This window comes from Chelmon rostratus, chromosome 9, assembly GCF_017976325.1.
Source record: "Chelmon rostratus isolate fCheRos1 chromosome 9, fCheRos1.pri, whole genome shotgun sequence".
Classification (NCBI taxonomy): Eukaryota; Metazoa; Chordata; class Actinopteri; order Chaetodontiformes; family Chaetodontidae; genus Chelmon; species Chelmon rostratus.
This window is the reverse complement of record NC_055666.1, coordinates 13,195,906-13,251,133: the sequence shown is the minus strand read 5'-3', so window position 1 is coordinate 13,251,133 and position 55,228 is coordinate 13,195,906. Positions and strand designations below refer to the sequence as shown.

At 41.8% G+C, this 55,228-nt stretch overlaps 3 protein-coding genes across 4 annotated transcripts; 2 read left to right on the top strand and 1 right to left on the bottom strand.

Moving 5' to 3' along the window:
* Positions 1-3,286: 3,286 nt before the first annotated feature.
* adra2db (adrenergic, alpha-2D-, receptor b) lies at positions 3,287-5,106 on the bottom strand. Its single transcript, XM_041944297.1, has one exon. The coding sequence runs from the start codon at positions 4,741-4,743 to the stop codon at positions 3,472-3,474; it is 1,272 nt and encodes a 423-aa protein (XP_041800231.1). The 5' UTR covers positions 4,744-5,106; the 3' UTR covers positions 3,287-3,471.
* A 16,362-nt stretch (positions 5,107-21,468) lies between these two features.
* simc1 (SUMO interacting motifs containing 1) lies at positions 21,469-29,442 on the top strand. Its single transcript, XM_041944165.1, has 10 exons — positions 21,469-22,010; positions 23,550-24,758; positions 24,907-25,154; positions 25,306-25,375; positions 25,617-25,777; positions 26,197-26,289; positions 26,397-26,528; positions 27,655-27,811; positions 28,108-28,192; positions 29,039-29,442. The coding sequence occupies exons 1-10, from the start codon at positions 21,858-21,860 to the stop codon at positions 29,248-29,250; spliced, it is 2,520 nt and encodes an 839-aa protein (XP_041800099.1). The 5' UTR covers positions 21,469-21,857; the 3' UTR covers positions 29,251-29,442.
* Positions 29,443-29,747: 305 nt separating this feature from the next.
* Positions 29,748-45,331, top strand: cnot6a (CCR4-NOT transcription complex, subunit 6a). Of its 2 annotated transcripts, none has more exons than XM_041944067.1 (12): positions 29,748-29,827; positions 30,941-31,062; positions 31,938-32,124; positions 32,490-32,575; positions 32,672-32,776; positions 32,982-33,050; positions 34,390-34,547; positions 35,392-35,546; positions 38,322-38,476; positions 38,611-38,844; positions 40,000-40,202; positions 40,349-45,331. In XM_041944067.1, the coding sequence occupies exons 2-12, from the start codon at positions 30,951-30,953 to the stop codon at positions 40,559-40,561; spliced, it is 1,677 nt and encodes a 558-aa protein (XP_041800001.1). In that variant the 5' UTR covers positions 29,748-29,827; positions 30,941-30,950; the 3' UTR covers positions 40,562-45,331. The 2 variants fall into 2 exon arrangements, with proteins under 2 accessions (XP_041800001.1, XP_041800002.1); XM_041944068.1 differs by having other exon boundaries at positions 29,792-29,813.
* The last annotated feature ends 9,897 nt before the right edge of the window (positions 45,332-55,228 follow it).

The following is a 55,228-nucleotide window of genomic DNA, read 5'->3' as shown; positions in this document are numbered from 1 at the left end:
TGAAGCTTTTATCTGAGTCTGTTTGTGGGAGCAACTCATTGTTGTTTTTGGATTCGTTGACATAGATTAAAAACTAAAAAACTATAGATTATCACTTTACTTTGCATTATAGCTCTGAAGTACAGCAGCCACACCTTATTTGATAGTAAATATTGTTTTTAAAATAGATTTTGAAATTTCTAATGTCGCAGTGATTGAGCAAAATCTGCACCTATCAAAGAGGCACGGAGGACACACATCTGCCTATGTTTGTATCTGGAGACACACACACACACACACACAGGCTGCTGATGTGCCTGTCAGGTTTAAGTTAGCTCTGTGGTGTTTGACGCCTGGAGTCATACACTGGTTGCTTCAAACAGGCCAATATATTAGAGTGGCCTGGAGACAGTGAGCTCAGTGCCACCCTCACTTCGACGTGACACCGACTGATTTACACTAATGACAAACCGGCTCCTCTTCCCCCTGACACACAGCTGCCTGGAATTGACGGGAGTTTTGGCCTTGCTCGCCTCCGACCCTTATCTTGTTAGAGACAATTGAAAAAAGCAATTACCTGCAGATACCACGTTGTATCTGACAAACAAGGTAATGCAGCACAGCACAACAAGCAACTGCTCTCTTCACCGCTCTCGCTCTCTCCTCTCTTCCTCTCTTTCCATCTTGAAACATGTATAACCACATCTCCTGCGATAATTGTGACGACGAATAGCCTTACCCACATTACTTGCTGACCGTAAGCTATCCTGGCAGCCAGCTCCGACCCGCCGCTCTTTAAAAAGGGCCTGAATGAAGCTTTCCCTGCAGCATCCCACAGCCATGTTTCGACTCTGTCCAGTCGGCCTGTTGCTCTCATTAAGCCTTTAGAGGAGGAGTTGGGAGGTTGAGGACTGCTGCAGCTCTGCTCCTCTTCCTGAAACTAGTCTCCAACTTTGTTTACAGTCTGGGTTTGAACGAAAGGCTCCGTGGATGGAAGAGCAGGCTGGAGAGTCCAGCAAACCTGATTTTGTCTTGGCTAAAAATGCAATTAGCAGAGCGTTTATCTCATGAATAGTGAAGGGTTGCGAGGGATCCGCGTTCAGCCTTGCACGAACGTTTTTTTTAACCAAGTGAAAGTGAAGATAACATAACACGCCGTGCTGTTCCAGGTCTCTCAATTTGTACTCTGACACAAAAGATGTAACAGAGCTGAGGTGTGCGAGGAGACATGCCTTGAGAAATTACGCTGCAGTGGAGCACTTGATTAGAAAGATAATTGAATCGGGAAGTGAGATTAAACAAGGGAGTCGCATGTCTTGTCGGATCGTAATCAGTAAACTATGAGGAAGAAAATTACATGTGAGTGTTCGTGTAAATATTTCCTTCTCGGATGACGCTGCAGGCATTAAGATCGATGGCCGTGCTCTCCAGAGAAATTAAGTTACATGTAACATGTTCGCAGCAGCATCCCATTAACTTACACATGTCCCAATTAACATCAATTTCGTCCTGGTGATTCTTCATGATGAAGATGAAAGCTAATTTTGCCATTTCTTGTGAGAGTGAGTCGGCCCAGACTGTTCCAGGAGTCTATGAATCCCTTTGAGATACAGCTTCCTTCCTCACCACAGGGCCGCTCCTCTCCCACTGCCTAATTCTGCTCATGAATAAAATAGTGCTGCACGTCAGGAGGAGAGGAAGCATCCACCTTCGCTCTTGTTTACCTTGATGATATTTTAACAACACCCTCATGATTATGGGCACACTTCACCAAAAACCACTTCATTAAGCTCTAAAAAATATATATTTCTAAGCATGACACCCCTCCAACAGGGCGGCTATCTTTGGGAAGGCGCCAGCGAGCCGTAGGAGTGCATTGAAGACATTCCTAAGAGGATATAAATAGTGTATTTAGTCCCAGCACACCCGTGTAGACAATAGTCTGATATGGAGCTGGTCAGCCTTCCCCTCACTAACCAGAGTTTTTCCAGTGAGACAAAGGCCCCCTTACGCAGGCTTCGTCATATATGCAACACTTCACATCCATCGACCACAGTTCGAGGCTGCGTGGAAAACAGCCCTGTGCTTTATGGATTTTTTTCCCCCATAAAAGTTGAAGACTTCTTCCTGTTGTGAATTATTTCTGTATCTTCTAAAGAGGGAGGAAGTTAGAGGATGGTTGAAGTCGTACAACGTGGGACTTTTCCTGTGATGATACAGCTTTATAAAGCAGAGGATTACAGCCTGAGGCTTGGCTCGTGGACATTAAGCTCTCTTATTGAACCAGGGAGATTTGATGCTGGATGAAAGTCCACCTCCACCTGCAGTAACGGTCTCCAGAGGTGTTATTTTTAAGACAGAGGGAGCAGGGCTGTTTGAATCTTGTGTGTGTGTCACATGTGAGCATCCTTCAGCCAGCCAAATCTACTGGACTTTCTTTTTCTCACCTTCCCAGTATCATTTTATTTGTACGAGAATAAATTCAAAGTCATATTTGCTGGACAGTGTAACCCAGGTTGGTTTCTGCCCCATGCCTCTGAAATCAGGTTGTACAGCAGAGTTGTGATCTCACAAGGTTTAAATATTTACTTGTAAAACACTGAGGTGTTGGGGCGTATTGAAATGAAACGCACAGATATAGCCAATAGATTTAGCAGGCCTCAGCTTGGCCATTGTTCTGGTGTGAGGTGGTGTGATGGTGCGGAGGGGCTGTGAGATTAGACTCTTACGTAACTTTGGGGGTCCGCTGATAAGAAGTGGCTGCGAGCCTGGCCGAAGCTGCAGCGAGCAGAGATGAGCCTGCGTATCTGAATTACCTGCAATAGTGCCAGACATTTCAACCACGCAACGTTTTCTACACTTGATAACAAACCTTGTTTAAATCATCTAATCTACAGGATTTAATTTCATTCTTCTTCTATGATACACACTCAGAGGCAGTACTTGCCTTCCTGCTCATCCCCAGGCTCATATCTTATAGATGGTGGAGATTAATCTCTATTTATCTCAACACAAAACACCCACTGTGAGCCAGCTGCCAGCGCTGGAATCCGGCTGCATTCATGACTTCAGGTTTCCTCTGAAGTCGCTCTTTACTGCTCGCTGCAGCATAAAAGATTGATCCAGTGCAGAGATTTCTTATTCAAAGGTACAGGTTTGCTGGACATATTATACAGTGACCTATATTTTACAACGTGCATATTCCCAAAATGGCATAAATATATCTAATAGAAAATAACTGACCATCTTTGATGCTTGCGTCATGTTTTCAAGACTGAAGTACTACAGATATTTGTCTTTTGTTTGCTAAACTTTACATTTTATTCACAGACTTTTCACAGAACACTGGGACTTTTTTCATTATGATAATAGTTACATTAAAATGATCTAGGGGAGACAGTCAACCAAGAAGAATGAGCTCTAACAGTGTAATTCAATCCAAGCATTGTTTGTCGTCCAAAAACACATTTGTTCCAGGAACCCTTTCTGTGTTTATGTGCGTTTTGAAGTTCTGCATATGATTTTCTTGAAGGATTTCCTGAAATCCCTGTTGAAAATAGTGTATATTATGGGGTTCACGGAACTGTTGCAGTAGCCAATCCAAAAGAAAAGGTTGAAAAGTGCGCCAGGGATGTAGCAGCTGTCTCTGCAGATAGCGTGCAGGGTGTAAGTAAAGAAGAACGGGAACCAGCAAAGCACAAACACCCCCATCACTACCGCAAGCACGAAGGTGAAGCGTTTCTCCCGCATCTGGGCCACTTTGGTTTTGTTCGCCGCGGCCAGCTGCTGTCGCCCAGCTGGGTTCTTCTGCTCCGGGTAGAGCTGTAACGCCCGGGCCGAAGCCCAGGACAGACGGCAGTTCTGAGGAGGGCAGCAGTCTGACCCCTCCACCTTTCTCCGCTTGGTGAAGCGATGATTGCGGGGTTTAGTATCCGACGGACAGCAGCTCTCCTCCAAGTCGATGTCGTCCAGCTCCCCTTGCCTCTGCTGGTGGCTGCCGGAGCTCTGGCTGCTGGGGCTCTCCATCTCGAACCGGTCCTTCCTGACGAAACAGGTCTCGGACTGAGAGGGCTGCCTCTCCAGGCCGTTCTTGGCCACGAACACGGTGGAGGAGCGCTGCTTAGCTACCTTGTAGATCTTACAGTAAACCAGAATCATGATGAGACCCGGGGCGAAGAAGGACACCAGGCAGGAGGAGAGGATGTACCAGGTCTCATCGTTCAGCAGGCACTCCCGTTCATCATGTTTGGTCATGAGGAGAGGAGGGAAGGAGATGACAGCGGAGATTACCCACACCACAGCGATCATGGACTTGATGCGCTTTGGTGTCCGCTTCAGGTTGTAGCTGACCGCCTTTGTCACGGACCAGTAGCGGTCCAGGCTGATGGCGCACAGGTGCACGATGGACGAGGTGCAGAACAACACGTCCAGAGCCAGATAGAAGGCGCACCAAGTACTCCCAAAGTACCAGTAGCCCATGACCTCATTGGCGAGGGAGAAAGGGATGACCAGCGTGGCCACCAGGATGTCCGCTGAGGCCAGAGACACCAGGAAAAGGTTCTGGGGCGCACGGAGAGCACGGCTGGTCAGCACCGCTACAATCACTAACACGTTTCCGACAATGGTCACCGAAATAATGACAGTAACCACGAGGATGATGAGCGCAGTGGCAACCTCCGTGTGTGGCAAGGCAAGCGGTGCGTCCGTGGTGTTCTCATCGCTGGAAACGTTTTCCACAAACAGATTTAACTGCGTTAAATCCATTCTGGCTCCAATTTGTCCTCTCGTGTCATGTTTGTTGTTTTGCACCCGTTTCCTTTCCAAAAGAGCGAGGACTGGGTGCGCTGAGCTGCCTTCCTCTAAGTCATGGAGACACGTTGCGCGTAACGCTCCTGGTCAGCACAGACGGAGCGTAGCCCACATAAGACACAGTGCCTGCAGATAAGTATCTCCTCAGATAGCAAACCCTTCATCACAGGTCCTCCCAGTAGCCCCTGAGGGCATGTGGAGTTCTGAAAACGAGAAGAACGCAGTCCACAAACACAGTCGTTCCTCTGCTGTCACATCGCCGTGCGTAATGCTGCTTCTGCGTTTTGGAGAACAGCATCGCCTCGGAGACGCACGGGAGATGCACACTGCTGGTGGAATGAATGCCCATACAGGAGGGAGATGACATCACTCAGAGGACCAGCCCATCTCTAAACTTAAGGGGGGGGGGGCGCTGGGGGCTGGAGTGTGTGTGTGTACGTGTGTGAGAGAGAGAGAGAGACAGAGAACATTGTTTAGATAGTTGGATGTGAGATTTCTCTGAAAATGGAAGTATTTGTCTTCAGGCGAGCCAATGGGCTTGTTGTGTTTGATTTCATACACTCTCACTTTGTTATTTTCTGTCTTTTAATATTTAACTTCTCCCTGCATTACATGTCTCAGCATGCAGAGAGTGGAAAAACACTAGCAGTGTTGTGTTGCTGAACAAAACGTACCACTGTAGCTTTCCAGTGTAATCTTTTTAAATGGTACTGACACCACCACGACAGGGATGTTCAGGGTGACATGACCATCAAGAGCCATTGATGGCTATGGAGGAAAAAGCACGGCAGGAGGTTCCTCTGAACTTTAGCAGCCCTGCAGGGCTGCCAATTAGGAGGTCATAGTGTTCAAAGTAAAAAGGCTTTCATGCAACTAAACACACTGACTGATGAAATTTGTGAAATTTAGTGGTGTACATTTTTCATGCTCCACCCCTCTGATGGAGGCCTTGACTTGTTTTTATACACCCTCACTCTTTTCCATCATTCCCACAGTGTATTCTGGGATTGATCTGTGCAGGCACTTGGAGGTAACCACCATACCTGTTGCTGAGAGTCTTGCATCTCTTTGCCCTGGAGGTCTTGTTATATAACATGTATGCAGCAGAGTAAGGCAGCCAGTCGTGCAGCCAGAGGATATTTACCAGTCAGGAGTGATACAAAAAGATGCACGCACACACACGGGCAGTCAGGGGTCATTGTGAAATAAAACTATGAAATAGAATTGAGCTGCCGAGCAGACTGTAGCTCTGCTCACCAGATGCACTTCACTAATTTAGGATTAAAAACAAAATCTATTTGTAAAGTAAATAGCATCTGCTGGAAGCCTGTCAGTATGGGATTTGCAGTCCGGCTAAAGCTGCTCAATGGTTGCCAACGCTAATGTCAGTGTATGTGTGCGTATCTGCGTTCATCCTTAAAAAGTGAGGTGTCTGGAGGCTCGGCAAGAACATCCTTTGGTGGCTGCAGTGAGACGAAACACAGAAGTAGATTTGGAGGAGGATGTGGAGGAGGATTTCAGAGAGCCTATCTCGCTTGCCTCTCCGCTCCCTCCCTCTCTCGCTGTGATCTCACTCCCCAGGATGAACATAAAAAAACAGTGAAGATCATCTAAAGGGTGACTGTCACCATACATCAGTGGTCTGTAGACATTCCCTTAAGGGTCTACCTGCTGCATAAAAAAAAAAAAAGCCCCAAAACACTGACCTCAATAACCGGCATCCTCCAACAAAAACATGCTCTTTATACAAGCAGAAAAACTAAGCATTTTGTTGTGTCTGACTACAAAACCTGAAGGGGATCCAAGAAATTACACACAATTATAATTATTACAAACGACCTGTCCTGTTATGCAATCCTTTGATGGAAGATGCAATTACACAATTTTCCTCTGTTTTATTGCTTTAACATTAAAGAGACATTAACAAATGTTTGGATTTGTTCCAAAGCGGACGATAGAGCAGACAAGGCCAAAAAAATATATATGTTTATAAATAAAAGTGATATATGGATTTGCACTGTATGACTGAAAATCATTCAACTTTTACTGTGATAAAGCCAAAAATTATGCAACAGTTCTGATTTTTTCTGATTGCAGGTGTTGACAAAATCTAATCAAAACAACCACAAAATCTTTTGTCTGGTTCGTGCGCTGACTTTACTTTCTCCAGAGAACTTTGCAGACAGACAATTGTTCAAGGGAGAAGCAAACTGTCTCCACAATACTGTTGTCCTCTCTAATACAAAATTTGATAAGAGCAGGATTTGCAGTTACATAATGCGTTTTTCTAAATGTCTATGAAGCTGAAAGTCACTTCACAAACTTTTCAATATGCTTTGCATGATGAAGTCATGCACCTGCAACAGGCACACACACCTGCACACGTTCTTGCATTTCATATACATAACAAAAATGCACATTCGTATATGTGCCACATGCAAAAACACACATGCAAATATCCGTACCCAGTGTATTTGTGTGCACATTTACTCTTTATTATACTGTATATCTTTCCATAAGCTGTTCAAGTCATTTCATCATTATCACAGAAACAATATTTTGTGATTTCAGGAAAACTTAATGTGAACAATAATTACGTATGTTCCTTCGAGTCTTACATACTTTCTATTCAGAGTGAGACAACAATACCCAGCATCCTGTCACTTTGGATCCAGCTTCCTGTTATGATGCAGTCATCACACCTAATGAGAGCTGGATGTACGTGCCCGTCCAGAGGTCGCCTGCCTCCGTGTGGCTGATGGTTTTCCCACAAATTAAGAAACTGCACCAAACAAATTTCTCATCAACCAATTATTTGAACAGTTGCGAGCAGAAAGCCATCACTGAACGAGCAAAACTCATCAGCTGTTCAGTGTGTTACACGACATCGTTGTGACACACTGGAGACCCGTGTGACGCAGATGCCAGATTCATTTACTGTCACATTTGAAAATATTAGAGGCTCTGAGAAGCCACGGGAGCACTGGGAGCAGCACGAGCGTTTACCAAGTCACCCAAATGGCTTTAATCCCGTCAAAACATCAATCATTAGATATGCACCCTGATTTGATAACATGTCCCACTGCCAGCAGGTAATGTTTTGAGTAATGTGGTTTTAGTGATAATTGCTGCCCCCAGAAATGACTCATTAGCTTAGCAGTGATTATTAATACGCTCGCTGAACACCATTTCGCTGCCAAATCAACGTGCTTATTATAAGCTCCACAAACACTTTTTCTCTTCTGCTTTTTAGCTCACCTCAAAAAGTGTCAAAGTGTGTCGTATAGGCTCGGGCTCGCAGGAGACTAATAGGAGACGTTCTGATTAGCCTTTATGAGCAGAGGCCTTCTAAAAAATCTGGTATGCTGACTTACGATGATGCCGATAACACTGTTTATTGGCCACACAAGACGGTGCAGATAAAAAGAAAAGATCCCTGAGAGGGCAGCTGCAGACAGAAGCGACTGACGGCTGTGTTTCTCTCGCTGCCTCAATCCTCTTACCTTCCTGTTTTCTTCTAAGGAGGCTGTTTAGGCTGTGAGCAGAGCCCACTGCTGCATTATGTAACGTTCCAGGAATAAATGGCCTGAGGTGGTGTGTGAAAACCTCACCTCAGGTTGCAGATGATTTCTTATAATAGACAGTTGCTTCAGGGAATTCAGCCTGCAGTAATCCAGCCTGGTTACTCAAATACTGCATATGCATAATTGTTTGCGTGCTGTGTGTCATTGGCTCTTGTTGATGTGTAAACTTGTAGGAGATAGCGTACAAGGGAGTGGGAGAGGACTCTTTGTGTGTGTGTGTGCGTGTGTGTGTGTCACAGCCACACTCTGATTCACATGTTCTTTTTTCAGAGATCACACATCTTTCCGCATCTCCCACCTTCTTCCAGTGTTGCTATTGCTGTCAGTAGACTTGGCAGGTCTGGATAAATACATCACTGCTGACCTTTGTTGTGTCCCAAACAAACAAGATTTCCCTTGGATTCTTCCACAGCTTTGGACAAAACAGCCCTGGAATTTAAAAGCGTGACCGGATTAATGAAGGCTTGAAGGTCACACATGTTAGCCCACTCCCTGATAGTTTCACCTTGAATATTAAAAGATGTCAGCTGCAGTTTGGGATGACTTTTTACCAGGGAAGTTTTTAAGACTCAAAGGGCAATAAACACATCACAGCCAATGGTTTAAATTGGACATTTTAAAACAATTCCTGCTGAAGTATTTCAACAATTTGAAATACTTCAGCAGGAATGATGTCATTTCTGTAGATCATTACAGCCTTGGACATGTTTAAACTAGAGCGGATCAAATAGTCTCATCCGCTGCTCCCTGAACGAGAACGAGATAACGGGCTTTGTCGTTGATGAAGAGCTGAAATGGTTGTGCATCCATTCAGCAGAGGAAGGTGCTTCTAAAATTTGCTTCCAAGACCCCAGAGAATAAGCCTCCCGGAGAAGCACTCGAGCGAATTAGATGCTAATTAGATGCTAATTTTGCAGTTTATACATTTGTAGCTGAAAAAAGTAGCTGATATTGAGGGTGTTTTTTGGGGAGCTGCCTTGTCAACTGGTGGTTGTGGCTTAGAAATAAGAAAGATGGTTGAGAAATAAGACGCAACAAGTGTGGGCCCTGAGCTGACACGCCTTTTTTGTGTGAAGTAGTGGAATCAATGCAATTTGCTGTAAGGTATGGCCCTGCATCGGTCTTCCTTTAGACTGAACAAGCGGAGCAGTGACTCAGAACTCACCAATCACTCACAAGACACTATGATTTGGTTATTGTAATTAGCTACTAATTAACGAATGTGAGTTATCAGGTGACGTAGATCAGAGGGAACACACTGAATGTTTTATTAATGTGATTTTGTTTATTTAAGCAGCTATTCTGAGATCTACAGATTGTGAGATCCGACTCACCAGAGAGTAAAGGGACCACCAAAAGACAAGATAAGATAAGTAACATAACTTTGTTAATGTCCACCTGGGGAAATTCGGATGTTACAGGCAGCAGGTAATAGCAATTGAAAGAAAATAGTAATGGAATAGAGAAATACAAAATACAAAATGCTAGAGCAAAAAGCTGACTATATATGTACATTTTTACAAAGAGTAAAACAAAATACTAAATATACTATTGGATATATTACTAGATATTTGAATATTCTATATAATATATATCTACATAGAAAATTGCACTTGGGTAGAAATTGCACATGGTGGATGAAGTGACTACAGCAATGATGGATGTCAGCTTGGCTAACATCCTCCTCTCACCTTCATCTTCAGTGGTGTCCAGAGGATAGTCCAGGACAGAGTCGGCTCTCCTGACCAGTTTGTTCAGTCTCTTTGTTGAAAAGACATATTTCTATTGGTCACGTGAGCAGCATGGATGTCAGGATGGCAGTGTCCCTCTGTGGGTCCATCAATTTGGTCCAAACTGAAATATCTCCACAACTATGACCCAATACATGACAAGAGTATGTTGTGCTTTGTGTTTATTGCTAATTAGCTCATGTTAGCATGCTGAAGTAAGATGCTGAACATGGTAAATATTGTACCTAAACATCAGCATGTTCATACTGTCATTGTGAGCATGTTGGCATGTTGGTTGCACCTCTGTGCACAGAGCTTCCAGCGTGGCTGAAGACTTGTAGTGTGGCTCTGTGATACAGAGAAAAGCTGTTGAATCCCACAATGGGCCACAGTCTCTCCTTTCCTTGAGTGTCATCTGTGAAAATAAAGCAATTTACCCTGAAACTGTTCTTGCTAACTCTTATCTTCACAACTTGCTGCCTTTCTTCTCACGCTGCTGTGTGTACGCCCCAGCACTTCAAAGTGAACTGTTAGTATTCAGCGTTCAAGGTATCCCTCTGCATCCAGCCACCAGGCCAAGTGCTCATTAGAGCATTCATTCTGATTTTGACTTTGGACTCGTTCCCTGTTATTCTTGCCTCAGCCTGCAGAGTTCAGTTGTGCCTTTTTATTATCACAGAAAACATCTCTGTTTATTAACCATGAGCGTTTGTGTTGGCTCACAATGCTGCTCTCTCCCAGGTACTGCACAGTATTTATGGTAATAAAATACTGGAGAAAGGAAAAGAGGACCATTTCTGTTTTTTTTAGCTTCATTGATTCACTTTTTTTCCTATTAGTTAAAACTCAGTTTCAATATATTACACTATTACATACGGAAAACATCTTCCATAAAAAGCTTTATATTTATATTTATCTTTGACCAGTATTCATCTGAGGCATCCAATGAATCAACTACATCAACGACAAGAGAACAAGATGAAGCTTCAGCCCTGAGAGAGGCACCGTGGCACATTGCACATGACACACTTTTCTGATTCCTGAGGTGTTTACAAAACAGCAGATGCCAAAGTATCTTTCCAGTCTTCAGACATAGCATCCAGCAGTTCGTAGCTACAGTATGTAGCTGTCCAGCGAAGGATTTTGTTGTGACACTCATCAGCGTCTGAGGTCACAGATTGCAGAGTGAGTCATCGGGCTCTGGTCCACCATCAGCCTCCTCTGTCTCTGGACCTGGCACGCTCTGCCAGTCAAATGAACCTCGTTAAGGTTTGCAGCTATAGGGGGGTGAAAAAAAAAACCCCAAGTGACTGACACAGTCCTGAATTTGAATGTAACGTGAAGCGTGACGTGTGGCAGGCATGTTCTAAACAGCTCAGGAGCATGACATGGATGTGGACAGCCGAACAGAAATGTGAGGAGGTGGTTGTTGGATACTTTTCAGACGTGTCCTTGTGTCACCCATCGCTGAGTAACTTTGTCAGAGCTGTTTCTCTTGCTGTCTCTGTCACATTGTTGTGGTGACAGCGGACACCTGTTGCTTCTGTAAGCTGTTGTTCTACCTCTACCTTCCTCTACCTCCACCCCGCTCTCCCTCCCTCTCACGTTGCATTGCAATGAGAGGCAACTCTCTGCCCTGACCATCTGGTGTTTCTTCTTTTTTTGGGATGCTCGCTCCTTTCGCTTGCCATGCGTCTCTGCGGCAATGAACCTGTAGGTCTAGCGCTCATGTTCCTTTCTCCGTAATCACACGAGACCACAGGAATGCACAGCCCACCAGCACCCGTGTCCAATAACTGCTGTGACTCTGACAAAACAAGCCTGACCATTATCATCCCATGTGAAGAAAATGGATTTTACACTCTGATTAGAAGCACAAGTTTATGAGTCATGAGTACATCCATCTACATGATTTTATTCATTTTATACTACAATCCAGAGGGAAACGCTGACAGACGTGGTTACTAATCACTTTTCATATTAAGATTTTACATTAAGAAAAAAACGATGATTAGCTTCTATAATACAATGCACCGTTCAGAATAAACCAGTGGTTCCCTTGTGACCACTGACAGTATTATAAGCAGACAGAGCATCTGGGTCTGGGAGAGAAAGTGACTTAAATCTGCATTATTTCTAATCCACAGGCTGCAAAAACAAGTCCAGTTGTATGTTCAAGTTCAAGTTTGTGCTATTCATTTGTACAGCGCATCAAACATGCAAGCATGAGGACATATATGTCCAGATGCTGAAATGAAGCAAGGTTAAAATAGTTTAAGCATAATTTTAAAGCCAAGGCATTAGATAAAAACAGGTTAAACACAATGAAAAGCCAGAGGATAAAAGTGGATCTTAAGGTTAAAAACATCTCAGCCTGTAGGAGGATCTGAGGGGTCTGTATGAAAGCTTATGAGAAAAACACCCTCATTCTCAACTGATTTACTTCATCAGTAGACATTTTCCTAATGAGTTTTTGATCTCAGTCACTAGTTTCAAGTATTCTACAGTATGATGTCCCATGTAGAGTAGAACAGAGGATAAAGCAGGGCAGGCTTCAGGGCCTTGTGATTCAACAAATCACTACCAAGGTGTGTCCTCGAGTTCTCAGTCAGATCCAATCAGGATAGAGGCGTGGCAATGCATATCCTCCCCCAGCTCCACCCTCTCGTCCAGATATGGTCATGTCCAGCTCCAACAAACCAAGATGGCGACAGCCGTTGTACCAAACTCAAGGCTTCAAAACAGTAGCCCGCAAAGCAGCGGGTGACGTCATGGTGGGTGCACACTTGCTTGTGACCACAAAAATATCCCAACAACTCCTAAGAAGGTAATCACTGTATTAATGCTACTTATTATTACTTATTGCTACACATTGACGCACCAATATTAACAGTATTAGTTAGCAGCATTTATTATCATCAATGACACAGGGGGGGATCATTTTTCTGTGGAAAACACACTTTTACTTTGACACTTTTTATTTAGCTGATTGTATTACAATAATACAGGGACCTCTTCTACCATGATGACCATGATAACAAATGGTTGTAAATACCTATAATTCTTACACTTATTTATGTGACCTTTTGACATGCTGACAAAACTACTCATGTTTTTTAAAGCAAGCTGATGATGCATGGAACGGGGTAAACTCTATCTGTCCATAGTCCATCAGCAGTTAAGGCCATTTGCTGAGCTAATCAGATAAATATCTGGGCTTACTGTTTTCAAAACAACTCAACTTGACCACAGCATACCTTCGTGAGGAAGCTCAAGCTCCACCTCCGAGTCGCCGCCTGTGGCTGCCTCCACCAAGCATGACTGGCTGGAAAGAGATCACAAGAGAATCAAGCTTTTCTTGGCAACACCCACCCTACTCTGCCTCTGACTGGATGCCTTCGTTGGTTGGGTTGGTTAGCATGTCGGGAAATGAATTGAAATGAGACAGCGGAGACTAGAACCAACTATTAGTTGTAATTGTCACAACATGGTCAAATTATGCTACATTATGGCACTTGTGGCATAACTGGTTGTACAAAATTATCGTACAAATAATTCCTACAATAATTGGTGTATATTTTATTGCTCTTTGCAGAGAGTGTTAGATTAATCGAGCAGTCAGTCTCAAGGTTAATTACACACTTAAATGCAAAGTGGAGAACGAGAAGAGACGGTGGATTTTCCCCCAGAAGATTTTCTCTCCAATTCTTCCTTTAAATGTTCGTCATTCTCTGCTAAATGTGATAAGACAGCAGATGTGACCTCTGACCTGCTGCAGCCGAGTGTGTTGGCTGACTCCTGTATCGGTGTCACAGGCTGCCTGGACTGGCTGGCTGTCTTCATGCTGCTGGATGAATCTACTGCTGTGTTTACCTTTTCTGCTCAGGCGTGTTGTTGAACAATCGCATTTTTTGAACCCTATTTCCCAGAAAAAAAAAAACCTTTACACTCCAATTGTTTATCACAGTTATTTTACATTCTTCTGTGAAACAAAGTATGCTTTTCTATGTACGTACGTTTTATGCCGTGAGGCATGAACTCAGTTCTTTGACTGACTCTGCTCTTTCAGAATGTCTGGAACTTTAAGATAAGACTTCTTTATGGGTTATGTTTGTTTTTCCTGCAATACTCATAATGGATAACAACAGCCCCCATCATGCTTTGCTACCTGTCTCAGGTGAGTGTCCTCATGGGCCTCCATGTCAGACAGCCCAAAGCAAAGGACAACAGAAAATAAGATTTGTTTCCTTCTGTGTTATTTGTGTTCAGGCACCACTCTCATATATGTTTGGTAAATATGAGTATGTAGCCAGGAGAGGATTAGCTTAGCTTAGCACAAAGACTGGAAACAGGGGGAAACAGCTAGCCTGGCTCTGTCTAATGATTACAAGATCTGCCACCCAGGATCTCTGCAGCTCACTAATTAACATAATATATCTCTGCTGATGTGTGCTCAGACTCTCGAACACAGTTTCTGCCAGGAAAAGTGTAAGTTGTTGGGTGTTATGGCTCACCCTCTGCACTGTGGGTGCGATAGATGATTCATTTGATTTGATATCCAGCTGTGATGCTTCAGAACTTATTCTGGATGAAATGAACCGCAAGTGGTTAACTAATGTTTCTCATTATTAAAAAAAAACAAAAAAAAACTTTGAGATGAATTCAACCTCATGTAGCTCATTTCCTCCCCCACTCAAACAAAAATCAGTTGCTTAGATATTATCTTAACCAACAGACCACAGCATTATAAATGTGGTGGTGTTTTTCCTCTTGACTTCAGCGACCGCGGCTCGATAGAAGATAGAGCGAAGATCTAAACCATGTATCACTGTCAAAAGGAATTTCAAACTCTTCTCTGAGCAAGCAGTTTTGCTGGACTTATAAAACTGTGATGCTGGGTTTGCCGTGACTGGGTCAAACTTGAAAGCATTTAATTCCACTGCAGACAAGCGTGTGCCTTTTGAGAGACTCACAGTGATAAACAGGAACAGTCCTTGGTTCTGCGCTGTAGAGACGCTGCCTGGCACAAAACGCAAAGGAGTAAATCACCTGCTGATTGTCAATATTGTCATTGACGGCGTAACAGAAGGCTCACCGTTCTCAGTGCCAAATCATCATTTCACGTCTCTGCACTTTCTGAAAGTGAAGGAAAGCCACTTAAATCATTATCACATATTATATTTCATCCTTACCTGGTGAGATTCAAGGTTCAACCATTATCTCAACTGGAAAGAGTTCTGTGGATGTGATGCTTTCACTTCACACTTATTTATTTCTTCAGGTTATATACTTGAAAACGCTGGATCTCCTCCCTCTGGCTCTAATCACAGTGCACCTGTTGGGCAAACACTTGGCACTCAGATCTTTTCACCGAAGCATTTAACACATCTTGAAGTGTTTAATGCTCTTAGCTGTATTAATCCTATAAAGTCCACAGGGGCCGATCAGTTAGCGACAAGGCTGTTATTGTTAGCAGCTCCATTTTTAGTTGAATGCTTGAATTTTTAATCTGACTGGAAACAGAAAGCATTCTTGCTTTATGGAAGGCAGCCTACATCCTGCCATTGCTTAAAGGGGGTCAGTCAAATGAGGTTAATAATTATTACTGACCAATTTCCAAACTTTCATGTCGAGCTAAAGTGTTAGAGAAACTCCTAAATGAGCAGGTGAGAACATTTTACCCCAAGACTCCATTTTAAAATCTTATCAATCAGGTTTTAGACCAGGTCATAGTGCTTATCTAATGTTTTCAACTCCAGCATCACTTAACATAAGACTGTGTTGATGTTGTTTGACAATTTACGATCATATCCATACATTTTGTGCAATATTACATATTTCCTTTACATTTTGTGAAATATTACATATCATTTATACATTTTATTATATATTTTATTCTTGTGCAATAGTATTAAATTGGCACGAGGCAATGCTCGAGCCACTAATCTCTCGCGTTTTTTCTTCTTATTTTTCATCTTCCACCAGAATTTCAGTGCGCAACTAGTCCCACAGCTTTGAGAAAACCCTCACAAACTATATATCAAAACTTGTGGCTCGATCGGGAATGGTGTACTATGCACTTATGACAGGATTCGTTAGAAATTCGCAAAGTTATTCGCAAAAAAATGCGAAAAATTTCCCATAAGAAATGAATGGGAAATTTTCTCAAATTTCAACCTTTTTCAAGCCTCGCCATACTTTCTCCAAGAGACTTCATCCAAACTTTAAAACGTAGATAATTTTGTCGGCTTTTTGATATTTCTTATGGTTTTCGATCCCTGACCATCTGAAGACCATAAAGTTTCTCAAAAAATGCTCAGAATTTCTGCCCCTAGAGTGGGTGATGTCATCAGCTAGAGTGCGAGAGGCAGTGAGAAATCGTCTGAATTTTTTTTTTAATTGCCATAAACTCAAAACGGTGAATAGGAGACACATAATTTTTGGATCCTTTTGTAGACAAACGTCTCTTCTCGCCTCTGATAATTTTAAAGGGTTAGCCCCCACCAAATTTAAATAAAGAGGGATCTTGCACCAGCTGCCCTGCTCTGCTGCTCCATGTAAGCCAATAGGTGTGCTCCAACACACCTGATTCAAATGCTCAGCTCGTTACTGGGCTCTGCTGAGGCCTGATAACGAGCCATTCATTTGAATCAGGTGTGTTGGAGCAGGGATACATCTAAAACATGCAGGGCAGTGGTACTCCAGGACCAGGCTTGAGAAACAGTGGTATAGATAACACCAGCAGCCCCCTCGTGCCACAGTCAAAATTTTGGCGGCGCCGGAATTGTCTAGTTATTATTTTTAATCTGAAGTTTTTTTTCCCACAGCTATTGGGGCAATAAATACTTTTGACATATTTTTTAATATATTTTTTCTACATATTTTTTCTTTTATAAAGTCAAATTTCATTTTGCTTGTATAATATGTACATATGTATATTCTACTTCTTATTCTGTATTTTTTTTTCAAAATGTTCTCTATCTTTGCTGCTATTTTTCTTCCCACTGCTTTCACATGCTGCTGTAATGCCCACATTTCCCCGGCTGGAGATAAATAAAGTTTTATCTTATCTTATCTCATCTTATCTTATTTTATCGTATCAATACTATTGATTCTATTGGATTTGATGAAAAAAACATGTGATCGGTTTAGAAATTATCTTAGTGGTAGAACAAAAGCTTTTTGGCAGGGACTCCATCCTCTAATGTTCATCCAGCTCATTGTTCTTTATGAGTTTGAGTGAATGACTTGTCATCACTACCTGCTAAAGTTCTACATATCACCACCTGCATTACCGGAGGAGACTGTAGAAAACAAACTCATCAAGTAAGCCTGGTGGTTGTGCTTCCTATAAACATTACAGCCAACCTTTTTGGAGGTTTAAATATTTAAATGGGAGGTCAGTGGAAGAGAAAGGTAAAACTGGGGTGAATCCCCAGGAAAAAACAGGAGGGTTGACTGCTCTGACACAAGCTGTTGTGACCGATGTCAGTTTTATGAGTGCTAATGAAAGTGTGTCACAGGGTTCTATTCTTGGGCCCCTTTTATTCACAATTTATATTAGTGAATCAGGTGAAAAAGTTCAAACAGTACAATTAATCTGTACATGGCCAACACCATTCTATAATAATTTACAACAGCACCCTCTGTTGCCCAGGCAGTTCAAAATTAGCATTTTGATTCCTGTACCGTACAGGAAACTGAGCTTTATTACTGTTACGCCCAGATAAAACAAATGCATGTTGTTCTTTAGAAAACATACTTATAATGCCACTGAAATGAATATTACTACTCTTAATGGGACTCCATTTGAAAGAGTATGTTATTATAAATATCTTGGTTTCTGGCTGGATGACAAGCATTTTTATAGAAACAAGACTCGTATTAGTGAAAATTGCAGAAAGCAAATTGTCCAGCGAACCTTTTTACCTTGTATGGAAAGTGGTGATGTAATTTACATCCATTCTTTTACCTCCACTCTGAAACCCCCAGATGCAGTCTCTCATTCTGCCCTTAGGATAAGAACTGAACCTGCTTATAGACCACATTGATGTTTACTTAATGAGAAAGTTGTGTGGAGGTCATTAGCAGTCAGAGGAGAATGGCACTGCATTCTGTTGATCTATAAAGTACGTCTTGGCAAACTACTGGAGTGTCTCTCATGTTGCCTTAACTACAAATCAAGTTTGCACTGCACGAGGTCCCGAGGCTATTTGGTTGCAGAGGATCACCATGTCAATACTGAGTTTGGGTAACTGCCTCTAAAATATCCAGCACACAAATGGAACTACCTGCAGAAACTCTTAAAACGAGACAAGCTGATCCCTTTTATTCAATGTAGATCTCTCTTGATAGACTCAGAGCAGTGTGAATGTGTCCGTTTCATTTATTGCTCATTTTGCAGGGGCAGAGCAATATACATGTATTGTACCAGAGGTAACAGAAAGCTAATTGTCTGTGTCTTTTGAGTACCTCTATTGTATTATATGTATTGCAACTTTTACATGTAGTATATTTTCTACATGTTGTTATCAGGGAGCCATTGCAAAACAGAACTCGCTCTCAGTGGCGTTCCCCGGTTGAATAAAGATTAGATATATTTGTTTCATCCATACAAGCACCAGTGTGTAATTATAACAGTTCGGGGGGTTGTGTGCAGGACTGTTTCGTGGTCTGGCACAGTAACTTCAATGAGGTTACCAGCATTAATGGGAGACAAAAGTTACAATCCCATTGTAATCATTATAATAATCCCACACATAACCCTGCACCACAGGTCCGTTTTTATTTCCAAGTTAGTTCAGAAAAGGTAGCTGCACATATAGACTGCAGCAGCAGTCACACAGTAGTTGTTACGATATTTAGTTGACCAATTGAATTCCAGATCATGAATTTTGATTTCACAGTCTGCTTTGATAAGAGAGACTTGCATAGTTTTCTGTTTTCAGTCCAATCCTCTTCACAGATCCCCTCGAACATGTCCATCTAAAGCCAGCTGGCCTCATAGCAAACATCACTGGATCCCAATGCAACTAACTACTAATGAGTACAGACATGCTTTTGATCACCTTTTGAATCAGGGAACTGCATGCTCTGTTGCTGATAAAGTATTTCATCCTTAATCTGTGTCCATGTATGGGCAGTGCAGTGTTCTGAGCTTCACCTGGGGATTTCAAACATCTCCGGAGCTCTCCCTCTCTGTCTCATTGAACTTGGACCACCTTTTCCATCTGAATTAAGTTTGACGTTGTGGCAATATTTGTGTTCTTGGAACTAATGAACTGAATACAATAACATAGGCTGACAGACAATAATGATTTGGCGTTAACCACTGTTCTGTGTCTGACATTATTACCCGTATAATAATTTGCTACTTTTATTAGACGTTTAGAGATAACCGGTCTGCTGCGTGGCCTGTTTTCAAACTGCAGCAAAATGTATACACCAGAATTTATAGCATTATGACACCCTGAGCACAAAAGACACTGGAGGGAACAGACTTAAACACTTATATACACACACACACACACATGCACACACACATTATTTATTTCTCTCTGTAACCATCCTAATAAAGTCTTCATATTGCTGAATAGGTGTCAGGAGATTGTGTATATCTGGTTATGATGACTCATCCTGCCTGATATTCCTCACATGGTGTAATGGTTGGAGGCATCTGAGGTTAATACCGCCTGTCATCCAATTACGTGAAAATGCAGTATGAAAATTTACATTTATTAGAAAAACAAGCACAACTTATATTATTTGTTATATTAGATCCATTCCCCTGTTCGCAATATAAACAAAATAAAAACAAAATACATTTTTTTGCAGAGATATTGTGCTTAACAGAATGACATTATGAACAAGGGAAGCTGACAAGAGTTCAGTGTGTGTTTTCTCCGGCCTAAGCGTGTTTATCACAATTACAGTTTTCTTATCAACTAAACACACAAGTGCATGTGTGTGTCACAGCTCCCCATCAAGAGGAAGCAGCTTTTAATGATGGCATGCATCATAGAAAACACCCGAAGCTCTCATCTATAACAGGAAAGCACGCTGTAAAATAGCATGTAGCACAGGGTTTAATGTGTCATCTGTGGATGGCTAATACATTGCATCTGTTTCCTGCAGCCTACTCGACCCCGCCACTGTGTTTATATCATTATAACACAAGGGTTTGGATGACACTCTTGTTTTTTTCTTTTTTTTTCCCGGTGGGTGCACAGAGTAGCATCCCCGAGGATCAGAGAAGTAAGAGGAAAACGGAGTAAGCGATAGGGCTGCAGTGTATGTTTGGATGACATGTCTCACTTCATATCATCACAGAGGACCAGCAGACAGGCCCTTTGCAAACAAGAAAAAACAAGGAAAATACATTTGCCAGTCTGTGCTCAAAAGGTGAATAAGACCAAATAAAAACGGATGTGATCTTAAGTCAGGTCTTACTCTGAGCTATAAGTAGTTCTGTTCACAGTTCACCTTTAGGGAAATTTATATGCAGAATATACAGATGTTCGATTTTTGCAAACCATCCTGTGTATGCGGAGTGTCTGACAAATTTCTAAATGCTTTTGCGCAACATGAGTGCGCCCCAGTGGTGATATGTGAGACTACACAATGTTACAAAAGTCACTGTCGATAGGGGGAGCTGATGCCTATGTATTATAACAAATCTGGCCTTGTATGAAACGCATCTGGCATTTCAGTGGCTTAATGTGGTCGACTTGACTTGAAATAGTGAGACACTTCACTAATTCAGTAACTACAGTGACTGGTATGACTCTATGGCTCTAGCAAATAAAAACCTGTGTTTGTTCTCTTCAAGTCACAAGTTTAATTGTTTCTGCAACTAAACTGCCAAGTAAAAAAACAGTATTTTTTAAGTACAGTGTGCATTAAGGAGATCATTTTAAGTTTTCCATGTTTAATCATTGTGGCTGCTTTTTTGACTCATTTTTTTCACTAATACAAAGACTTTAATCAATGATATATCAATTTGTCAGAATTTCTGTTAAAATTTCTAAATGCTGTGTCAGTGAAAGGGCTTTCAGTCGGCTTTTTCTTTCATATTAGACATTCTGACTTGTGAAGGGGTAGGGGGACAGTGTTACTGAAACACATGATTGAATCTGGAATGGAATGTATTTCAGGGTTCAATATATTAGTAATGAGTAAAAAAAGACGAGTAAAAAACAAATGGTTAGGCTCCTTTTTAGTGAGATGTTTGGTTTTATTAGGGAAATGATGGCAGATTGAACCCTCACACTCCTGTACAGTAGGTGGCGACACTTGCAACCGTATGGCTGTTTGTGATGCGCCGTACTACAGAAGAAACATGACAACAAAAACCAGGAAGCGTCACATTTCAGAGGTGCGACTTCGACAGTTGGAGCTAACACATGGGCGTCCTGTCACTGGACTTTGTTTTCAAGTGTAGGTTTGAGCCAGCCCGCTGGTTCACTCGCGCGTCCCGTGAATCATGGAAAACAGGATCAAACTGAAAAGCACCGGCAGCGTCAGGGGAACAACAAGGATCTTAACAAGGAAATACCAATAAGCCACTTTTATCCTGTGTTTTTCCACAAAACATGACTGGGAATCGTGCATCACTGTTGGCCCTTCATTCTGTAGGACTGTGGCGACTGTTATGGGTCTGCTTTGGATGATGCTCTAGTAAGCCGAGCCGGTCAAAATTACCAAACATTCGCTGCTGAGGTGTCTGTCTCGTTTGATGTTGAATGGGTGAGGGAAAATGGAGGATGTGATTATCCTGAGCTCCAGCAGTGATCAAGACGACTCTGATGTAGAAATAGTCGGCTGCTTCAGTAACGTTGTGACCTATGCTGACCCCCTGCCCCTCTCAGAGTTGCGAGTAAACGTCGACTCCGTCATGAACGTCCCATCGGTAAGATAACAAACTATCCCTCTGAAGCTGTGAAAGCTAGAGCCTTATATAATGAATTTGATACGGCATTTATTTAAATTTTGCTTATAATTGCCTTTTACTTGTATTTATTAATCTTTCTCGTCTTTTGTGTTGCAGTTTGATCTGTGTGTGCTCCACCTCGAGCATACATTGCCTTGTTGTTGTTGCAGTTGTAATGTCAGTTCTAGTTTGTAAATAAAGTTAAAATAAAAATACTTGACCGTTTGTCAACAGACTAGCGTGAACTGTCACAACATGTCGCAGGTTTAAGCTAACTAAAACTGAGAAAAAGGAACAAAACCGCTTTATGTCATAGGTAAGTAGCGAGTTAAACTTCAGATTTCGTCATTGGGTGAGAGTAAGTTAATTCACCGTATTAGAGCCATATTATATATATTAGCTAGCGTGTACTTTTTCTGTTACGCTATAATCTGATGACAGCTATGTTGCCTAGAAGCTGTTAACATTTTATGCCTTTACATACCCTGGATAACATAAATCAATAAGTTAACAATTTGTTAATAATGTGTTCATTAGTTATTACGTATGTAAATCCATATATTTTCTAGTTTGTGCTGATAACTGTACTTTAAAGAAATATACATTTTAGCTAACATTAGCTAGGATAACATAACATTTTTCTTATCTTCAAATGTTGCCACACAGTGCACGGTTTATTATTCATAATATTTTGTGTATCTTGCTATGTTTCTAAGGGTGGAAAAAAATGACATTTTCGTCACCTTGTCGATGTGGTACCTGAATCTTAGGTCTGAAATTAGGATAACACCTACCACCAACCTGTCTTATCAGATGGGGAGGTCAGCCTGGCAGTGGTTTTGGGGCTATTTCTTGGGTTTTGGCTGGCCTCAATGCTAGTGGTGTGATTGGGTTCCCTGGCATCAACATAGTCCTTTCGTCAGTCAGAGTCAGTGGGTCATACCCCACCCCCGTTCTTGCTGGATTTAGGTGGACAACGTTGGCCTAAATCCTGGCTGGAGTGGATGCTCTCTGTCTGGCACTGGTGCTGTGCCAGTAAGAAACATCATTAGGGAAAGCTAGATCCAGTGGCATTAGGATACATCCAGGGCAGCGTGACTACTTATATTGTCATTACCCTACCCTAGCACAAAAATAGTGGGTTTTAATAAGTATATCAAAGCCACTAACAATACGAGCATTGAATCCAGGATTGACAACTTTCTATACTTTTAATTGCAATATTCACAAAGTAGAACCATATAAATTATGGAAAAAGTGCAGATTCGATTTTCTACATTTATCAAAATTTCACATGCATACCATGTTACAGCTTCAGTAGTTCTTACTGTAATACAGAATGTCAACATACAATATTCTAATGTAATGTATAATTATATTCCTTTCAATAGACAAGGAGAAGCATGTTTATACTGGCATATGTTTTGGACTTTGGCTTTCCATGTCTTTGTTTTTGAGAAAACCTGAAGACCACAGCATTTATGGACACATTTTTCTGTTTATTTTCCCTTTTTCTAGCCTTACATTAACCTCTCAGATCCAAGATGGAGTTTTCCAGAGCTGAAGCTGCGGAAAAGGCTAAATTCCACTGCTTTGACAGTGGCAGGCTTGACTGAAAGCGACACAGCAAATCGGACAGAACTGAAGACAGAGAAATTGCTAGAAGATACAGGAAATACATATAAAACACAAACTTCAAACAAACAAGACTTTAACTTGGAGAAGAGCTCTTCAAGAGACCCACGTGTTTTTGCACTACAGCAGGACAATGGCAACCTAAAGCCAAAACGGAGCCGTTCTGATTCCCAAACACAACACCAAAAACAGACTGATGAAGCACATCATCACACACCAACAGTAGAATTAAGACGGTTACCTTTTCTTGAAACTCATGTCACAGAACTTAAAACATTAAGGTGTTCTGTCTACTTAACCAAAGATTGTACACAAATGTCACTGCAACCCAGGGAACTAGACAAACAACAAGTGAACAGTGATGGATTCACAAGCACACAGTTAAATGCGAAAACATGTCTGCATCTCCAGAGCCCAGCTGACTCTCCCTGCTCAGATGAAAGAAGCTCAGTTGCAACCTCAGGGGAGCACATCACTCGTGTCAAGATGGATGGCTTTTGCTCATCCATGCTCATCCCCTCTCCAACATCCCTGTCTTCATGTCAGGATAAAGCACAAGGTGTCTTCCAAAAAGAAGTCCACTGCTCCAGCCTGGGACAACTGGAATTAGACCAAGCAGACTCGAGACAAAGTGGTCTCCCCAATCACTCACCCCCTGACGCTCCTGCCACGGGGACGAACACTTCTGAGCCTTTTGACGTGGACTCTCTGTCTCACACACGTCCCGCATCTCACAACATTATGAGACAAGTTGACCCAACACCCACATCTGATCTTAAACCAGCTGAGTGGCAATCGGAGGTGGTTAAGGCTGATGAGACCTCAAACAGTTCAGACCACTCGCACTGTGGCGTCCCTAGTGAATCTCCTTTGTCAGTACCTAAAACTGAGGACATGGATGATGGATCTTGTACCGGGACGTATGGAGGAGATCTCGGACTTGACAGTCAAGTGTCTTTTCTTTGGCAAGACGGGAGAGATGGAGAGGAGAGCAGATTTGATGTGGACTTCAGGTTGGCCAGTAGAGAGGACAGGCATTTTGTGTGCCCAGTTACACTCAGGAAAATAATGTCCGGACCAGCTCAAGCTCTGGTGAGTGACACTTCTCCAGATGTTTGCTGTAGATTTTTGCATTTGTTTATTTGCCCTCATTAAACACTGAACATGATTATTTGCTGTTGAATGGACAGTTTTTCTTTCCTTTTTTATGTTTTGTTTTGTTTGTGTTTTTGTTTTTTAGATTGATAAGGAAGATAAAGGTTTTGGAACTCCAGAGGAGCTATGCCATCAGAGCCTGAGACTGGTTTACAGCACCATAGATGTGAACTACCCAGAGGGCACTCTGGAGCTCTTGTCTGACCTAATACAGCCTGGTTACTATCTTCCCAGAGATATCACCCTCCACCTGCTGAGTGGCATTCTGCTGGACCCACAGTGTCCTTATCACCTGTGTGTACAGGCGTTCAATCTGTTGATAAGGACACAGAGGTGAGGGAACCAGAGAAATAAGAGTTAATAGTAATGTATTATTTTTAGCCTTTCCTATTTAATTCCTAAACTGTCCTTAACATCCTCTCCTCCATCTTGTCTCACGTCTATCCCTCTGAATTCAGAGATTAAAGCTGCTTTCTGTTTGCAGACACCACATGGCTGATAAAACCACAGTTCCATGGGACTGGGAGTTGTTAACCTCAGTCATGACCAATCAGGTACCGCACCAGGCAGCAAAATGTGTGGATACACAGTAAAGCTGGGTGATATATCAATATATGGTACCGTTAATGTTGTTCAAAAAAAACATTTTGAATGGAAATTTAGTTGATATATAAAAAAAGTAAGCTCCAAAATCTTGTTGCACTGTTGATGAAAATATTCAGACATTTGTTTTATTCACAGCCACTCTGTCATTTAACTGACATGTCTCTACCTCTGCACCACTCGCTGCTGTAGGACCATACAAAACGACATCGGTGTGAGGTTGTGCGCATGCTCCTGGAATACGTTGTGCAGACTTTGGAGGATGACTTCCAGGCCAAACGGTCTGCCTCTGCGCTCCACCACTCCATCGCCAAGGCAACACTGTCATGTGATCAGCAGTTACCTCGCGTCAGGTGAGTTTGGTATACAGGGGCCTGTATCTTAGAGCAAGATTAGAAATAAGTAATACACTTTTTTGTTGAAACAGCTTGTAAGCCGCTTAATTGTGTTGTACTATACGTAAATGTTTCTCATTCTTGGTCTAGACTCATTTATATAATTGGAGTGGACAAAATATTAGCAACTCCTCTCAGTTTGCTGTATCTAGCTGATCATTCCTACACACAGTCTTTTATACAGCAACAGAGACCTGTTTTTTTTCAGATTACCAGTTATTAGATGTCCTGAACCTAGATAATTAAAACAGACCACCCAAAATTTAAACTTGCTTTGTGATACAGACCACATTACGACATCTGTCACAAAATATTACAAATAACTCCAGGGTGAACACGTTATTGTACATGTATTCTTTTGTTTCCTTGTTTTCCAGAGATGTCATCAAGTGGCTCTTTTCTGCCATTATGAAATCAACAGAGCACAGAGAGAGTAATGAAGCTGCCAAAGAGAGAGATGAACAAATCAGGTTAATTACGAAGAAAAAAAATCAACCTTTTTTTTTTTTATAACCAATTCTTAACTTGAGCAGAGGGGAACAACTGGAATGTAACATTCGTCCCTTTGTCCCTGCAGAATGGTGTCCATCCTTCAGAGGATGCTGTCTTTGGCTGTGGAGGTGGGCTGCTCTCCAGCTCTAAACTCAGCCAAGCTGTCCCAGGAGCTTTTCCATATGGTCCTTGGCAACATACATCTCCGGGCACACAGGTGAGGAGGAGATATGAGACAGGTGAAAGTGGGCAAGAGAAGTTAAGGCACCAGTGTGTAGGATTTAGTGGTGAGGTTGCAATTTGCAACAGAACACTCCTGGCCCTTCCTGTCCAAGTGTGCAGGAGAACCTACGGTTGCCGCGACACTTGTGAAAGGTTCTCTCTAGAACAAGTCCTTGGTTTGTCCTTTTTGGGCTACTGTAGAAACGTGGCTGGAAAACATGAGGGACTCCCTCTGTAGATAGATGGTGCTCATTCTAGGGTAACGAAAACACAACACTTCTTATTTTCATGTGATTATACACAAACAAAAAAGTTTGTCATATTGCCATATTTTGCCAATGTACCCCCTAAATCTTACACTGGACCTTGAAGTGTGAGAGGGAGAAAGGAGTTTTTTAATATAATGTACAAAACCTACTTACGTTTTCCTATGCAATGTACCCATGGACTAATAGACCTTTTGATTAAGTTGTTTATTTTAATTGGTATATTTGATAAACAATTTACAAAGTAATAAAATTTGTCTTCAAATGATGTAGTGTTAAACAATTTGTAAAATAAGTTAAAATATCAAATATTTGGCAAACAGTAGTCATAATTGTTTCTTTAAATGATAAATGCATTTTAAATGGAGTCACAAAAGCTCTGAAATTGTACTTTTTCAAGATTCAATCACTGACAGGTTTTTCATCTTATTGCATTGAAAAATAATTTCTCCCGTTTTAATGTGGACCTCCACAAATTTTATATTTTTAAATGTCTTAGTGTCTTTAAATTGAAGAGTTTTTTTTTTTAAATGTAAGTGTGCATGAAACCGAAACTGAAGGCATTAAACCAGGCAAATGAATTGAGAAGTGTATATCATAAAAAGGCACATTAATAAATGGAGTAACAAAAAATGTAAATATTATATTGTTGATCTTTTTTAATTTCATGATTGTATTTATCTTTTAAAGAAAGGATATTGAAATTGATTTTCATTCATGTAATATGTTTTACAAATTCAGTGAAGTTATTATGATTAACCACAGAAAAAATGTATATAATAATTCCAATGGCACAACCTGCCTTTCCCCCTGGTTTTCCAAGCTGTCATTGACTAATGTGTTTCTGACACCCAGGATGTTGTTGCTTGAGAGCCTGCAGAGCAATCTGCTGAGATGTAAGCTGTTGGAACATCTGTTGGACTATGCATGCCCGCAGAAAATCCCTCTGCCCATGTCGCTCAGTCTTCTGCTTCACTTTATGAAGAACTGCACTCTGGAACCAGACCCTATGGTGAATATCACTCTTGTGTCCTGTTGTCATCTTTACCTTATCGGCCAAGCTTTGCTCTTCACATGTATATGTTATGTGCGTTTGTGATTTGGAACGGATTGATTCATTTATCAGAAAAAGACAAGATTATGGAATTAAAGTTTAAAGTGACTACCCCCTTTCTTTTAAATTCCCCATCAAGAATTTAGGATAGTTTTCCGTGGTGATATCTTTGATTTATTTTTTGGAAATGTAATTTTTTTTGGAAAAGCAACAAGCAACTGTTGATTCAACTGATCCATGACTGTATTCTCCAGGATGGTACTGAAAGGTGGCAGAAGTGGGAAGAGTTGGTTCATCTCCTCTGGATGTTGCTGCTCAGCTACAACAAAGCAATGAAAGGTGGGATGTTGGTAAATGCTAGTTTACTGTGCTGCATTTGCAGCTATAATCATGAAATGGCTCCCTATAAATTCAGTGTAATTAAAGAGAGCATTGTCTCAGAACAATGAAGCAAAGGCTCATTATACACAACATTAACAGATGTGTTGTTATTCAACAAATATAATAAAATGTGGTGAGTCTGGTGATCCTATCAGAATCAAAACCAAGGTCATGAGAAAGCCGGCATTCCAGTGCCCTGCTGCCAGGAAGCAGGCAGTGCTTGGAGCCAGAGGGAAACCTCAGACACCAGTGAATGTGCAAGATGTGGTGCGATGCCATACAGGATCGTACTGAACTGTTTCATTGGAATCATTTTTGCACAGTAGAGAAAGAAAAAAGGTGGAGCTGAAATTTCTGCTTTGATTAAAAGGACTTTGACTCTCCTGATCACCCAATGTCTGTCATCTCTTGTAACTTTTGTGGGTGTATTCTACTTAATAATTTTCTTAATGTTACACTATATGCCATATTTGTGCTGTAGGAAACATAATAGTTGCAAACTTCATATTCTACATCCCTATGCCTGGTCTCTTTTATGTGTTAATGTGTTTTTTTTGTATTGCCATTAAATTTAAAGCAGATTTCTTATAGTCTATGTCATTTCAACACGGATTTCAATCCTAAATATTATCTCCCCTGTGGAATACCTCTAAGACTTAGGTTATATTAACTCTTTTATACCTGATATAGCATATGAATATTATAATACAGAATATTAAAACATTTCAATAATCATTTAAATTGCTTTACTTGACTCAAAGCCCTCTTTGGTTACTCCTAACTTCTTTCATCTGTTACACCCAGGCTATCTGTGTAGCTCAGTCACTGAACAAAGAGGCAGAGCTGGCAAATTGGTCTATAAGCGGGACGATATGCTATCCAAGCCCACCGTTTGTGAAGCTGTGGAGGCCTTCCTGTGCAGATCTCAGGCTGATCTCGGCCAACCCTTACCCCTCCATGTGGAAGAGTCCCTCACTTATCTACAGGATCACCTACTGGATGTCTGCCAGTGTTGAATTAGAAAAAAAAATCAAAAAAGCTTTGTTCTTGGATGAATACTAACACATTGTATTAATTGAATATTTTATGTGATAGTTCGACTATTATTTGTACAATTTTTGTATTTAGAATAAGGCTGAGCCTTGTTCTCATAAAGTTGTAAAATGTATTAACAGCTGGCTTCTTTTAATAAATTGTATTGTCTTTCAGCAGAGATTCATGAGTTTTCTTTCAGCATAGTGTTGGATCTCCATATAGATGCAACCATTACACCATTACTTTGATTGACAACAAAGCGATTGCTGGTATTTCTGCTAACTATGCATTATTTCTGAATAAGCCACAGTAAATCGAACTCTTCTATCATATCTATCCATCTCATGGTCCATCACTCATAGCATAAGGGTTTTATTTACTCTGGCTCAACAGCTGGTTGGACTGTCTACACACTGACCAATAGGATCAAGCGCTGTTATCGGCAGAGAAAAAAAAATCCTTACAGTCGCCATGATACAGCAGCGGAAACGGGAGAGAAGTAGCTAGAAAACAAAAGAGAACACGCAGTCGTCCTCGCGATTTGGTATGCTCTTGCAGGTAAAAATGGAATCCGTTCTTTCAGACCTGAACTATTTTCACTCATTTCACGCAAATAATATTTAGGTGTTTAAAGCGATGTGACCATTTTCCGACGTAGGACTTATTTGAGTAGGAAGTCGGTCAGCTTCGAATAATTGGGATCTGTTAGCTTTTAGTTAGCAAGCTAACTCCAGCTAAGCTAAATAGCCCGCAATTGCTTGCAACCCCAGCATTGTGCAGCTTTGTGAGCTCGTTTGGTCACAATGTTTATCTCTACGATAGTGATTCTTGCTATAGGAGGCTAGCTAGCGGCAGCTAACTAATGCGCTGTTTTGTGGCCTAGTGTTAATGCGCAAGTCTGTGCTTTGCTATTATGTAAACAACAATTGTCCAGTGTCTTTTAAAATCATTTTGCACCTTTTGCACAAACCCGCTTGCGTGTGGCGTTAAATTTGCCCAATTATTCAGTGTCACTAACTTCGCGTGTCCGTTTTCGATCTTGATAGTTAGCTAGCAAGCGAGCTAGCGTTAGCAATTTAGCGGTTGTTATGCATAGTTTGATAGCTACCGAATTAGGTTAAGCTAGGCTAATTAGTTAGCGACAATGAGTACAAAAATCGTCTAATCTAAGATAGCGATAGCTATTTTTACTCATCTAAACAATGTAATTTCCATTTCACATCTTTGAGAAATTAAAGCTTTACACAGTTGTTAACAGCCTAGTTTACCTTGAAAAATACTGGACCACGTTGCTGACTTTTATGTTTATTATATAACTCAAACCAGATCACAGACTTTTTAGGAATCTGTTTAAATGTTGATTTATGTTGCACTATTAACGTTAGCACCGTGTTACTTTAATCATAGCTTGATAAAAAACGTGTCCTTTGTGACTGGTTAATGTTACTTTTAATGTCTTTTGCCAGCATGTGTACATGTGGTAGCTTGTGAAAATACTCACTCAATGGAAATTTGGCTACCTGTTAAGATAAATACATAATCTTTAACCTGATTGAGAGTTTTCTATGTTTAGTTTCAGGATAAAATTACCAAATCTATTTGTGGATGACATGTTGCAAGATATTTTACTGTGGTCACGAGTGACATTTAAATTCAGCACTATCTTTGTAGTGTTATAGGAATGCCCAAGGAAAAATATGACCCGCCGGATCCCAGGCGGATGTACACAATTATGTCCAGCGAGGAGGCAGCCAACGGGAAGAAGTCATACTGGGCTGAGCTGGAAATCAGCGGTGAGTATTGTCAGGGAGTTCCTAGTTTGTAGATAAGGTGGCTATATTGAATTTGCACTGCTCACATACATCTTTTGGTGTTGTCATAGAGCTAAACCATATCTTCTTTTGTCCATCTTCTTGTCATATCAGACTACTGCGCACAGATAATTACTAGATCTTCACTCTTAGAAATAAAATGTGGGTCCACCTCTGCAGCTCTGCACATGACAGTCCCATATAGAGCTGCGGCAAAGGATTATTTTTCATTATCAATTAATCTGCCAATTATTTTTGGACTGCTAACTGCTTGGCCTATAAAAACTGTCATTAAATATTGTTAAATGTCTGTCACAGTCTTGAAGAGCCCAACATGACATTCCTTTTTTTGTTCCATCAACTGTCCAAAGCCCAAAGAAATCTATTATCATAGAAAAATAAAACAATCCGCATATATCTGGCTTTTCAGATCAGAAGCTGGGACTAGTGAATCTTGGACATCTCTCCTTCAAAAATGAATTTAGAGATGTATCCATTTTCAAACTTGTTAACAGTTCATTTTCTGTTGATTGATTTAATTGACTAATCAGCTCCTGTCCCAAACGGGATTTTAGCAGTTTTTAAATAGGTCACTGTGAAATAACATAGGAGATACACAACATGGCAGGCATAATTGGTAGTTAAAACATGATTTTGTTTGTCTATGTGGTTGATCATATTTTAGGAAATGAATGTAGCCCTACAATTATGCTTAGGCGTCATCTTTATCATTGTGAAATCTGTAAGCCTGTGTTGACTTAATCGGACCAATGCAAAACAAGTTATTCCAAGGTTTTTCCTCTGGCGTGAAGGAAGTAATGGTTGGATGCTTTGTCCGTTTCCCACTGTCACTGCAGGCCGAGTAAGGAGTCTCAGCACAGCCCTGTGGTCTCTCACCCATCTCACTGCCCTGCACCTCAGTGACAACTCATTGTCACGCATCCCGCCAGACATTGCCAAACTACACAACCTGGTGTACCTGGATCTCTCATCCAATAAGATCAGGAGCCTGCCGGCAGAGCTCGGCAACATGGTGTCTCTCAGGTGGGTGATATCAGGCTGTACAGTGCCGCTTTAATTCAGACACAGTGGAAAGAAGTACCTGTCACAGGGTTGGTCTTGAATTAGATTTTAGCACTCACTCATGGCAATGTGAGTTTTTCCTTTAATCATGGATCCAGTGGATAGCTCCCATTTTGTTTTTAGCTTTCCATTATTTTTCAGGTCAATCTATCGGTACATTTCAGTTTAATGTAAAGGTCCACATTAAGAACAAACCTAAAGTTGGCAAACATGCCATAGACATTCTTGTTGGCAGCAATTTAGTAAAGTTTTTGAAAGGTATTAAAGATGGTTGTTTCTCAGGAGGGCTGGTTTCTGATGATCAAATTCCACTATGTCCTCCACAGGGAACTGCTTTTAAATAACAACCAGTTGCGGGTTCTGCCATTTGAATTGGGGAAACTGTTTCAGTTACAAACACTGGGGTTGAAAGGTGAGTGGCTTATCAATGTGTTTTGTAGCCATTCCAGCCTTGAAATCCCATTGTTCTCTTAGCAGTGATTCAGCCCGCTTGCTTTTCCTTCACCAGGAAACCCACTTGCACAAGAAATTATGAGCCTTTACCAGGAACCTGATGGCACGCGGAGACTGCTCAACTACTTGTTAGACAATCTGGCAGGGGCTATCAAGCGCAGTGAGTCCACCCTCTCTCTGGCAGTTATGAGACTGGAACAGGAATTGCATGTCGCAAGTTGTTTTTATTTCCCCCCAAAATAGGTCCATCAGTATATATAGCTGGGAACATTGTGAATGCAACAGCTTATGTGCCCTTAATTTTGTTGAAGTCATTGCGTTCAAGTCACCACCCATATTGAGCCATTTTTTTTCTCTTTGCTCAGTACCAACAGAGCAGCCCCCAGCTCGGTCATGGATCTCACTCCAGGACCCAGACCGAACGTGGCCCTCAGGTAAGGACAACTGCACCAAACACAACCTTGAACATGTGTACATAGTCTTAGTGATCATATTTCATACACAGCTGTTCCATAAATATTGATCCATCTTATATTCCTAAATACTGACTTTTAGCCACATTTATCTGTAGTTGTTGGGGAAAACAAAAAAGCTGAAAAGACTAGAAAAATTTTACTTACGTCACTGTACAATTCCAAGTGTATGAAGGATCCAAATTTGGTTTTGTGTGAGTTGGGGAAGCACTGCTGGGCTTAACCCAAAAGCAGTGCTTCTGACATTTGCAATGCTCTTCTCGTGGTTTAACCTGAGCAAAACTAACGTAGCAAACATTTGTGCAGAACGAGCAATAGATCTCATGCATATGTGATTTAGCAATACTGTTTTCAACACGTGAGCTATCTTTTAAGCCGTATTTACACACTGTCATTGTCACACTGTCACTGTGAGCGAGTGGGCGTGTTGATGCCATTGCACAGAGTGTAGTTGTTTTGTACTCTTTTCTGCATACCTGTATTTTGCCTTCCACTCTTTCATTGATTATGCGGGTTCGTCCAAAAACAAGTAGTATTGATATCAACACAAAAGCATTCATCATTGTGGATGTTGCCAGTGCCAGTGAAGGGCAACTCTGGGCAATGTCTGGACCTGATTCTGTGGACATTGTCTGGAGTTCACATGAGAAAAACGCTTTATTCTGCTATATATTCAGGGCAGGCAGCGCATTGTAGCAATCCAGCTGCGTCGCAAGGTCACATGATTCGGGCAACAGGGCTGCTTACCATGTTCTCACATGACGTGAGTGACAGTTAGTGGCGGTAGTGCACCCCTGTTGTCATTTGCAACCTTAAAGCTTCCATTTTATAAGAAAGTTAGTTTTACTGTTTTGAGCTTTTTGTTTTTCAACTGAAGTGTTTGTTTGTACTTCCAAATTAAATAATATGGAGAAAACAACATACAATATATAGAATATACACTATTCCAGTGTTTGCAATGGGTTGAGCATTTGCTCGTGTTGGTTGACCCTGGTGTGGTATGTCTGTAAGGAATTTGGTAGAAATGGTTTAAAAAAGTGATTTACTTGGACGCGTTGCCAAAATTCTGTTTTTAGGAAACACAGTACAGAATAGCATAGAGTTAACCCTCTTTATAAAATACTGCATACATAAAATGGATAATATAGGCAAGACACATAGTACAGCACAAAGCTAGATTTTGTTTTGGTCATCTTAATTTTAAGGCTACTAGTCAAGCAAGTGTGGCAGTGTATCTTACCTTGAAAATATCTGCGTGAACCAAGAATCCTCAGCTTCTTCTCCGTTTTTCTCCCCTCAGCACTGTTCTCTGTGATGTGCTACAATGTGCTGTGTGATAAGTACGCCACACGACAGCTATATGGCTACTGCCCCTCTTGGGCTCTAAACTGGGAGTACAGGAAGAAATCCATCATGCAGGAGATCCTGGGCTGCAATGCAGACATCATCAGTTTGCAGGTGAGAAATGGACCCAAAGCATGCCTTTAGCTCTGCACAGAAACAAATGTTTATTTTATGTCAGTGTGGATCCACCAAGGAAAATAAAGTGGGTTTGGTGGTGGTAGCAGGACCACGCAATGAAGTTGACACAATAAAAGCAACACCTGTGAAGTGTTGTGCAATAAATGCTCCCTTTGTGAAGCACTATGTCCAGTGTTGACGCTGCGTTAACACTGACCACTGATGTGTGGCCATTTTCTCATTTTCCTGGAATAGGTCAGAATGTTTTGCAACTTATCTTAGTAAGTTATTGTACTATTTGCATAATTTGACTACTTTATGGTGTGTGGAGGTTTGTTTTGGGACGGTGCTGTCATCTCAGTTGATCTGTGTTGTTAGGTTCTGTCATTTATCTGTTTTAATGAGCTTTTGTATCTGAGTAGTTTTTACTTCTCTTTACAAGGAAAATGTAAATAACTTAAAATATTGCAAGAAAATAAAGAAAGAAATAGATTTTATATGGGGCCATGTCACAAGCAGCAGGGTTAATGTCTCACTCTTAAGGGACCTTAAAGGATCTCTTGCACACAGATGCTTCTTTGTATTAATTAATGTAGAATTACTCCCACACATTTGCCTTGTTTGCTGGTATTATTATATCTATTATATTTTCCTTTATGCACTGTTTTTCAGCTGTGAACATTTTATTGCTTCATCTTGTACAAATATCATGTGTCATTTCAATGAAAAAATATCTTACACTGTCTGCTACTCTTGGAAGGAGGGGGGGTGTTTGTTATACTTACTTGACTGTCAGCCTTTCCTGTTGTCCATCCTGACACAATTTTTTCGTTGATTACAGGAAGTCGAGACGGAGCAGTACTACAGCTTCTTCTTGCCCGAACTGAAGGAGCAGGGATACGACGGGTTCTTCAGTCCAAAGTCACGAGCCAGGACAATGTCTGAGTCAGACCGCAAGCACGTGGACGGTTGTGCAATTTTCTACAAGACGGAAAAGTATGTACCTACAGCTTTGTAGTCATGGCCTGTATCTCTTGTTGACTAGCCATGATAATTATTTGTTAAATCTTTGTTACAGTTAAACACACAGATTTAAGATTTTTTGTATAAATGCCATAATCACTGGCTTGTAGTTCTAATACAGTCCAAACCACAAAAAGGTTCCACATGAAGTTCAGGCTCTACTCTCGCATCAAATTAACAAAAAATGAGACTCTGCATATCACCTAAATTCATGAATCTTAATTATTAATAGATATATACTATATAGATGGATGGATGGATCGATGTAGATTTTTCATTTTAGAGGGCATCTATTTAATAACTTAATATCCAACATTTGTATCTTATGACGTAACCTTTTCCCTGTAGGATAGCAGCTAATATTGTTGCCTGAGGGATTAATGCAGCTTGATTGGTGTGCAATTACAGTTGATTATGATGCTTGTGAGATTTTCCCTGAATTAAACAGGTGCAATAATTCTCACAAAGAACTTATATATTATATTGTCAGCCTTTCCCTCCATGTCCAATCTGTAATAGTGGGAAACTTAACCTGTGTTATTTTTAGACTTCGGTGTGGTGATGGTGTCTAGTTTTTGTTGAGGGGTCTATCAGCTGGGTGGAGCTACCACTGACCTGCCTAACAATTTTGATTACACAGCAAATGAGAAGGTTTTTATTGTAGCCTTCAGACAGTGATGACATTGATTGTACTCATCTTGGTAAAGCACTTGTCTCAAGTTCCCCATTATCTGTGTTTACTCTGCTTTCTCCCTTAAATACAGTTTTAGAAGCAGTTCATATTTAATTCATAGCCGAATTCAAATGCTAGACCAGTGGTGTGTTTTTAGACTGGATGCTAAGGGCTGACATTGAGAGCAGTCTTTAAGTTGGCCTCTGTTTTATATCATAACCAGAAATGTGACTATTAGATCTGTTATCCACATTTTGACAAACAAACATTGCATAAACATACATCTTTATTCTAGAATATGAAAGTGGTCGCAGGGTCACTTTTATGAGTCTGCCATAGCTACTTTCAAAATGCTGCACGACTCAGACCACATCATTGGTGAGACATTTTAAAGAGAAGTTGAAATTTGTTGATATTACAAATTGTGCTCAGTCAATCCTGAACAATTCAAATTTGATTTATCTGAAAGGGTGCCCTGCTGAGTTTGCACGTTAAAGTCTGTTTATTGGTCTCTGGGAGTACTACTGGATATGAGAAAAAGGTTGTCTAAAGCCTTTTGTGGCTCCAGAGCTAGAGTCTGCATGAATTTCCTCGAAAGATATCACTTGAGTGAGAGGAGCTGAAGGACTCAAAGTTTGACGAGTCAGAAAGAAGTGAGTTACCAACCTGTTCTTCATCTCTGCTTGAGGCTAGCAGCTATGTTAATCTTTACTAACATAAGACACCTGAATCTCTGACTGAACTGTTGGTGGGCAACTTGCATTGTGAGTAATGTTGGTTGTTGGTTTTTGAGAAGGGAAGAAGGTGTGGACTAAAAAAGACGGTATCTTGGGTTCTACAGCTTTGATTTTGGCCAGCTGAATCAAACGTTGCCACATTGATGTGCATTTCCAATGCCAGTTTACACACAGCAAATTGTGCCAAATTTTGCCTGAGATTGACCGTCTCCGGAGTCAGGCCAAAGAGCACCCAAACCTCCCAAGCAGGTTGCCAACCTGTGATAACTCCCCTTTTTCACCCTCACAGAATGTGAGACTCAACTCGTGTTTGTGCAGGAGACCAGAGAGAAACACTTTTTTTAAAAAATGTCTCTCTCTCTTCTCTCCTTACTTCTGATGCACCGAGTCAAACCAGGCTGGCACCTTTGTGTGGAAAGACCTATTATAATACTAAGACAGAAAGAGAAAATGCAGGGTAGTCTACTTTTTCCATCACTAATGAGACAATAAGTGATATCATTCATTTTCTAATAGATATATGTAAATGTGTACATGAAATATTAATAGTTGGTTTCACAACATAACAAACTAATTCTCAGTTCCCCCCATTCAAGACATGTTGGAGCTAGATGATCCAATAAAGCAAGTTACAAACAAAAGTCTTGCTGCCTTCAAAGTACAGTTCAGTCGTTGCATCATTATGTTAAATGAAAGACTACTCCACTACTACTACTACTACTACCCTCAACTCATGTTTATTTCACTTCTTCGAGTATTGATCAGCTATCTTTCAGTGTATTCATCTCACGCTGAAGCTTTAAGTGTTGGTGACATTAAAGCAATGCAGCCCGTCTTGAGATAAATACAAAAGTGTGTTTTTGACATTAAAAACCCAAAGAAGGATGAAGCTTAATCCCTACAGCAGCAGGCAGTACTGAGATCTGTATTTTGCTGATGCACCATTAGTTGGGTGGACACTATCAGCCATATAGATTACCACTCACTCATTAAAAACAATAAATACGAGAAAATTTCTGAATCTGTTCACATTTTTCCATTTTGTTGTACAGCAATGTTATCAGTGATGATGACTAACTGGTGAGAGGCATTACGTTTTAGCAAATGAACCAAATGTCGCCCTGTCTGGGGAGCTGTCTTGATGCATTACGTCAGTAATGTGGAAAATATAAAGCGTTATCATGCATGTGCCATTGGCGGACACGGCCACAATAATTTTGAACCGGAGGAATATTATAAATTGTCATAAATTAACTGCTTGTTTTCATTCATTTTTTCCCACCACTGCTTACTTGTGCTAAGCCCTCTCTCCTCTCCTTTCCCTCCGTTTATCTCCAGGTTCAGCGCAGTGCAGAAGCACACGGTGGAGTTCAACCAGCTGGCCATGGCTAACTCCGAGGGCTCAGAGGCTATGCTGAACAGAGTGATGACCAAGGACAACATCGGTGTAGCTGTACTGCTCGAGGTCCGCAAAGAGATGATGGAGGTCTCCTGTGAGTAGACGCCCTATTCTGCGATTTGTGTGTTTTTAAGATCGGCTGGTCCTACCAATCCTGAATTGACTCGGTCCATGGCGTATATTGAACTGTTCTTATGGTCGCTTTGTATCACTTCGACCTCCTTTCAGCTGGAAAGTCACTCCACGGCATGGAGAAGCAGCTGCTCCTTGTAGCCAACGCCCACATGCACTGGGACCCAGAGTACTCTGACGTCAAGCTGGTCCAGACCATGATGTTCCTGTCAGAGGTGAAGAACATAGTGGACAAGGCCACACGCAGCCTCAAGTTGTCCTCCGTCTCCGGTGAGACCAATGCCATTCCACTGGTGCTGTGCGCTGACCTCAACTCCTTGCCTGATTCTGGTAAGTAAGGCAAGGCTAAATGGAGCTGTTCTATGGCTACTTCGTTACAGCATAACAGCATAACCCAAATGACTGATCCTCAGTTTTTAAAATATCATATAATCATATATATTCTTATGGTATCTATAGCCGTTTGCAAAAAAAAAAAAGAGCTAATGGAAGAGAATGATTCCCTGACCTGAAGGTCAGCTGAAATAAGCAATTGATCAGGTGTTGAGCAGGAAATTAATCTTTGATTCAATTTTGATAGTTTAAAAAAAACAAAAAACACTTTTTCTAACTTCTCAGACGTTTATTTAGAGAAGTCTTCTTTGATAGTAAATAAAATATAATTTGTTTTGGGAGTGTTGGTTGGACAAAACGAGGAATTTTAAGACGTCATGACTGGCTGTGGAGAGTTGTGATGGACACATTGCACAATTAGTTTTATCATTTTATTTTAGTTAGTGGAGAAAATAATCTGCAGATGAATCACTGCAGTAGTAATGCAGTTAGCATGGGATAAAGCCACTCCTGAAATAAGATGTACTTATATCTAATTCTGAAATATTGTAAATGTAAATTCAGCAGTCAGCAAACATTAAGTGGTAGTCATTGTGTGAATGGATGGAAAGGTGTGCTTACCTCACCTGCATGTATAAAATTTATCGATCCATTATCTCGAGCTGTTTGCTCTTTTTTATGTTAGCACTGTGACCTTGTTTCCTTTACGTTTCAGCCTCTATGTTAAGGTGCAGCAGTTGAAGGTAAAGTTGTCCTGAAGATGTATTGAAGCTTTTCTGCCTCCGTTTTGCTGCGTCATTCACTTTTGCCCACAAGATAAAAAAAGACAGGACTTAATTAATATTTTGCTCATTTATTTTGGTGTTTGTTCGTGCAAATGTGCCAGAAAGGTACACCAGACGCAAGATTGTCATTATGCACAAACAGTGGCATGGCTGTCAGTGTCGGGAGCTGACTGAATAGCTGCTTTCATGTTACCGCTAATACTAATAACCTATAGTATCCAAAATGTGTGCCATAAGAAACTCCATTTAGTGGTACCTATGGTAACAGTAGGAACAGACTTGCCTCGGTCTGTCGGGACCCTGAAGTGCCACTTGACATTTTCTTGATTCTGATGAAGACGACCTCTCATCTCTCCGCTCTGTTTAGGCGTAGTGGAGTACCTTAGTTCTGGTGGAGTGGACTGCACCCACAAGGACTTCAAGGAGCTTCGTTATAGCGACAGTCTGACCAAATTCAACTGCAATGGCAAGAACAGCACGTCCAATGGCATGATCACCCACGGCTTCAAGCTGAAGAGCGCCTACGAGAACGGCCTGATGCCTTACACCAACTACACCTTCGACTTCAAGGTGAGTGCGCTGACGGCACATGTGTTCGTAGTTGTGGTTGATGATCTTGCTTGTACATGAACAGAGAAGCGCCTTTGGTAACTATTTACGGCTTTAAATTCAGTTGTTTGAGGTGAACCCCCCCCTTTTTTTTTCTCTCTCTTCAGGGTGTCATCGACTATATTTTCTACTCCAAGCCTCACCTGAACGTGCTGGGCATCTTGGGCCCTCTGGACCCCCACTGGCTTGTAGAGAACAATGTCAGCGGCTGCCCACATCCCCACATCCCCTCCGACCACTTCTCCCTCTTCGCCCAGCTGGAGCTGCTCCTCAACGTGCCCCCCCAGATCAATGGGCTCCATATGCCTTCACGCAGGTAGTGAGTCCCTGCCACATCACCAGGGGGGAGCTGCAACCACAGCCTCACCCGCTCCAACCCTCCTCCCTCCCACTACCAGCTCTTCCCTCTGCCACAACGGAGGAGGAAGACAAAAAAACACAACCTGTAAAATATTCGTACAGTGAGGTCTGGCCGACAGGGATTTCGTATAATGTTATAGATATTCTATATTTTTCTTTTTTTCTTTCTCCGTTTTTCTTTTTTGTTCTTTTTTTAACTGCTCGATTCAGTCCCGTTCGTGTATCATATTTTGTGTTTTGGACTTCCTTTCCTCCTGAGATCCACCCACCCACCCACTTTGCTTCGGTCTTTCATCTAGAGGGGATGGTAGCTCATTCAGATTTGTCACATGGGGCACTGTTTGTTTTAAGAGCAAGAGGAAACTTGGCTGAGGGGGCGACATTTACCTGAAAAGCTCCGTGGTCTGCCTGTCTGTCTGTCCTGTATAAATCTGAAACCAGCAAAGACAGCAGACTTGTCAGTCTCAGACCTCCTTCATTGGCTTGTGCTCGTGTCCCCTCTTACTTTGGGCAGCCAGTGTACTTTCTCAGTCTTTCCTGGATGCACACGTCTGTCGAGTCGGATGTCGTTGGGTTAGAACAGCTTTTAGCTGGCGGGTAAGCGTCCCTGGAGGTGGATGTAGCGCAGCTCGTATGAGGCGAGATTTCCTGCTGTCATTCTGTGGTGCTGAGGCCTTTTGTGTGGTCACGGCCTCCCGTGGTGCTACAAGATAGTCTACACCTCTGACCCCGGCCCTGGTGCATTAGCTACCAACACCCACAGATGCCTCAAGAACCAGACGTCCGAGAATTACACCTGCCTGATTTCACATGGGCGACATGTAGTTAGAATTTGTGAAGGAAGGATACAGTGAGAAACTGAGAGCAGCTACCATCCTGTTTGTAGACTGTTTCACCCCAGCTCGTACAGTTGTTAGGCTAGTCTTGTGCTTAGGAGCTCATGTGTCCCACGTACCACCATTGCTTGGTGAAGGGGCCAGGGATTTAGGTGGATGGGCAAAGCAGTGAGGGGCTTTCACAAATCTTTTCTTTGTCTTGATTGCTTTTAGGCAGAGAGAGCGAGTAATGGCTGATACACAGGAGTAAAACCAGCATTCCTCTCACTGTCTGGAGTTGCCACCCAACTCCACACATGCAAGCTTACACACACAAACACACATGCACACACTTGCATACACACACACACACACAACACAGGTAATTTGCAGGCAGATCTGTAGCACTGTCTCCGAGGCCAGTAGTGACTTTCCCCAGCCATAAATTCCATACACAAAAGCAGTGGTTTTTTCACAAGTGTTTGTACAGAATAGAAATCTAGACTCAGTCTTTACATGATTGTATATGAACCACAAAAGACCTGTTTTCTGGCGTTTTTTGTACTAAGAGTAAATTATGATCAGATTTGAAAAAAAAGATTGTATTGTAAACTATGGCTAAATTTTTATCCAGTTAATGTTAAGATGAATTGATATTACCAGCTTGTACAAAAGACGTAAGAAGAGGTTGTTCAAGGCGTTCGCTGTCACTACTTTGCACTCCCTAGAGATGAACTGTAATTAATGTATCAGTATTGTTTTATTATCCCCCCCCCCCACACCCCTCTGTGCTGTTGATTTGATTTGCCGGCATATTGCTGCGATTGTAAATAGACACTGAGTAAACTCTGCCTGTTGCTTCTTGCCCATTAACAAAGCCATTGATCCACACTGCTGCCATCAGTTCAGACAAAAGGAAGCGCAAGGATGAGTCGCAGCCCACCAGCGACTCCACATCTGTTTATCTATAGATCTCACACACACACTCCCGCTAGTGGCGTGTGACTGACAAAACCTATATAAATCCCACATGTACAACAAAACATCGTGCCTCACTGTAGCAGTTGTCGTTGTCTTGCACTATTTACATACGACGAACGCCTGAACAACCTTTTCTCCTTTTATTTTTAAATACTGTTGAGACATTTGTGAAGATTTTATGTCCTTTTATTGGGTTTTGTTAATGTTGATTTCCTTTTTTATGAGCTGTGACAATGTTATGATGATGTGTATATCCTTCCTATTCATTGAGCTCTAGTAATCAGGTATGCTTTCTCAACTGACCCGTTCTCCTCTCCTTAAGGAACATGAGTATGATGTCTTACCTTTATTGGATCCATATTCTCAGATTGTTTGGCACCCTCTTTGTACCTTAGCTCAGCTCCATGCCCAGACCCCCAGAGTGCGTAGTCCTTTGCTCCTTCCCTGGCCATGAATTTTAAATCTCCTTAAGCCTGTCCATCACCCTACACCCCAACCTCAAACTTTCCCTGCCCACGATATTACTCAAGCTGTGTCTGTTAAACCCCATTTGCTCAACCACTTTGTATAGTTCTCTTACCCTTGTCACTGCAGCTATAGTGCCATCTGTGGACCCCCTACCTCTGTATTGGAAAAGGTGGAAGGCCGACTTTGCTCTTGCTTTTGGAGGGACAAGGGAGGGGGGCGGGCAGTGAGCTCGGCTGTTCCTCTCTGAAAACCAGTTGAAGGCATCGCTATGAATCAAATTTGTTCCATCCCAAACATTCGGTCAGCAGTGAGCCATGGTTCTACACGGACACAACAGATGATGAGCACTTAGTAGATTCAGATGCAGCCCCCCCTCCCCACACCCCCTCCCATCATATTAACGAATAAAGATCTCATTAATGTATATGCTGAAATGACATTTTTATAGCAAGAGGGAAGCAAGTAAATAGAAAGTATAAGTTTAGTCCTCAGATCAAGGTCTCTTGTCCCGTTTCTTTTCTCCCTACATGTTTGTTTTTAAACTTTTTTGTTTGTTTTCAAATGAAAACCAATATGTCCAGTTTTTTTTTTTGTTTTGTTTTTTCCTGAATGGCATTAGTATTGTAGTAGATTTAAAGGCTAGCTTTTTTGTAAAGTGTGAATAAAAGATGTATCTCATGTTTCCTTTCTAAAAAGATATTGAATTGTGTTGTTGATGTGTAAATCATGAATTCTATGATGGTGTTATGTTTGCTACATTGTTTTTACTTTTACTCAGTACCCCCCCTCCCCATAATACTCTATTTTCCATCACATACCAAATCCTCTGTAGAAATCATGATGAGACGTTGTCTTGATGGGTTTATTAGAGGAGTCGAATGTTCCTGTTGAAGCCTTGTAGAATGAAGGATTGAGTGCTTGTTGGAGGAAAAGTACCTGCATCGTTGGTATCAGTAAAAGTTTCAGTACAGGGATATTCACTTTTCTTTCTTTTTTTTTTTTTTTCCTTGTTTTTACTTTTCAGCTTTATTTTGGATGTTGCATGGCACTAGCTGGAGAGTGCTAGTGCCTGTAGGTTAGGGCAGCAGAGCTGTCTTACTAGTGGCTGCAGTTCAGGACTCGAGAACGCTGTTCTGACTGGTGTAAAACGTGTTTGTGAGACGAAGCTAATGACCTGTCGCTGGTCGCTAGACTGGTTCTCTGATGATTTTGAGTACTACTAGTCCATCTCACTCTGTTCTTGTGCTTCACAGTGGTTAAATCTGTTACAGTAGCTAGATCCTAGTGATAGTCACCGATTTGACTCGTAAATCTCCCCCCCCCCCCCCCATCACTCTCTTGTTAAACGACAGACTTCTGACTGAAAATCTAGCAAATCAACGAGCCGAGTTATGTCACCCTGTGAGCCTCGGCAAGCGATCACATTGTTGGCTTTGTGCTTTCCACTTTGCATTGTGTTTCATAGTTGGCTTGTTAGGTGTAGAGTGATTTCCCAGGCTGCATCTCTTGGTAACGGTGCACACCAAAGCTGCTTGTAGTTCAGTTCTCTGTTGTAGAGCGAGTTCTTTCACCAACCAGTCACATGTTTTCTGTTCGTTTTTCTTTAAATCTGAGTCATAGTCTTCATGAAATGTTAGGGCTGTAAGGAAAGCAAGGTACTTTTGTCCTTTTCCTTGAATCACATGAACACACTGCATCCATATTCGTGCTCGTCTCTTGTCGGACTTTGGTTTCTCGACTTGTTTTAAATGCACCCTTTTCCAAAAAAAAAAAAAAAAGAGAGAAAAAAAAATCTTGGCAATAATACCCAGAAACATTCAGACATACTCAGAATGGGTTTTTAAATGTTTTATCCGGAAAATGTAGCTATTTCATCTTTCAAACTGTGGTCTTTTTTTTTTTTTTTTTTCTCGGCTTTTGAACTCTCCATCTTCAACCCTCAAGACCGTTTTGTTACCTGAGCACCTTTTTATGCTTTTTCTCCTCCCTCTCTCATCATCCATCTTGTATATTAGCTCATCTCCCTCTCCCTGCCGATCTAGTGGTAGTTGTTCAATGATCAGGATTGTCTATCTGTAGTCAGCTGAGTACATATATTGATCTGTGTCACTGTGTTTATGCACTGGACCAACTATTGTTTACCATTCATGAAATACCAGCAAAAAAAAAAAAAAAAAAAAAAGCAGAAGAAGAAGAATGACAAACCACTTGCACAATGTTGTAGAATGTCCATTAACCCAGATGAGAAATCAAGGCAGCTGTTTTCAAATCAACACATACTGTTTTAAAAGAAACTGAATGGTAAACAATGCTTTCTGTTGTACCCCTTAGCCGTCCTCTCGATTCTCTTTGGACTAGTTTTGTTCTTTTATTTTTTCTGTTTGACTACAGGTTCTGCTTGTTTCCTTTACACCTACCTATGTATTTTCCTACTTCTGGTTGAAAATAAATTCTATATTATCTGTTTCAAGCTGTGTCACCTCTTATTCTTTGCAATGGATATTGAAAATAAATTCTATATCTGTTCTTGTATTGCCTCCTTTCGCTTCCTTGTTTTTTTCCCCTCATTTTTTAAAGTTCTTTCTCCACTTTCTGACTTTAACTTTAGACACAAACACAAACCGACTAGATTTTTTTATTGTGTTTATTTTCTCCTCTCTCTCAGTCCAGTGACCTGATCAGACTATTAGAAAACATGCAGTGAAAGAGTACGAGCTCACAGTGATCACTGTCTCACATTCACAGCAGTGAAGCCTTCCAAACTACGAGCATTGTGTTGTGTCCCTGCATTCCCTCTCTATATTCTACCTATATAGGACAAAACCACACTGCTGTAGAAATGAAAGCACCTGGAGATTATCCAGAATACCAAATGTTCCGTACTAGGACCCTTGAAGCACAGTGATTCACTCATATCCAAGTCTCCTGGTTGAACAGGTTTATCATCCATATACCTAGTATTGCTTTCGAAGATGTTGATGTTGAGGTGGAGCTGGTGGAGGCTGCTTTGAGTGTGCAGGTTTTCGTTCCAGCTAAATTTTGCAGCAGCTGACATGAATATCAGCCGTCCTGGTTGAAGCTTTCACGTTAGCAAGTACACTCACCCCCCTGAAGTGTCCTTTTAGTGAGACACTGAACTGTTATCAGCACCACGGGTGCCGTTCTGGAGCCGAGCACTGACCTTTGATTTTCCTCCAGCATGGCAAATGAAAAGAGAATCTCCCATTGGGGATCAATAAAGTTTAACATTAACATTTAATACCTAAAATAGCCTGGGGATGACAGTCTGTGCATTATCGCACGCAGACACACGGTGGCGCCAAAGGATCGCCTCCAAACAGGCACTGGAAACTGATCCTTCCATGTCATCCACTGACGGAGTTGCCAGGTGGATCACAACATCAGCTGGAGTGAATTTAGAGAGGACAGGAAGTGTGTGAGACAGGAAGTAGAGCAGGAAGCTTAAGTTAGAACGCAGTGGGAGCACAATTATTAAACTCCTAAGTTTCATCAAATGCTAATATAGCATACAGAGTGGATAGGGCATCACATTGTGCAACATTTGTTCATCATCCAATCAGAGATGCTCGTGTTTAAATGGGAGTTTGTTAAATCAGTGCAGTGTTCAGCATGGTGGCCTCGCAGCCTGCAGTCTGTGTGGGTTTCCTCCGGGTTCTCCATCGTTCTCCCACATACACGTTTCTCATAGATGTGAATGTAGATGGTTTGTCCCTATGTGTCAGCCTACTGTCAGCTGGGATTGGCTCCAGCCGCCGCCCCCGCGACCTTGCAGAGGACAAACGGTTATAGATATTGGACAGTTAAATCAATTGAATATTGAGTGGTGTTGACACTTTTGTAAGATCGTCACCTGACTGGTGCTGTCATGGTCGGTCCATTCATTGCTTAGCGCACCAACATAAAATTAATTGACAGTAATAGTCTCATGAAATAATTTATCAAGCACAAATGCCAAACATAGCAACTCCTCACATCTCAAATGTGAGGAGTTGCTACTTTTCTGCACCTTATATCATTATTAATTAAATACCTTTGACTTCTGGACTGTTGATCAGACAAAACAAGCCATTTCAAAATGTCACGTTGAGCTCTGGGACTTGTGATGCATGTCATTCTTACTGTTTATAGATGCCACAATTTGTAGATGAATCAAAAACACCCCTGATGCCTTTATGCTGCGTTTGCCCGAAGGGTAGAAAAATGAGGCGCCCCAGCCACACCCCTGTGATAAAGCCTCTGCTTTGAATTTTAAACCAGAAATCAATTTTGCAGGAAGAGATAACACCTGCCATTCAACAAGTTGGGGAGTTTTCTCCAGTTTTCTTGCTGTGATTGATGTGTAATGTTATTATTTTCCCTGCTTAACACATGTGTGACTACGCGCGGGGTGATGACAATGCTGACCCTCTAAGACATCCAGATGTGAGTAGAAGCAGAAAGTTTGTCCTAGCGGACAGTTCAAGGCTCTGTTAACTTGCCTCTCTTCATCATGCTCGGCCCGCCGTGAAACAGCACGTAGCGCTGGTAGGAATGCTGCACAGCTGGCCTTTAATCAATGTGGTATTCGCTGAACTCTATGTGTTTGTTGACTGTTCAAACTAATTACCATTTCCTTCAGACTTTTGGGCTGGTACACTGTGCAGAACATAGCGGACTTCCACGCTAAAGTGCCGCAGCTGCGTCCACGAAAATTAGTACCAGTTAACAGACCTGCAGGGATGTGAGCCACAATCTCGCCTTCGTAAAGGAGCAGCACATGATGAAGTCGTTGCAGGAGAAACTGAGAGAGACTCACGCACAAGTGGAGGCAAACGTTCAACAGATGCCCACAGGAGAGACAGGAATGAATAATGATGAAGTGACGTTAAGTTCTGCAGAAGAAAATAAATATCAGTTGATCCACATTCAGGCTTTAAGGCCTCTATACAGTCAGTAAAGCCTATTAATGCAGCAGAGGTCGCGTGCAAAGAGCCACGAGTCCTCCGATTATTACCCTGAAATGGACTGTGACAGTAAATATGATTCTCACCTGATTGTGCTCATATGGAAACCAGGCTTTTTAAACATGCCGCCGTAATTCGGGTAATCTGTTTGAAATGAGAGTTAGGAAGTTGGACGAGCGTATCAAAGGCTATCTGAGAGGCGGCTTTCCCTCTCGAGGTCATGAACCGCTTCTTGTTTTGAGTGGAATTTACTTGCCGGAACACCTTTCCAAATGGGTGTTGTGTGTGAGCGGACATTAGAGGGAAGCAAGGAGCCCGTCGTTTGCGTGGAGAGAAAGAAGACAGATTCGTCTTCCCTTCACCCCGATGTTTGCGGACGATCTGTCTCGTGTTGACGTGGCAGCCTGATTGCTAAGCCCGTAAAGTCCTTTGCAGATGTAGACTCTCTCTATCTCTCCTCTCTTGTTCCTGCTTGTTTTCTTCCTTCTCTGTATCCTCCTTTATTCCTCCTCCCCCACTTAATCATCCTTTTTTTTCATCCTTTTCCTCTGGAATTCCCACCAGTGTGTCTAAGTGTGTGTGTGTGTGCGCGCATGACTACTAGGCCAGTTGCCTGTGTGATGTTCAGCCAGCTCCTCCTAACACGCTCTCAGAATACTTCTTCGGGTTCCACGGTTGTGGTTTTTCGAGTTGTTAAGCTCCAGAAATGAGCACATGAAATATAGCTGTGTGCGTCTGGCCGAGGCCGGGCCTGCCAGCAGAGACACACAGCAGGCCTGCGTTCAGACCTGAAATGTCCATAGGATTCTCTGCGAACATCACCTCAGGGCCATCCTGACCTTAACTGTGAACCTGAACGGCGACGGAAAACAGCGAAAGCATTCGGAGAAACTGGCAGTAACTTTTACTGTGGAGAGAACGCCACCTGAGCATATGGCCGGTCTGTAAAACAGCCCACGTTCGCACCGGTGCATGTGTGTGTGTTTTATTAGGCTTGTTAAGCTGAGGGGTGTGGTTTTGTCCTATTAGAGAGGAAGGTGAGCGCCGAGGGTTGTGCGCGTTTATTGGCCAGCAGCAGCTCTGGGTGGAGGATGCGCACTGTAAAAGATGTAGGTTAGCTTTGTTTGAAAAAGGAAGCGGAAAGAAAAAAAAAGCTTCCCAGCTGCCTTAAAAATGTGGGTCAACTGCACTCAATTAGTTCCAAGTCTTCTCCTAAGTTATTGTAATGTGAAACCAACTGATGCAAGTTCACTGAGACACTGCTGTTCATCAAACATAAGAGATTAAGCACATCAGTAAGCACCACGTCTGCACCAGTACGTACCAGGAGATAGCCGTGTTCTTGCACCACTCAGCTTTTCTATGCTACCAAACTAACCGAATAAATGGAAGCATTACAACCTCAAACAGCAGGACAAACTCGACAAAAGTTTTCTAAGCTTATCTTCATGCAGTGCAGGTTGTCGAAACACGTCGACTCGACTCATCTGCTGCTGATATCGATGCTACCTCGCTCATGTGGCAGAGAGAGAGACAGCAGACTCGGTGCTTGTTGGCCTGTTGGCGTGTGGATATCACGCCTGCTGTCTGCAGATCTTTTGTTGAGACTCTCTGCCGCAGTTTGGTCGACAGTTAGACAACTTTTAGTGGTTTTGCGTTCGGATTTAAATGCTTTTATTTCTTTTACTGTCATGTTACAACATTGAGTTGGCAGATTTTTCTTTATTAAAAGAGGAAGCAATCCAAATGTAGCATCAACACAGTTATCACAGTAACATATGATTCCTTGTGTTATCAACCATATCTAGCCTACAGCTTAATATATTCAGAGTGTGATATCACTTTTATGCTTTGCTTTATGCACTGCTGCACTTCTTTTAAAAGTGTTGTATTCTACTTGACTTTATGCATTCTGTGTAATCTATTTTTACCCATGTTTTATTGTTTTATGCTGTGATTTGATGCTTTATCCTTATTTTTAGTTTCATCCTTATTCTACTGTATTTTTACCTCAATTTGGTCATTTTATTCTGGGTTTTATGCATTGCCTTTATTTTCATTTTCATCCTTATGATCACTGTCAATTGGGTTTTATTCACCATCTTATTTTGCTTTCATTTTTTATCTGATTTTAAGTGTTTTCTGTCTTTTCCATGTAAAGCACTCATTTGGTGCATGAGATTTCTCTCATGTAAAGCACTTTGAGCTGCAATTCCTGTATGAAATGTGCTGTACAAATAAAGTTTATTATTATTATTATCATTATTATTATTATTGTTATTATTATTAATTATTGCTTTACTTCTATTGGATACCAAATTCTCATGTTAGTGTGCCCTGCAGTCTTGTGGCCCTGATCTGGGTATATGGACACAACATAACACTCAAACTCGAACCACCTGCTTTAATGATGGAGCCAGTTCTGTTTCAGAGGCCATAGGATCACAATGTATTGCTCCCACGTTGTGAACCTTTATGAAATTGTAAGTGCACAGCTGGGGACTCAAAAAAAACATACTAGCCTTTATCGTGATTAGCATTGTTTTCATTATTATCAAAAGAAACAACCACGACTTGGTTTCTACTTTGTGTTAAAGACCCACAGCAAGTTTCCAATATGTTTTCTTCATGCTACATAGAAGAGGAGTCTCTAGAGAGTTTTAACCCTCAAACAATGCATGCTGGGACATCTGTTAATACACCAATCATGTTTCTGCAATAGTTCAGTGATTATTCAGCAGCACAATTTATCATCACTTACTGTATCTGTGTGTTGGTGCACAGCGATGCAGCGAGCTGAGCACACGGCCAATCGAGGTTGAAGACGGCAGATTGCCTCTGAGGTTTTTACCAGAAGCGACTGTGAAACTGTGCAAACAGCGCTGGACAGCAAATTTAGTGACAGTGATCACAAATCAGAAAGCAATCAGATTCCAAGAACAAGAGTCAGAGCAAAGATTTTAACACAACTCCTGCCTGATGTTTTACAGTGTGCCTGTGTGTGTGTGTGTTTTAGTGCTTTTTCCTGTAAGCGCAGGGTGGCCAGGTGGTGTACCGGCCAGATGTGATCTATTAACTGAAGTCACCTGTTGTCTGTGGTGCAGTGAGGTTAAACTCTCCAGACCAGAGAACTGAAAGTTACCCAAAGTGTAGCCTGAGCTGTTATCTACCCGCTACAGCGTACACGTGTAGCCCTTAACACTTAATGGAAAACAACATGAAACCTTTTTTCAATCTTCTGTCCACTTCCCTTTGCCAGTTCCTTTATTATGACTCCACAAACAGTTTCCCATTGCTGAATTTTATTGTTGTGATTTGGAACGAACTCCTGTTAACATATTTTAAGATGTCATGTGCTGTTTATGTCATAGACCATAAAAAACATCATAAACTGTCTGCGTGAGGCAGACAGACTCCATACTTAAATATGTTTCCAGCAGACCTGCTTTGCTGCACAGTGAGTTTTCAGACGTCAACTACCGCATAAATAATACCTAACACCTATGATTGTGGCGCCTCCTGATTGAAGTTATTACTATAAAGGAAGAGGGCGGCTTCTTAATGCTGCAAAGACGAAACCAATGTGATCAAAGCAATTAATTAAACAATGCAATAGGATTTAGAATTAATGAGGATTTCTGAGGTCTATTTGATGGAATTTTAAGATTAGTAGGCTCACATGAGCGTGGGAAGGAGCAGGAGGGGAGGAGAAATGTTGGTATCCACATTAGCATTTTCTTTTAAAAATATATCACCTGAGGTCGGCGTGTTTTCACTCGAAGCCAATGACAGAAGAGGTACAGCAGACGTACAGACCTAATTGAGATGGAGGATGCACCAACCAGCGAGCACACCTGCCTGCAAATGCACACATGAGCGATCCCTTCACCAGCAGCACCCCTGCCACCACCGACATATATTATCCACAAAGAGCAGGGAACAACAAGGCTGCGCGCCTGTGAAGTTATGCCAGGAATTCACAGCACGTATTTTGTGAAAAAAACATACCCTGATTTTTTTCTCCAAACAACGCAATGTGCCGTGTTTCCTGAGTTTATATGTGGTCCAAGTGTGAGAGGTCAAACTTGCAGCTATTTTTTGAGCGATTGTGGTAAAGCTGCAATTGTTCATGGTAAATTTATTTCATTTTTTTTGGCAAGAGCTAAAAACTCTGAAGGTGTTTTTACAAATAAAGCATTTGAGGCTGGTGAGAGGCTCATGTACAATGTATGTGTATGTTTGTGTGAAATGATGGTCTGCAATGGCCTCCTCTCCTGCTCTTTGGGATTAGACTACCTGTTGTCGAAGGGGGAGGGAGAGTCCTCACTGCGGATACTCAAAAATAAGAAGTGAGAATCGGACTCAGCTCAGGTTTTGTCACTGTCTCTGTTTCTCTCCGTCTTTGTCAATAAGTCTCGTAGCGTGGAGCATCTGGCGACCGAACACAGTGCGTTGGAGCAGGGTCGCAACCCCTCGTCTCTCTCCAGTGAGCTCCTTCCATTTGACAGTCTCTCTCTCTCTCTCTGTCTGTCTGTGTCTCTCTCTCTCGCTCTCTCTGTCTCCAGTGCTGGCAGTGCTAATTGTTGTCGGGGCTGGGGAGCATTCGTCTGTCACTCGAGGCCTGTACACTCGCATCTGTGGGTCACAGGCTCCAGCGAAGACTGGAGCACAGTATGACAGCTCCTTTTTTTTGCTTGTTTTGTTTGTTTGCATGCATGTCTGTGTGTGTGTGTTTCCAAAGCCTAATGAGTGTGAGAGGTGGCTGGAGCCTTGGTTCAAGCGAACATGACGGTGTGTTGCAAGAAAAGAAAATGCTAATCAGTTAAGGATGCAAGCGAAAGCTAACTGTCAGCATCATTATGACTGCGGAGGCGAACTTCCAGCTGAATGGCGGGACAGTGACCTCTGCCAAACATTCTGATGCACTGCATTGTAGTTTAACAAAGGAATAGCTTGACATTTTGGAAAATATGCTGATTCACTTTCTTGTTGAGAGTTGGATGAGAAAATTGATACCACTCTAATGTCTCTGCGGTAAATATGAAGCTGGTGCCAGCAGCGGTTAGCTTAGCTTAGCATAAAGACCAGAAACGGGGAAACAGCTAGCCAGGCTGTATCCAAAAGGGAACAAGAATCCACTTACTAATACATCTAAAGGTAACCAATCAATGTATATCATGTAATACCTCGTGTGTAAAAACGACACAGATTATATTCGGGATATTTCTTAGCATGCTGAAGGGAATTCCTGGAGTGAGGTTGCCAGTGGAGACTTGACTTGCAGAAAATTTGAAATGTTGACCCCACCTGTGCTGACATTTATAAGTGCAGCAAATGGCTGAAGGCTGCTACTTGTGCTGCAATTAAAGATGAAGGTGAAATTAATAAGTTGTGTTTCGGAAACTTTTTTCTTTCTTACCGAACCCAAACTAAAATATATTGGGTGAGAAAAATATGAGCCTCCAGGTGAAACTTTTCAGAAAAACTCATGTATCTACTTTTTTCAGGGTTCACATTGAAGTTTATAGATCTTTGCGTTAGAATTTCACCAGAACATTAAGTTATAAACTTGTAAATAGCCAAAAATAAACCTGAAGAATATCTACCAAGTGTCTATTGTGAATAGATAGATGTAATGGCCTCAGTTCTCCGTCAGAAAGGGCTGTCTGGTGGCAAGGTGAAGCAGTGCAAAATATAATGCACTTAAACTGATATTTATATATTTTTTTAAGGTGGCTAAAATCCCCCGTCCACAGCTGTACATTGCTTCGCACCTGTGCTGCTACTCCGGTCTGCTTCTCCTGGGTGCGTGCTGACTGCCATCTACTGTAAGTAAAACAACCCCACTTTAAAAAAATCCAAACTAACCCTTTAGCTCGATGTTTGTTTGAACACCAGATTAACACTGACATGCATGCGTTTGTTAGAAGTTGGGGAGGAGATGGGTGAGAGGAGGGCACTGACCGGGAAAGGGAGGAAGAAAAGGAGGCAGAGGGAAAAGGAGGAGAAGCTTGTGGTGCTTCTGTAGAAAAGAGGGGTGAACCCGAGGAAAGCAACCATATCTCTGTAGCTACCGTTGTGAGCATCCGATAGCTGAGTTATGCTGCCGCTGCTGTCGCTGCTGCAACAGTTGTTGATGCTGCTGCTGCTGTCATCGCTTGTGGGAAAGAACTGAAGTCTAATGTGAGAGGTTGCTGGCTGCGGTTGTCCCATTGTTTACTGTTGTTTAGTCTCTGGTATTTATAGGTACAGTGCTGCCTGTTTCAGCTAATTATACTGTGGACGCCATAGGGATGATTGCAGTAATGACTGGTTGGCTTTCCAAAGCCTTCAGAGCTGTTTTCCTCTCTCTTCATTTTGCTATGAGACACAATCAGGGAATTTTTGCCTGCGTGCGTAAGTTTTCGTGCTTGTGCGCATGTGAATTGCCCTAACTGCCTGCAAATATACACTTTTGTGATCACTTTGTTGTAGCGCCTTGTGGCATTTTTCATGAGGAAGGAACATATTTCATTCTCAGCTATGAAATTGCCCATTTGATGGGGCTCTCAGTCTGCTGCAACCTTCGCAGCTCACTTAACATGCAGAAACAGACCCCAGGAATGTTCTTTAACCAACTTTAATTATAGTTTCCCAGATTCTGCTGCTCCCAGGTCAGTTGTTAATCCAGGCTTCTGGTTCAAAAGTTCAGAGTGTCGTTTGTTCAGACAGCGAGGGCCTCTGAACGCCTCTTGCCAAATACTAACCATTTTAAACACTGATGCAGCTTACATTCATCACAAGGTCCTTGACTACGCACCAACATATCAATGCCTCGCTAACAGGCTGATGTTAATCATGAACAGTGTTGAACTTGAACTGAAATGCCCTCCCTATGTTTTTGTGTTATGTCTGAGCTCCTCGATTCAACTCATAAAATTCTGAGCATTCTTGGTATTTAGTTTTATGTTTTTGCGGTGTAGCCAGTTTGCAGCTGCATCAGGAGAATGCAGACGCTGACAGGTGGGCATGCTGCATGTACAGATCTCTGAGAGTGGCTGCTGTCTGTGCTGCACGCCCGTCTGCCTCGCACTTGCTTGTAAACAACAAAGATTTCTGGTCCAGTCCCACACAGGGGAATATGGAGAGCTCATTCAGTTAAAGCCCAAGAGATAATTCAGCCCAGATCCAGTCAAACACACACACATGTGGAGTGCGGATGTTATAGGAATAGTTTGGAAGTACAGCCGACACGTTTTCAAAACACTGCGTGCTGGGTTTAGAGTGTGCTGGATGGGTCAGTCAGGTTTGACGGGAGAAAAACAGCCTGGTGTGAGCTGAAGACACACATCTCATCTCCGTCCACAATCACACAACCTCGAATGACTTCATGTTCGTACGTGAGCTCTTGGGTTTGAAA

Excerpts from the sequence above, each read along its gene's own strand:
- adra2db (XM_041944297.1), bottom strand. The coding sequence starts at position 4,743 with ATGGATTTAACGCAGTTAAATCTGTTTGTGGAAAACGTTTCCAGCGAT.
- simc1 (XM_041944165.1), top strand. The coding sequence starts at position 21,858 with ATGGAGGATGTGATTATCCTGAGCTCCAGCAGTGATCAAGACGACTCT. Across the intron at positions 25,376-25,616 it reads CCTCAGTCATGACCAATCAG|GACCATACAAAACGACATCG; the intron begins GTACCGCACCAG and ends TCGCTGCTGTAG. Across the intron at positions 27,812-28,107 it reads CTCTGGAACCAGACCCTATG|GATGGTACTGAAAGGTGGCA; the intron begins GTGAATATCACT and ends TGTATTCTCCAG.
- cnot6a (XM_041944067.1), top strand. The coding sequence starts at position 30,951 with ATGCCCAAGGAAAAATATGACCCGCCGGATCCCAGGCGGATGTACACA. Across the intron at positions 31,063-31,937 it reads GGCTGAGCTGGAAATCAGCG|GCCGAGTAAGGAGTCTCAGC; the intron begins GTGAGTATTGTC and ends CTGTCACTGCAG. Across the intron at positions 35,547-38,321 it reads ATTTTCTACAAGACGGAAAA|GTTCAGCGCAGTGCAGAAGC; the intron begins GTATGTACCTAC and ends GTTTATCTCCAG.